We start from the raw sequence: 72,089 nt of genomic DNA, 5'->3' as shown, positions 1-72,089 counted from the left end.
AAATATAATACCTCAACTTTAATTAAAAACCCTAGAAATAATGTTCATAAAATTCCAAGTATATGCCTTAGATCCTCACTATAGTGTTGTTTAATTAATGTAGTGTGTTATACGTAAAAACACTTTACAAGAATATTTATAGACAAAACAAATCCTATCCTAAACAAAATGAGAAATTTGGGTCGGTTTGGCTCAGACGCAGGATTGTACGATTTTGGTGAGAACCCATAATTGTACTTTGGTGATCGTGGATTTTCATCTTCAGATCTTTAATGGTGCAGTGCTCAATGCAGATTTATGGTATCAATCATACAACTATATAATGCTATCGGTTGATTGTCTTCAACTTGGACTTCCACAACTTTCATATCTTGGTTATCATCTTATGATCTCATGGTACAATCATAATATCAAAGCACGACTGTGACTTGTTCTCGTTTGACTATCTCAAACTTAGGTTTTGCAGCCTTGTTCCCAAGCCTTCTTCCCATAACAACAAGGAACTATCATTATTTTATGGTACGTTCATTGGAGGATTTTGTCAGATCAAATCTTAAGGACACTTTCTGATTCAGGTCACGATTACCTTGGCACGATCATGGTTAGATCCTACGGTCATCATTCCTTTTGTTTGATCCTCAATAATTCTTTTTCTGAGCCTGTTTACCCTGCGATCATATGAAAAACCCATCATATCCACATAAACATATTATTTCTTATTTTAAGCGTCTTAAGCTCCATGAATTCATGAAAAATCAGTTACCTTATACTTAATTTAGAGATCGATTCGAGTCCGACACTTACTATTTAACTTATGATATTATATTCCCAATTCGAGTCCAGAATAAATAATATTAGAGACTGGTTCGAGTCTGATATTTATTGTTTACTTATTATGTCAAGGATTATTTTAAGTCAAGAGGTTATGGTATGAAAGGGGTTTATGGATTTGGTTTTGCTTTTATGTTACTTTACAATTACTATTATTGTCGGTGGCTCCCTATTGATCATATCTATTGGGCTTATGGGGTGTCAGTTGGGTTATTTTCTCTTGTTTGCGCCTTTTGGGCTTATGGGGGCTCAGTCAGGTTGTAGTTAGTTGGTATTCCTTCGGCGTCATTTACTGTGTCATTTATATCCTATCAATAGGAGTATTATTTCAGGTTTGCCCTTTTATCCCTAACTTTAGTTTATATTCTTGCATCTTTATTATGTTTTTATATTATTTTTGTACTCATAATACACTTCTGCATCTTTTTCTAATATAAACCCGAGTACTAGTCACCGGTATTAACATTACATCCAGCTTTTTTTAGGGACTCAGAGATCGAGTGAAGTTTCAGAGCCAGAGCTGATATTATATCCTTCCACTATTTTTGGAGAGTTTTTACTTTCGGGAGTACTTGTATATTGACATTATTCAATACTAATCTTTTGTATTTAGTGGCTCTTGTACCGAACTTATCATGTTATAGGATACTCTTTTGTACACTTTTCTCATTCTCCGCTTTTATTTAGTATCTTGCACCTATATTTATCTATATACTATCCAGTTGTATGCTTTATTTTTGTTATTTTTTATGCCTTTCACCAATATGCCCATTACTAGTGTTCCGGGCTATGGTTTGGGTTGCCTATCGATGGGTTATAGTAGGTGTCATCATGACTTGATAAATTAGGTCGTGACACTATCTGTCTAGGATGGAAAGTAGTGCTAAGGTCAACCCGAGTATACAACTCCTCCTAGAAAGTCTGCCAGAAGCTAGAAATGAACACTAAGCCTATGTCTGAAATAATAGACACGGGTTTCCTATGAAGATGAATTATCTCACAAAAATAGATACTGGTCAACCTCTCGGCACTGAAGGAAATTTGAATAGGGATGAAATAAGCTGATTTGGTCAATCTATCCATGATGACCCAAATACTGTCAGAACCATGGAAAGTATGAGGCAACTCAGTCATGAAGTTCGTAGTGATCTATTCCCACTTCCACTCAGGAATGGGTAGTCTCTGAAGCAAATCACAAACCACCTGGTCACTAATGCTCAGCCTTTACATGCTGAAAAAACAAGAAACGACCTATAAACTCAGCCACATCCTTTTTCATACCACCCCACTAGTAAAGCTACTTCAAATCATGATACATCTTGGTCACACCTGAATAGATAGAATGTCTGGAATAAAGTGCCTCCTCCAAAATCAATCTCACCCGATCTCTGACTCTCGCCATATAAACTCGACCACCAATCCTCAACAAACCATGAGAATAAAGAGAGACTTCCTTAGCCTCACCACTCAACACCTTATCTCAAATCACCCTCAAACTATCATTAGCAAATTGGTGAGCTCGAATTTGCTCCATCAAGGAAGATCTAGCATCAACAAAGGCTAAAACACGCCCTAGTATCGAAATGTCAAGCCTAACCATCTATTTAGATAAATTCTAAACCTCCATGGCTAAAGGTCATTACTGGGTCAAGAGATAATCTAAACGTCCCGTACAAGTGACTTCTAGCTCAAAGCATATGCAACCACATTAGCCTTGCCTAGATGATACAAAATAGTAAGTTCATAATCCTTAAGTAACTCAAGCCAAGATCATTGCCTCATATTAAGACCTCACTATCTGAAGAAGTACATAAGACTATGATGATCCGAGAAAATCTCACAAGGACCTCCATACAAGTAATAACATTACAACTTCAAAATAAACACTACGGCTGCCAACTCCATGTCATGGGTAGGGTAATTTCCCTCGTGAGGCTTTAATTGATGAGAGGAATAAGTAATCACCTTACCCTCCTGCATTAACACCCACCCAAACCAATACTAGAAGTATCACAAAACACAGTAAAACCCACTCCCTCCTTGGGAAAATTCAAGATAGGAGTCAAAGTCATCAGCTTTTTGAGCTATTTGAAGCTCTTCTCATACGTATCCAACTACTAGAAAAAGATTTTCTTACACGCATCCAACCTCTAGAAAACTATCTTTTTCTAAGTCAACTTGATCAAAGGATACATAATAGATGGAAAAACCCTCAACGAAACACCAAATAACTCACCAAACCAATAAAACTCTAAATATCGATAAGAGAAGTAGGTCTAGCCTAATCACAAATTGTTGCAATATCGGTTGGATCAACCATAATATCATCCGTAGTCACCACATGAACTAAGAAAGAGACACAATCCAACCAAAACTCACATTTAGAAAACCTAGCATACAACTTATCATCACGCAACCTCTAAAGTTAAATCCTCAAATACTTCACATGGTTGGCCTCACTCTTAGTATAAACCAAGATGTCATCTATAAACGCAATCACAATTGAGCTGAGATACGATCGAAACACACAGTTTATCAAATCATGAGCGTCGTTGGAGCATTGGTCTATAAAAAAGTCATGACCAAGAACTTATAATGACCATATCAAGTTTGAAAAGCCATCTTTGGAACATCTAAAGCTTTAATTTTCAACTGGTGATACCCGAATCTCAAATCAATCTTGAAAAATACTAAAGCTCCCAAAAGTTGGTCAAAAATATCATAAATACAGGGAAGAAGATACTTGTTATTAACCTCTACTTTATTCAAATACCTATAATCAATGCACATACGCCTTGAACCATCCTTCTTCATAAATAAGACAGGTGCACACGACGGAGATATACTAGGTCTAATGAACCCTTTACTCAAAAAATATTGATACTACTCATTCAACTCCTTCAACTCAATCAAGGCTATCCTATAGGGAGAATAGAAATGGGCTTGGGGCTCGGATCCATATCAACAGAAACATCAATATTACGATCTAGAGGCATGCTATGCAAATTATTAGGAAACACATCCATGACCTTATGAACTACCCAAATAAAATCCAAAGGAGGTGGTGAGGCAACCCAAGTATAATGAATATGAGCTAAATAAGACAAATATCCTCTCTATATCATGCGGTAAGCATGCAAAAAAGATATGACACCCTTTGGACCCAAATTAAATGTACCCTTCCAAGCTAACCTTGACACACTCGGCATAGCTAAGGTCATGGTCGTAGCATAACAATCGAAAAAAAGCATAATAAGGATCTGACCAATCCATACCTAAGATAATATCAAAATTAATCATATCTACGACAATCAAGTCTACCTAAGTCTCATGGCAAATAAAGGTAACCACACAATATCAGGACACTTGATTCACCACTAAAGAATCTCCTATGGGGTGAAAACATGAAGAGGCATAGTAAGAGGCTTACACACAACATAAAAAACAAAAGCAAAATATGTAGACACACATGAGAATATAGACCCGGGTCAAATAACATGGAAGCAGATCTATAGCAAACTAGGATGATACTAGTAATAACAACATCATAGGCCTCTACCTTGGGTCTAGAAGGTTTAGCATAGCACTGAACACATACACTCTCAGACTAACCACACAACCATTATCATTAGAACCTCTATCTCTACCTCGAGCACCTTTAACACCACTCAAACCACTCTATGAACTACATCAAACTATAGATATAAGAGTAGGGTAAAGCTGAATCGTGGAACTTTACTGGGTAGGACTCATTACATGCCCAGGCCAATCGCTCACTTAATAACCAATTTAATGACATACAAAATACTCTGTACTACTAGTATCACGCTGAGAGGCCCAGGAAAACTAGAACTACAACCTTGGCACAAAGAACCAATTTTAGAACCTCCACCCATATGGCATGTCACCTGGATATAAGAAGTTGTTGAACCTAAATATCTACCAACTAATCCTTGTAAATCAGCCTAAACCATCCTACCATGATAACCACAGGAACCTCTAATAAAAAAACTCTACCTCAGGAGGTGTGCCTATTAAAATCACAATGACGCCACACCTTCTTAATGCCTCCCTGAGTAGCCTAGATAATAGACTCAGTCATCTTGACATGCTTAATAATATTTTAGAAGAAATCCCCTGAAACTACCATTTGAGTTATAGCCAAATGATATGTACTATCGAACCCCTTTAAAAAATTTTGAATCCTTTCAGACATGATAGAAATACTAGCAGCCAAATATCTGGACAAAGTGTGAAAACAAGCCTCATACTCAGTAGTAGGCATTGAGCTGCTTCAATTGATCAAACTCATTATGCATCTGATCTCTAAAAATATATGGTATAAATCTCTATAATAAGTCCTCAAAAACCTAAGCCCAAGTCATAGCAGGTGAACCCAAAGGTCTACAACTTACATATGATCTCCACCAATTTTGTAATGCCCCGCACTTTCCTAAGCTAGAAAATGAATCATTGTTTGTATATGTGAAAACCCTAATTTTGTAAGCCATATTTGGGAACCTAAATTACCAAGATTACCCTAGTTATAAAAGAGCTTATGATTTGTTAAGTGTGGTTAGATGAGTCACTTAAGGTAGTACAAACTAAGAGTTTCAAAATCCATCAAGTTTTAGTATTTGAATTCACAAAGGTCATCTTTGAATGAGTATAACTTGATAAATATATGGTATTTATGAATATTTCTACCCACAAAATTATAGAGAATCAAATTATCTTTCCAACAATACCAATTTCACCAAAATCTGACACCCGAGCTAGGAGTTATGGCTTTGCGAAGTAGAGTGTGTCGCCTAACTAATCGCACATGGCCACAGGAAAGCATATGCGGCGCCTATGTAAATATAGGCGATATCATATGCGGCACCTATGTAACTATATGCGATATCATATGCGGTGCATATCTTATGGTTTCAAGTGACTTAAACACTCCGTTTTTGGGTTATTTTGAGGGAAATTAAGTCTTCTGGCACTCCTTACACACCCCTAAACTTAACCTTACAAATTTAATAGATTCTAAACACATCATAACCCTATTATCAGTCTAATTTCATCATCCAAGAGCACTAAAGGAGAAAAACAACTAGGGTTACACAATCAACATTGAGGGTCCAATCTTTCAACGAATCTGTTACCATAAGGTATGTGAGGTTATGAAAAAGAACATCCTTTCGTTCTTGTGCCCAAAATTTGCATTATTTTACAAAGATACATGATTTTTACATGTTTTATCATGAATTTGAACTGATAAATCTTATCCTATGTTGTTGTTCAAGATACTATGATTTTTTTGAATGTTTAGAAAATAAACTCCATGAGTTTGAGATTATTGTTATGATTAAAGGCTGAAATTTTTCAGATTTCCTTATAAATTATGCATTCTTGTGATATAAAGCATAAATGTTGAAATGTTTTGATTAAGTATCGCTATAAGGGTCATTAACCCACATTGAGATTGTTGTTTTGAGAATTTATATGCTACATGTACCCATGTTTAGACTATTTTTGATGAAGTATAGAAAGATTTGACCTTTTGGTCACAACAAAGTTAAAATCAACTTAATGAATGAGTTACGGATTTTATCATTTATTTAACTTAAGAAATATGAGATTACCCTTAAAGTGGATTTTTCTTGAGATTTTTGAGCATAGTATTGTGAGTAGTATTTAGCACCGAGTTGGGTATGTTACTACGGTTTCATACCCCAGAACTACGTGCCACCGTAGGTTGAGAAATTGAATTCCACTATATGTGGAAAATTGAGATAGTGATCACTGAGATGAGATTCTTCTACACCGATGGAAAGGGTAGAACAGCCCTAACCTTATGGGGGAAAGTCGTGGGACATCATGGGTGCTCACATGGTGTACATATCGGTTAGAAGAACCTCCCAAAGAGTCGTCCCTTATTCTTAGATTGATTTTACTGATTTAAAAGAGATTTGAAATGCAGATTTATGATGTATTCAATATTCCAGATTTCACTAAGATTGCTTGATGAGAGAATAAGAAAAGAATCTTAATTTTTGGATTAAGTGTAATGGCTCATGATATCCAGATTGGCATGTTTTACCATTCATGGTATATGATTTCAGATTTTAGATTTCTATCAAGCTTTATGAGCCATTTACAAATGTCCTGCAGGATTTGGAAAGAAAACTTATGACATGATTATTAAATATATATATATATATATATATATAGATATATATATATGCATAAAAATATGTTTATTTCATGCACCCCCATGTACTTGGTACATATTCCATGGTACTGACCCACATGTTCGCATGTGGGCTACATTTTTCCTATAATGTAGGTTTAGGTGCTCATTCCCAGGTTTGATCGTGATTATCCGAGCACGTTGATCTACATCCTCTGTAGTGGTGAGTCCTCATGGTACGAGGACTAGTTATTCAGATTTCTTCATTTAATTTGAGTCGTTCAATTTATTTCCTGAGTTCGGGTCAATTGGGGTTTGTCCCAATGGCTCATGGATATATAGTTTAGTAGAGGCTTGTCAGACTAGATGGATAGATTGATCAAATTTGTCAGAGATGTCGTATTTTGGTACTTTCCGTATTTCATTTGTATTGCAGTATGATATTATGGAGGATGTTTAGATATTTTAATTATGATGACTTTGATTATAAGTGTTGAATGGTAGAAAAATGGCTAAAAGGGTTAGCTTAGGGCTACTTGTAGCCTTAAGCACCGTGTGATGCCTCAGGGCCCATTTTTGGGGCATTACAAACTTGGTATCTGAGCCTAAGGATATTGGAGTCCTAGGGAGTCTAACTAGCCGCGTTAAGTAGAGTCCTGAAGTGACAATTGTGATTTTTGCCTTCTCCGCGACGCGCTGAGAGTCAAGATGGCATACCGTCAACTTAAAAAAATGCTCTAAATTCTCAACCGAGTGTCGGATTTAGGCGAATTTGGTATCGATGGAAAGCTTATTCAATTTCCCACACAATGGAAAGTCAAATCTTTAAAATACCGCATGAAATAAAAGGTATTCATCTTTGAAGCAAATCTTTGACATTCTAGGGACGGTTTAAGCTAGGAAAAGTGCGAAGTATTACAATATTTCCCTCTTGGGAATATTCATCCTCGAATGTGGCTAATTAAGCTAAAAATACTAATGATTCCTAGGATTTAGGCTATCATGCACAACTGAAATAAACTGTAAGACTGAATCTTAACATAGTGAGCCACTGAACTGATCTGTGAGTGCATGAATTCTCATAAAAATAGCTATATGGCTGAGATAGAAATGAGAGCATCAACTTATGAGTAATCATTACTTTAGGCTGGATCTGATTTCATGAGGAAAAACATGAGTGGTTTATGACATGAAAACCCCATTAAAACTCGAGGCATTACAACATCTCCCCCTTAGGATTGTTCGTCCCCGAATGATTCTGATTTGGTTAAAATATCAGGAAAAAGACTGTGATGATACACAGGATACTTACGGACTGAATCATACTGAATGCTCATACTCAGATGGAGTATTTCTCCAACACTCTTCTAAGAAATTCTAATGCTATTAGGGAGTAAAGAACTTTGGACATGATCTGAACAAAACATCTAAATAAGAAATCACAACATTGCTACCACTCTATAGCATGGAACATAAACCTATAAATCATAAGCTAGAATAGAATTACTAGGCCTTAAGCAATGCAACTTCTTACTTTCAAGCTTAACAACACTTCTCAAACACTCCCTCAACTATACTATTCCCCCTTTAAATACCATATTCACTTGATTCAACTTAAAATTTTCACATGGGCATCGATAAATCCATCTACTAAAGTCTAAATTGAAGTAAATCCTCTCATCAAGGTCAAGCCTAACTCAGAATCACGAGGTACTGCACATAACACTATAATACTAGTTTGAACTATGAATTCAATACCCCAAGCATTGTCCTAACTACTCCTCTCTAAGATAATTCTTCTTATCACTTCTATAACAAAATCCAACCTCTTACTAGGAAATCTTTAATGCACCTCACACCTATCCTCTTATACACCAACATGACGTTCAAGTCTATCTTCATAACCGCATATGCACTTCTAATCAAATACCCATAAGAGAATATTTCTCATATTCTCTAATACCTCTATCAATAATAACTTCCATGTACTAATCCTAGGAAGAGACGTATAGAAATATTCTCATCTACCGAAGTCATACACAAAAGCTTCACCTCAATATTTCTTCATTTATAGACTTACATAAAACTAGCATACAACTATCTTTCCCAATATAACACATTTAGTCTCTCCCATCCACACAACTGTTTATCATCGCTATCTTGACCTAAAGAAAGGTCACTGAAAGATTGGAATACCAGGGCCTGAAACATGAAGGGATACTAAGAATAACTTGACACTTTATCGAGGCCTAGGAAATAGAGTGTTCACAACATAGATTTATTAAAGAGATCTAATATGAGGACATACATGATATAGATGTGAATTTCACTGATCACTAAGAGTGTTGCCTGAGTACTAGAACTGAACATACTGTAAAGCATGAGTACACGAGTCATGATCTGCATGACCTGAATTTTTGGAGTTCTTAAATTATGAAATATGATTTCAATTGTTGAACTAACTGAAACTCCTTATACTAGGAACTGGGAGAGTACATGACCCTCTATTACATACATGGACATAAACTATGATCATGGAACTAACAAGTAAGGCATGAGTAGATATTGGGATAACTGAAATACCAATATTGAAATAAGAATGGGTTAAGCCTCACCCTCACTTTCTGATGTTCTATAACATACTGGCATCACTACTAGAATCTGAGAGCTTGACTTGGTTACTCATTCTATCATCTCCCCCTTAGCTTTAAGCCATCACTCTAAGCTTGTGGAACCCCTCACTAAACTCTAAATTGAACTACACTCGTTGCACTCTGGAGTCTGGAATACAACAATACACGTAAATAATAAACTTACTCTGAAATACTACACCTGAAATTGTAAAACCCACTTCTAATACTTCCTTTCAAGGTACAACTCTATCTTTCTATAGCCCTCACTAGTCATCATATAATATCTTGGACACTTACTAACTTAGAATATTCATGAGTATCACCATATTCGGAGTTCACACCATCTAAAGCTTCGACTCTCATTTCTATTCGATCAATTTTCAAAGATTCAAACTTAGATTCTAACACTTAACACCTACTAATCTCATATCTCTAAACTTATATTTCTAAACCATGAGGATCAAGATCATACTAAAAAGGCTCAACATCATCTATCCATAACTCAGCTCCTTAAATTAGCTATTAAGAACATCATACACTATATATAACTAGTCTCCTTCCTCTTAGCAATTCAATGATACTACCAATCACATAAAACACGTAATAACCATAGAAAATAAAGAAACCCCACATCACCTTGGGCATACTTCTTCATCATTCAGACAACATCATACTTAATTATGAAAAATGGATTCAAACTTTTTTACATACGGTTCAAGCCTACTAGATCAATTCCATATAACTAGCACCACTAACCAAGAAAATCATTACATCCACCTTGATAACCAACAACTATTCAAACTTAATGTCTAGTGCTAAACATACTTCAAAAACCTAACCTCATATACAATTCTCACTTGGAAGCTATGAAATAAAATATCCAGAAACACTAGTCCACTAGAACTTTATAATAATAGTGGTTGGTTAAAATGATCTATCTCATTATAATCCATTAGCACATACTAGTTCTATACATCACTATGATTTACCCATCTAAACACCTAAATTATGATCATAGCTCTATAGGTTTCAACTAAACTCTTTTTGTAACCTCAAGGAAAGCCCAAATTAATAATACTAAACCACCAAATACTTCATTATTATCCTATACTTTTCTAACATAACAAATATAATTAATAACTCCTTCCTTACATCAAACAAACAACAATTCCCCTTAACTAATTACTCCTTCTCTATCTCCATTAAACTAACACACAAGGACATATCATCTTAACAAAACTAGACAACATGTCTAAGTTTATCTCTATACTTTCTATCAATCGCCATTCCCACTTTTCTTGTCGCTACTCTTCTATACCCATACTTCCAACAATAATAAGGTTTTACTATTCATAAATCATAACACTGAAGTTCATAATACCTCTCGAATGCATACTTTATTTAATAATCTAGGTTCTAATTATCTCCTCTCATGAGCACTATCTGAATACATATCTAATTCTGTCTCAACTGACCAACTCATAAGAATGAGATCATAAACTTTCAACTCAAGGAACTTAACACATTAGGGAGCTCCTCTTAAGTCCCTTGTGTGACTTCTGAAGTTTCTGCTAGTAAATCTAAAAGCATTATCTGTGGAGGAATTAGAACTTGCTAATTATGTTATCTCAAGAATAATAAATAGATGAGAAATTTTGGGGTGACACACGAATAGACAGAAGATTTTAAGAAAACAACTTTACTACATGATCTAGAGTAATAAAAATAAAGAAAGGGAAACTTTTCTTAAATACCTCATAGCCTCTCAAAGAAAAGTGCAAACATCTTCGTACCATTTCGTAAAACTCTACTAGACAGGGCTTCATAGACACCTTAGGACACTTCAACTATGTGCTCTAATACCAAGTTTCTAATGCCTCGAAAATGGTCCCGAGACGTCACACGGTGCTTAGGACTATAAATGATCCCAAGCTAACCCTTCTACAGACATAACTCATAAGAAACTGAATAAAATACATAAATCTGAACAAAATATGTGAATGATGACTCTTTTCTAAATCTGATTAATACAAAATTGAATAAAAATAATTATAACTCTGCTTTTACAAAACAACACTGAATTCAAATATACTAACTCTACTGGCTGTCTTTGAAGCCTCTACTAGTATTGACTATAGGTAGAGTAGACATTACCCCCAACTATCCCAAATCAGTATGACTGAATAAAGAAAAAATACAATACTACTCAAACTATATGACTGACTCAAGCCCTTAAATCAAGAGGACTCATCACCTGCTACTAGAAACCGCAAACTACCTGAATATGGTATGCATGCTACAACTGAACTGATACCTACATTATGATACAATGTAGCACATAGACGTATATGTGGATCAGTACTTTGAGAATGTACTAAGTATATGGGGCTGAATGCATAAGTAAAAACATTATCTCATCATCATAATTTGTAAAACAATGCATGCTAAATTTAAATGACTCACATAAGCTGGAATATATGAAATACTGAAATCATGGATAATAAATCAATCATACTTTATAAATTTAGTGAGTCATAACATTTAGTTCTGAAAGCTATACTAGTATTCTGTCTGTAAATCATACTGTCTAAGTGTAGAAAAAGCTCACTTATGAAATCTAAAATCTAAAAGCTGAAGTTTGTAGCTAATATCTTTCTGTAAAGAATAATCTAAGTAAACTTTGTGAGCCTTTACACTTAGTTTTTTAAAAGTTTTATGTTATTCTTTTCTGAGAAACTATTCTGAAAATCTTTACCGTTAAGTTATAAGGAAAACACTTTATCTTAAGTCTTTAAACTAATAGGCTGCTTTAAGAGTAGGGGACTTCTTTTGGGAAGTTTTTCTAACCGACATAAACCATGTGAGCATTCATAGAGTCCTACGTCTTGCCCACATTGGGTTGAGTTATTCTACCCTTGCCATTGGAATAGAACTTCTTATCTTAAGTGATCACAATCTTAGTCATCCACGTAGAAGTGGGAATAATCTTAATCTTATGATGACACGTAGTTCTGGGGCATGAAACCTTGGTAACATGCCCATCTCGGTGCTAAATACTACTCTCATTCTTATGCTCGGGATCTTAAGAAATCCACTTCAAAAATTTAGCACAAGGGTTTAGAAGAAAATCAATTATGTTCTTTCTTTCTTGAAATCTCAAGTCATATAAATAAGTGGATTCTTTATCTTAGCTTCAGACCAAAAAAAGTCAAATCTTTATAGAAAATCTGATAATAATCACGTCTTAGGGTGCTCATAGCACAAACAATCTTGAAATAGCAATCTTAATTAGGGCTTAATGACCCATACATCAAACTCATGTTAAAACATCATAATATTCATGCTTGGTGGTGTAAACATTTATAAATCAACTTAAAATCTGGAAATATCTGCAATATACATGAAAATATAAACATAAACATGCAATTCAACTTCTAAATCATTAGAAATCTCATAAATTCATAAGTAGCAATATTGGGTATAAACCCTAACTGTAATTTCATGAGAAATCACATAAAATTTCAGTAAATTTGTAACTAAAATAAGTTTTGGGCACAAGGATGAAAGGATTATCCTTGTTGAAAAAACCTCCACATACCTTGATTGAAGATTAGATAAAGAAACTTGATCTATTGATTCCTATTTGAGTTCTTGGATATGATTTCTTGATTATCTTGCCTTGGAAATCCTCAAATTAGAGCTTTCTTGGAGAATCTATGGAGGATTTTTTACTTCTTGGAGAAGAAGCTTTGGAGCTTTAGGGTTTTGCTTTGAGAGAGAATGGATGAAATTGGGCATACATTTCTTAGAATAGTCTTAAATTTATGTTTGGATGGATTGGAGGCTTGAGAATTGACCAAAATACCCTCTTTAAACTTCTAAACTGAACTGGAAAATATAACATTTTTCGAACTGGGTGGCCATCACGACGTGCCACTATCGCGGTGGCTTACTGGAATTTAGATAATTGGGAACTGGGCAAACACTACGATGCGCCACCATCGTGGTGTACCTTTGGAATGTCATTTTGGCCACCTCCGTGATGCGCCATTATAGCGAAGGCTCACTGAAAATTACCAAATGTGAAATGGGACTCCTCTGCGATATGTCATGATCATGGAGCTTTACTGAAAAGTGACAATTGTGATTTTTTCCTTCTCCGCAACACGCTGAGAGTCCAAGTGGCACACTGTTAAATTTAAAAAAATACTCTAACTTCTCAACCGAGTATCGAATTTGGACGAATTTGGTATTGATGGAAAGCTTATTCAATTTCCTACACAATGAAAAGTCAAAATCTTAAAAATACCATATGAAATAAAAGGTATTCATCTTTGAAGTAAATCTTTGACATTCTAGGGACGGTTTTAAGCTAGAAAAAGTGCGGGGTGTTATAATATCTCCCCCTTAGCCAAAAATACGAATTGAAAAAGTGTGATGTGAATGTTCAAGGAGGGGTGTAGCCATGTTATTCCCAAATTATATCTACCCCAACCCTAAAACTACATTACAAGCACAAAAAGCCCTTTGTGATTCCTAAAAAAGTATTTTCATTGTAGTGGTGATTCAAAATAAGGGAAAGTCTATGGCATCGTACTTGTTAACATGGAGAATTCTTTGAGAGAGTGAGTGTTTGCACTTATAATTCCTTGTTGTATGTTTGGTAATTAGGTGTGTAAATTTTTCCTTTCTTATGAGGAGGCATGTGAACTAGTTGGGATGAGTGATTTTGTCATCTTCCACACAATGAGATAATCAGAAGTATTGCATGATTGTAGTCAACATGTGAGTCAATTCTAGAGTGTTAGTGGTTGTTACATGGTTGCTCTCTAAAGTTTGTTGAATCCTTCACTATTTCATCTTATGATGAGGGGAGTCGTTGAAAGCCTATTTGCCCATGTGTGAAAAGCTTTTGGTGGTAGCAATCAAGTTTAAGTCATTATGATCATTGTATGATAGAAAGAGGGCATATATATGAGTTATCTCATAATATGGGAGTGAGTTGAGTGTTATCACTCAGATATTTTATTATATTTTCATATAAGTTCACGTCCATATTACCTATTGAACTATATGGATATTCTTTGGTGACCTAAGGATAAGATCTAAATTATGAAGTGAATATTCTTTGCCGGCTCATGAGCAAGATTTGAATTGAGTAAAGATTTGATATTTTTCTAAAGGTCATGGAGGGGTACATGGACCTCATAAGTCCCTCGTGAATTTCGTCTATATAACAAAGAAAGTGGGTGTGTATCAGTTTTATGGTGGTCGAATGCACTATATCATATGCATGCATCATTTAATTCATGATAATATACATCAAGTCCCCCCTGAACTTGTAGCCAAAACTTAATTTAGATCCTAAACTAATCGAGCAATTATATGCCACCCTTAATAACTTACAAGTGAATTAAATACCCCCTAAAAATATATCACCACTCTCACAAAGGGAGGTGCACTACACATGCCCCCACGTCATTGTCATGTCACTGCCACGTAAATACTTATTTTAAAAATGGTGCCAAACACACACACACACACACACACATATATATGTATAAAATAAAAATAATAAAAACAAAAAAAAATCACTTTCTTCTTCACACCACCCACCCCCAACCCCCACCTCCATTGCCACCCATACCACCACCGCAACATTCACCATTAACACAAGATTTCACTTTCACATTAGCACCATTAATCACATTCATCTTCCACCATTAACACACCATATTTTTCGATGTCTACTAACACTTTCCTCCAATTTCAATTTCAATTTCATTTCAATTTTTCATATCCACAAAGATAAATGAGACTCCCTTCAATTTCAACTTCATTCCAAATTTTCATATTCACAAAAGTTATATATATTGTGATGGATGTGTCTATTATGAAGAGAGAAAAAATGGAGTCTTGATCGTGATGGGTGTGTCTATTGTGAAGAGAAAAAAATTTAAATTTATCCATGATGTTGGTATAGTGGTTCAGCATTATGTCCCTTAAGCAAGAGGTCGGGGGTTCGATCCCCGCCTCTGGCGAATGGAGCAAATTCTGTAGCCAGTTTTCTACCGCAAAATGCGTTGACCGAGAAACGAAGGATTAGTCTCACTGCTGCTGGCTGTGGAGATACCTTAGGCAACCAAAAAAAACAGAGTACACGTGGATCTATTTCTCGTGCTCATATATATACTAGATAGAGGTTGCCCATACACGCACGGACCCAATAGTTATGGATATTAGTTAAGGCGACAATTGAAAAATCAACACAAAGTAGTTGTTCAACAACATTTCATAGTAAACGGCTGCTAATTTACACTCGCACTGTTTATACATTATGTTCATGGTTGCGCACTGTCTATACATATGTTTACATATTACATAAGCCAATGTCTGAAAAGGCAAAATAGTAACACAGCTAGTTACTATGTTGGTGATAGTCATCTCGACTTTGTTAATTACCATTGTAATTGTGGGACACCATGATAGGTAAAATACATGTTCAGATTTTCTATTAAAGTAAGAGGAACATTTTAACTGTATGCAAAGTAAAATGTATAGTATATAGTTGCAATAGAGTAGGGTGGATTGTATCGTGCACGATTGCTTATGCTATTCATAGCCTCCTATAGATTCATCAGCATGCAACCCTGCATAAACATAAACATAAAAAATAAAAAAAATAAAAAATTAAAAAAATCGTGTAGAAAAAGAAAGTTAACATAATCCTTCAATAAACTGAAAAAGATATATATATTCTCCAAAACTTATGTTAATTTCATCATGCCAAATCATCTATAGTTTTTTATTATCAACTTTAAGATAAAGAGATTTCACTAATTTCATACTCTTTCTGTTGAAAAAGCCTAATACAAGTCCTCATAAGAAAAATATTTTTTAATAATAATCATAAAGTAGTCCCAACGAAAATGTTAAGACAGTCAAATGTGATTCTTGACATGCACCTATCTAATACAATTGAAAGCTCAACATAGGCAATGTCACTTTTTTCACCATATATTATAATTCATAAGAATAAAAGAAGTATGCTTGCAGGATCAAAATTATTAGCAATTCAAATTTAGATGACGAAATAGTCTTGATAATGCCATCATATACACATGCAGAAGAAGAAAAATAGTAAATTTTTTTCAAACTTGAATGAGTAGATGATGAAAAATAGTTTCAAAAGTACTATAAAAAGTTTATTTGATATCTCAATTCGCCGAATCAAATCCAATGTTCAAATAAAAATTCTATAACATTTACCATGTATAGTGTACTTCCTCTATATATATTTCTAGTCATATATATATGGATTTATTTGATTAATTTATTAATTAACCTTTTGTTACTAGTGGTATACTAGCTTTACCTTTTGCATATCTGCAGTCTATTACATGTTTCTTTTGACTTACTACGTAATATTCATCCTTTTTCCTAGTAAATATATTTTTTATTGTTGGTATTTTAAATATTTTTTCTACACTTAAGTCTAACTCTTTTCCTTTTATTTCATCAAATATATTATTATCAAATATTATTTTTTGATTTGTTCCTTCGTCATTTAAATATTCTTCTTTTGTTATTATTTTTATATCTTCTTCAGTCATTTGGTTTCTTTGTATATCTTCTTCAGTCATTTAATTCGTCTAATTCACTATCTATTTCATTATCTTCTATTTCATTATCTATTTCGCTCTCTGAAATTTCATATATACTGTCTTCACTTTCTAATTCGTAATTTATATAATCTATCTGCATATATTCTGTATTTTCTATTTTTATTTCTGATATTTATTTATTTATTGGGTTTTTAGGTAATTTACAATCTCTAGCTAAATGTCCTAATTTTCCGCAATTATAACAAGTACATTCCTTTATAGATTTCTTTTTCCTATATGGTCTTTTATGTTTATAATTTTTTACATAATATCTTTGTCTTGGTTTCTTATACTTATATTTTGATTTTTTGTATTTCTTATATTTCTTATGCCTTTTTCTTTTCTTATAATATCTTTCTTCGCATCCAAACTGAGGTGTTATTTTATCTTTGCAACATGCTAAATTTCTTATTAATGTTTTTTTCATTTTTATTTCTTCTCTATATTTTTCACATAGGTTTCTATACCATTGTTGTAAAAATTTTATGCTTGCTCCTAGAGTATCTACTATTTTTGCTTCATCCCAACTTTTTATTATTTTTGAACTAAATGGTTCAGGTAATTTACTAAAATATAATTTTCTTATTTCTTTACTTTCTTCTGTATTATATGCTCCTTTATAATAATATTCTTTAAATGCGCAAGTATATTCATTTATGTAGCACATATTACATATTACTAATTTTAACATTAAATTCCTATTTGTATCTTTCTCTTCATTTTGTTCTTCTTCTGTTGTTGTAATGCTACTAAATTCGTCTTTTATAGCTATTTCATATTTTTTTAATAATTCTATAGGTGTTAGTTTAGTTGTGGTTGTTGATGATGTTCCTTCTGTGGGTTTGTCATTTCTTAATACTCTTTTACTATTTTCAGTTAGATTTAAAAACCATAATTTCACTGTTCCTATTAATGTTCTTTCTATATGTTCTGGTGCATCTATTACATTTATATTATTATCTAATAATTATTTTGTCATATATCCTATCCATAATTGTATTATTTTTTCTGTATCTATTACACAATCTAAGTCTAAAATGTTATAATTTTTATTAACTATTTGTTTTGGTGTCCATTTGTCATATTCATTCTTTAGATTATATCTTTTAAACTTATTCTTATAATATGTAGGTTTTCTTATTTCTGATGTTCTAGGTATTATATTTTCATCTTCTTTTTTATCAAGAGTGTTTATTTACGTGTGTATATTTTCTAAGTTTTCTTCATTAATTACTTCTTGTTTTTCATTGATTCCTAATTTTTTATTATTTGTTAAGATTTCTGTATATGTTTCACTATCTTCCGAATCATAATTATCTGTTTCTTCAACATCTATTGTATTAATTTCTAATTCCTTGGTTTCTATTTCTTTATTGTCTATTTCTAATTTTTCTTTTAATTGATTTATCTCATTTAATAATTTTTGTTCTTTATCTTTTTCTTTCTGTCTTTTTTCATACAGATCTTTTAGCATTTGTAGTTCTTTTTCTAATTCAGCAATCCTACTATTTTTAGTTTCTTCTATTTTTCGTATTTCTTGTGTAGTTTGTTGTTTTATTTTTTCTATTTCCTTTTTGCTATCTATTTCTTCATTTTCTTTTTCTATTCTCACCATAGCTGTCAATTTATCTTCTAATTTTAATTTTTCTTTTTCTAACATTAAATATAAATGTTCACCTATTTTCTTATACCTTCTACCTAAATTAGAAAACACTATTTTTATTTTTAATCCTTTGTGATTTTCATATGTTTTTTCGTCTATCATAAATTCTTCTTTGTTCATTTTTTATTTAATTGTTAATAGATCATGTTGGTATGTATATTCTATACTATCTATTATTGATTCCAAATTTGATATTTCTTCTTTTTGTGCATTTATTGAGTTTTTACTAACTTCGGCAATTATATTATATTGTAGTCTTTCTATCCTTATTTTTAATTCTTTACGTTTTTCAAATATTATTTTCTTTAATTCTTTATATTTTTGTACATTATTCGTTTAAATAATATTTTGGGGAATATCTAAATCTAGTTTTATCAAATAAATCCATATATATACGACTTCCGTATTTTTTAAATAACAAGGTTTTGATACCAATTGTAGGGGATTGCGGATTAGGTGCGGTAACTTTACTAGGAAATAAATACTTATTGGTAAATAATGTATTTTGTGAATATTATCGATTGAAATATTTTTCATTTTTATCTTCTTAAGATGTTGTATTAATTAATATTCTAAATTAGATATTATCGTAATTAAATTATCTAGTGTTCTAGGATCCTCGTTAGTACTATGTAATCTTTTGTATTCTTGGTATAAACTATATAGTTGGGTTTCGATTTCTTTTAATGATTTATTCTTTTCGTAAGATGTATCCTTTAATTTATGTAATTACTAAATGCTTTGTAGTAATGTTCATTAACTTTTTTTCTTCATTCTTGTATTTTTTATTTTCATATATTTTATTAATATATTCAATTTTACTGATATTCATATTTTGAGGGGTGATTAAATGGTAGTTGATTAAATGCTTTGCTATAATATTCTTTAGCTTTTTCTCTTAGTTTTTGTAAGTCTTCTATGTTATTTTTAAGATATTCTAAATATTCTATATCTTTTGTTTTAAAATATTCAATTAAATTCGTTTTTATAAGGTTTTCTGTTAATCTTATTTCTTCCATTTCTTGTTCCCAGTATTTTAGATATTCGTAGTTTATCATTTTATTCTTCTAAAGTAAATGTATAATAATCTATTCTACTTGTACTATATTTAATATCTTGTTTGAGGTTATTAATACTACTAACTATTTTTTCTTGTTCTCTTCTTAATGAATTTTTTAAACTATCTAAACTTTTATCTTTGTTTTTTTCTAAATTTTTCAAGGTTTCGTGTATCCATTTTAATTTTTCTATTAGATTTTCCATTATTTCTCTAATTTGTTTTCTATAATCAATTTCTTTATGTAGGTCTTCTTGGTTTTCTCTAATTTTCATAATATATTCTGACATTTTTAGTCTGTATAATATCCATCTGAATCTAAATAGTATTAGTGTTCATAATATATGGGTAAGTTTTCTATACTGTTTAATAATTCTTCCTCTTCATAATCTTGTAATTTTTTCCATATTATTTTCTTTATGTCTATAATTTCTATATCTCTAAGTATATATAAAACAAGTATGTTAATATCATCTGTCATTTAAGCTTGATTAAATGCTTTTTCATAATATTTTTCAGTTGTTTGTTTTAGTCTAAGTAGTTCTTGCATATTTTCATTAAGAAATTCTATATATTTTATATGTTTAGTTTCCATGTATTTGTCTAAATTTACTTTCATCTGTTTTTCTATTAACTGTATGTTTCTCATATCTTTTTTCAAAAATTCTAGATATATATAATTTATCATGGTAAGTATTTGTAAGAGTAGTTAGGTAGGCATGGTATGTAATTTATTCTAGTCATATAATATTTATCAAATGCTTTTTCTAATATGATTTTTCTTATATCTAGTACTTTTATATCCTTAAGTGCATACAAAATAAGTATTTTAAATTTATCTACCATTTCGTCAGATAAATAATTATTCATTTTTCATAAAATTGCTATTTTCAAAATATTCCCTTCAATCATACACATAACAAAATATGATCATATTAGATTACTATATACTAGATCATTCTTAAATAACATGTTCGTCGGTCACTATTAGCATGGTAATCCAGATACTTTTCCCTTAAACAGCGCCTCAACTCTGGCTACTCCCCACCACGGCTTCTTGCCTTATTGGTTTCACCTTTAGGATGACATAGTTCTTAGGGATTTTTCTCGTTTCCACTTTGCTAATAAACTTCTTAACATGCTATTCTTCGAATAATTCTACTATAATGTAACTAACATGAACTTATCTTATTATATCATGATTGTTAGGAATTATGAATTTAGCTATTCATAATAGTGAATAAATATACCTGTTCTGGTAAGTTTGATAATCCTAAGTTTTGTTCCTCCTAGATTTTTCCATTGAAATATACCTAATTTTTTAAATAAATAAGCAAAATATTTGTTGTAGACAAGAGAGAGAGTTTTTGCTTCAATGCATGAAGGCTTACCCTTCATCTAAGCAAATGCTCGTTTATTTATAGGCTGAAGTTGTAAACAAAATTTACATGCACGTGTCTATTTTAAAGACTAAAAAACTTTAACAAAAATGTCAAAAAGGCTAGGTTATAGCTATCTAAAAAAGTCTTTATCTTAACTTACTAAAAGATAAAAAATTATTAATACCTAAGACTTTTTCTATACAAATTTTTACAATTTACGTAAAGAAAATTGTGAAAGTTATCAACATGTCACTTTCACAATTTAATAGCTTGTCTTCTCCATTATTTCGCTCCGTAGTTATCTCTTTTTTATTGTATCTGCTGTTTTTCTATCTTCTTATCAGTGTAGCATCACATCTGGAATAAAGTTGTGCTTGCCACTATATCTGCTGCATATGTGGTCTTTGTATTTTTTGACAACTTTTTCACAAAATTGATCCATAGCTTCTTCTGAAATAATTCTCTTACTGATAGATCTTGTTAATGGTTGTTCTTCTGGTCTAAGGAGTGTTAATCCCCATTTTCTAAGTTTTTCCATGTCATGGTCTCTAACTTCTTTGCAAGTTGAATAAATCAATGCTTGGTTCCTTGAATTATATATCCAAACTGGCTTTTTATTTAAATAATTATTAAGTAACTCTGATAATATATTGTTTATTCCAATAACTCTTTTATTGCAGTAAAATGCTGGTATCTGCATTTTTGGTATCTCGGTCTGTTCACATATTTCTTCCGAAATAATATAATCTCTGGTCATACCCATTTTGACCACATTAATAGTCTGTTTAATTTCATCAAATAATATTTCTGCTGGTGCGGAATAAAATCGAACATAGAATAATTGTCCGTTGGTAATTCTCTTGTAAGTCATAAATTCTTTGTGAATTTCTAGGATTCCTGCTAACTCTTCTCCATCGGTTGTATAAACCGTAGATAATAATCCATAATAGTAACGTGATTTAATAAAATTTGGGCTTGTACCTGGTAAGGCAATAAGTTTATTGTAATTTTGGCATTTCTGGGTAATATATCCTTTTCGTTGTGCGGCTAGCTCTTCACTTTGAATAGGTTTGGTATTTAATAAGGTTTGTAAGGTGTGTACGTTGTCAATGTATTTACGAGAAGAATAATTGTAAGTTTGTTTTTCTTGGTTAAGTGATTCAGAATAGGTATGTATCTGGGGAGGTGCAAATGCTTCTAGATTTTGTATATTTGGTGTATATGGTTTTGAAAATATTTGGCGGAGGTTATAATTCTTTTTCTTTGGTATTTCAGGTCTATTTTTAGTGACTATATTTTTCCTTTATATGTACCTGCAGCTGTAATTGAAGTTTCGTTAGTAATTTGAGTTTTAAGGTGTTTCTCATCGTCACCTTCTAGGTCTAGTTTTTTAATGTGCTCTTCCTGCACAGTATCTTGTTTTTTATAGTGCTCAACTTGCACTTTTACATTTGTAACTTCAGTAGTTAGTGTAATAACTCGTTCTTGTAATAACTCCATTTGTTTAAACATTTGGAGCAATAAATCAGTCTGGGTATCTTTGACATCAGCCTCTTCCATTAGTAAATCAGTTTGAGTAGCTATGTCTTGATAAGTAATCTGCAATGATATTTTTGTTAGTATTGATTACTTCAATTGTAAATGTAAAATTCAGTATATTTAATACTAGTCTCCGAATTTCCTTTATCGTAACTGAATTTTGTATTTTTCTTGTTAGCCACCATTGTACATGTGTATTATCTGTTCTAATAATAAACTTGTTATACACGATATATGGTTCGAATGCTATTAAACATTTATATAAAGAACATAATTCTTTTTTATTTATTTTTCATTTTATTTCTGTTTCGTTAAACGTTCCTAAATAATATCTACAATGATGTTCTAATTTTTCTTCTTCATACCTATATTTGAGTACTCCTCCATAACTATATTCACTTGCATCAGTTTCTACTATATATATAAATTTTTTATTTTCATCTGGAAATTGTAATTTTGGTAACTCTTTACAAAGTAATTTTATTTTCTTTACCTGTTTTTTGTCTTCTTCATTATATCCATATTCTACATCCTTTTTTAATTTTTTCTGTAATGGTTTTAAGTTTTCTTCTAGTTTTGGAATATATTCTCTTACTTGGTTTACTAATCCTAAAAATGATTGTAATTTCTTTTTTGTATCTAATTCTTCTTCTAAATTTATTATTTTTTGGACTATATGTTGTTGCATTTTGACTCCACTCTATCTGATTTTTCATAATTTCTGCTTTCTTCTCACTTAAACTTATTCCTGATTTTTCTATTATATCTGTAAACTGTTCTAATAATTTTAAATGTTCTTCTTTAGTTTTGTATATAATAGTATATCATCTATGTATACTATACAATTAGGTAGTTGTTTAAAATAACTATCTACAAAATGTTGATATCTACCTGGTGCATTTTTATATCCAAATGGTAATACATTCCATTCATAAAATCCTTGTGGTACCGTAAATGCGGTTAATTCCTTAGATTCTTCTTCTAACTTTAAATGGTAAAATCCTGATTTACAATCAAATTTACTAAAATAATTATATCTTTGTATTTGCCTTATTTTTAATATCTTGTTTGATATTGGGTAATTATAAGTCATTGTTTTTGCATTTAAATTTTCTATAATCAATAATCATCCTACTTTTTCCTCTTTTTTGTTCATTATGTTTATTTAGTATAAATGTTGGGCTATTATGTTTACTATTACTTTTTGTATATATTGTTTTTCTAATAATTCTTCTATATGCATTTTAAATTCTTTTAAATCATCAAAATTATATGTTAATGATTTCTGGGTTATTATGCTATTTTTATCTATTAATTCAATTTTTATAGTGGTTTTATGGTTTTCCATCCTTTTAATGGATCTTCACTATGTAATTGTTCTAATTTTTTCTTAATTATTTCTATCTTATTTATTGAAAATATAGTTATTTCCTTTTTATTTATTGAAAATACGACCAGTTCTATTGTATCTTCAGTATTTTTTATATTTTCTAATTTTTGTGTAATTTTTTCACTTTCTTTTATCCAATCAGTTTTCTTTCTTATTTTATTAATAACTCTTTTTTCTCTTACTTTCTGTTTACATGGTGTTGTAAACCACCAATCTGTTCTAGTTATTATATGTGGGTATAATTTATCTAAAAACGGCATTCCTAAAAGTATATCTTTTGATGTTAGCTCATAATTATAGATTTCTTCTATTGTTAATATTTTATCCCATACTTGTGTTTTTACATTCTTAGCTTTATAAGTAATTAAGCTTCCTTCGTTATTAAATCCTTGAACTATTATTGGTGTTTTTAATTTATCCCATTTACTTTCTGGTAAACAATTATATCTACATAAATTAGCTTCTGCTCTTGTATCTATTATAGGTGTATAATATCTACTATAATATCCTTCTACTACTATCTTCATTAATACATATATTTTCATATCATGTTAGAGCTCTTCTTAGGAATAATCTTTCTCTATTATATGTTATAGATAATTGTGTATGTTCTATATTGTATAGTTTTACTTGTTCTAGCCATTTAATTCCTAATATTATGTCTTCTTTTTGCATTTCTTCCTTTATTTCAAATTCTATTTTCATTTTTCTAACTCCTATTATTATTTCTTTTTCTGCTGTATTTTTAGCGTTTATTAAGCTTCTTGGTAGATCTGGGCATATATTATTATCAGATTTTATTTTCTCATTTTTACTAGATATTTTGTTTTATAATTTTCTTCTTGTCCTGTATTTAAGAGTATTAAACATTACTTTTCATTTATTGTTCCTGTTATGTAATATTGATTTAAATTAACTATTGAACTTGTTTCATAACTTGTTCTTTTTGATGAATTTGATGATTCTGGTTTTTCATAAGCTATTCTTTTTGTTGTACTTATTCTATCATTTATTATTTCTAAATCTTCTTCTATGTCTATATTTCTGTAACTATAATCATTATTATCAATTGTTTTTACGAATTGTTCAAAAGGACTTTCTATTTGTATTTTATTAATTTTATTTTTTACCGTTATTTTATGTTTTGTTGTTAATACATATAGATTTTTACATCTTGCTGTAAATATTTTACTTCCTGGGGTTAGTTCTATTCCTGATATTTTTCAATATAGTACTAATGATTTATCTATATTTTTATCTGTTATTGCTACTGAATAATTTGCACTTATTATAAATTTAAATTTTTGGTATATTAAATTTCCTTTAATTGTAGTTATTATGCTTTTTCTATAGGTCTTATAATCCTATCATCTGCTAAATATAATTCTATTGGTGTATCTATTCCTTCTCTAAAACATGTTTTTATTAATATCTCTGTACCTCCAAGGTGTACATATTTTATTGGGTCTCCTCTACTTTTTATATAATTTATTTCTTTATTAATTAACCTTTTTTGTTACTAGTGGTATACTAGTTTTAGCTTTTTTTGAAATAATTCCCTTACTGATAGATCTTGTTAATGGTTGTTCTTCTGGTCTGAGGAGTGTTAATCCTTTCAAAGTCAACATGAATACAATGCTATAACAAAAAAATTATGTAAAGGTTATTATAATTAGACAACATAAATGTTATAAAGCAAAAATATTAATGGTAATTTTTTAAAATTTCAGACGATAATAAAATATAATATTCTTATTAAGATCATATTGTTACTTTAACCGATCTTACTTGATAAATGTGAAAGTATATTAGGCAAATCTTCTTCATATTAACATCAGTCCTTCTATCCTGCACAAATCACGTTAGATAATGCATAGATTTTTTTATCACGTTATATAATGTGTAGATTTATTTTATATGTATATGCAACTAAAATCAGGCGATACAGACGTTATGAAAAGCATAAAACAAAATCTTGAAGACTTTTAAGAAATTATTACATCAAAAAGTTCACATCCAATATCATAAACATTGAAGCAAAAAATATGTAAATATATAGAGCACAACTGCAAAGTGATCAAATGTAGAAGCGGAATGAATTTATTGTAGTTTGATTCAGTGGATTAAGTTTTCTAGTTTGTTTAGACTTCTGCGAATTAATTGAATCAGGCTATATATTGATATATATAAAAACTGTCAAGATAGATAGTGGGTTAGTTTAAAATTCAAATTTTAAATTAATTTACATGGGATAATGATAAACCTAAAAACTGTCAAGAAAATTGTAAAATTTAATGTGTTTTAATTTTAATATTATTTTCATGCTTTATTGTAATTCTTTTTTTAAATGACTGCTTTACATTTTTCCAAAAAATACATAGTTGTGTAGATTTATTTTTATTTTTCATTATATTTTTAAAATTATAATTAGTTTAGAAATTTAAAAAATATTGTTAATCCTGCATGTTAGGAAATTCTTATTTCTTTTTATTTTTCATTTTTTTCAGTTTGTATAGTGATAGTTGAAAAAGTTATTTTAATTTTAATTTTTAAGGTGTAGTGTATTAAATCGTTATTGTGTGTGAAAGTTTTATTCTTTTTAAAGTTTTAATTTTAAGTTTAGTTTTTAATGAAAATTTTTGTTTTTTTATAGTGATGACACATGTCCTTTTTACTTCTTTTTTTTATATAGATAGATTCTACAATAGTGTGTATATATACACACACATTTCACATTGTTGTACTGACTTAAAGCCTATTATCTTCAGTCAGTAAGCGATAACAATATTTTAGAATATTTTCTCTTAAGATTTTGAAATAGCTGTCTGGATGATCTGTAATCCTGTTAGATCTTTTTTTTCTTTGATTTTGTGATGTTTTGCCCTCTTTTTGGATATTCCATTTTTGAATTTGTATTTATACTCATAAGGGCTTATACTAGTATTTTCGAATATTGTGAAAAAAAATTGCATTTAAATTTCGCAATTACTTGTGAGGTTTCATTGAAAATGTTGTTTTATGGCTAAATTTTATTTTAAATGATTAAGTTCATTCTTTGTATTTTCTTCATGTTTTTAGTTTAAATTGGCTTACCTATCAATGGGATAGATAGGTGTCATTGCTAACCCAATTTTCGAATGTGAAAACTTTCTGTTGCATTCAGAATTTAAATTTAATGAATTCAACTTTTAAAGTTTCTTATAGATTTTAATTCATTATACTTTAGAAGCTTTAAGTTTAAATCTAGCATTTGTCAAAAGTAAAAGTGCGACATTTTAACTACTAAAATTGAGTCAAAATCAAGAGCCAAAATCGATGGACTGTAAATCATTGATTTGGCCTAGAATGACCTCACGAAATCGATGGACAGGGTCGATTAAAATTGAGAGACAACCAACTTAGTCTATCGATTTTAATAAATTAAAAATAACATATTATTTTTAGAAAATCCAACGAATTGGATTAATTTTTCTAAAATATACATAAAAGATGTTGATATTGAGAATCAAACCTAGGTATTTACTACGATTTTGAAAAATTATACCACTTGATCACACTTGCTATTTGATAAAATATTTTCATCATTTTTAGATATACTCTTCAACTACAACTTTACACTTTCAAAATCGGTACTTCCTTAATTTTCATAAATATTAAAAAATTGAAGAACTGCGCCAATTATCTCTAAAATTAAAAAATCTTTCTATAGTTTTTGTATATTTTTCTGTGAAAAAACAGTGGATGGGGTTGGTTTTCCCTCAGTTCTTTGAATCAACTCATTCTATCAGATTTGACACTGTTTCTACATTTATAATATTGCGTTTCAATGAACTCAACATTTGTGAGTTACATACATCCCTACTTCAAGACTTACAGTCAAATCGTACCAATAAAAATTTCTTACTCAACAAAATACAATAACATATCCACTATAATTTCACAAGTAAAGTTTGGGTAGGATAGAATGTTTACATATCTAATCCCACTATTATTTTGCCTATCTTAGGGTAGAGAGGTTGTTTTGATAGATCATCAGCTCAAGAAAAGCAAATCTTTTACACAGTATATATAAATTTAATTTTTACTACCTTTTCCCCTCCCTTCTAAATAATTTTAATCTTTTAGTAGTCCCACATCTTTGGTGGGATAAAGACTTAATCTTCTTACGTGGTCTTTGTTAGTACTCATCTCATTGAGATAACTTTTAAAACTAAGTTAGAACAAAAATTTTATTTTTTTTATCATGATATTAAAGTTTGATTCATTCCAGTTCTTAATTTACCCTTCATATTATATATTACGGTTTAGTAATAGGTATGAGTGTGCCGTGTGGGGAATGTTGTCTTGGATCAGTGAAGGGATTGGAGATTTGGTTTCCACGTAGATGTAGAATAATCTTCACCTTATTATTTACTTTTAGAGTCCATTTGTTTGCATGTAATGGAAGTCTGAATCTGAATGGTTTAGACTTCAGACCATTAAGTATATTTATTTTTTATCAAGATTTTAGCTCTTAAAAAAAAGGGCAGCCCGGTGCACTAAAGCTACCGTTATGCGCGGTATTCGGGGAAGGGCCCCACCACAAGGGTGTATCGTATGAAGTCTTACCTTGCATTTCTGCCAGATGCTATTTTCAATGCTTGAACCCGTGACCTCCTGGTCACATGACAACAACTTTAACAGTTGGCTCTTAATAAGTCCAAATAGGTCTTAATCATTTAGATCTAGAATCAAGTCTTAATAGGTCTTAAAAGGTATTCTGGTGTTGGATAATATTCACCGTCATTCTATTCATAATCATCAATCACCACCACTAACCACCTCTGCCATCGCCACCATTATCAATCACCACCCACCACCTCCACCATCACAACCACCATCGACAACAAATATCGCTACCAACCACTATTGTCAATCGCTGCCACACCTACTACCTCGTTTATTCTAATTATATTCACCATCACCACCGTCGTCAACACCACTATCATCAACCACTACAGGCAAATTCCTACTATCGACCAACTCATCTATCACAACTAACACCACCGCTAACTACCACTAATACATCACAACCTCCAGACATTCTTTGGTCGCCACCACCATTTCGACCGCCAACATCATTGTCACTAGTAACGCCACCTTTGCCATCATTTCAACCACTACCATTGCTATAATTTATCTCTAATAATTACCACCTCCACCATCACAACTAACAACATCTCCAACTAGCACCAACACATGGTCAACCATCATGCATTCATTTTTCAGCCATCACAATTAACACCTCCAACTACTAATATCAAGCAACGTCACATCACAACCACCACCACCACCACCACTATCAACCGCCACCATCATAACAACCACTACAATACTAACCATTTCAACTATTACCACCAACATTACTAATCCTTAACATCAATTATTGTTACCGCAACCACCATTGTAAACCATCTCCACTATTACTAACAAACATAAATATTATTTTTCAATCAAATAATAATTTTGTTGTATTAAATTATATACTTTTATAATATATAATTAATTTTTTATTTAAATTATATTTTTTATTTTATTATATATACAAATAAATATTTTTTTACACATTCAAATGTTGAAAAATAAACGGTATTAACCATTCAGTTTTTAGATCTAAAGACAACATCTTAATCATTCAGATTCAGACGTCTGAATCTTAAAACAAATGCAACCTTAGTCTTTGGAGGTTGATAATAAGCTAGGTTCATTTTTTATCGCACTATAAAAAATGTGGCGTTGTTAAAAAAAATAGTAATAAATTAAAAAGAAAAAGAAAGCTTTCATGATTTAAGACTTAAAATTGAATTTAAGTCAAGTTCACCTCATAATCTTCAATGTGCATCCAATAATTATTTGTTCTCATTTTCCAAATCAATCCAATTTATAAATTTCTTTATGTGCCTGGACTATTATATGTGTGTGTGGACCAAAAAAATAACACATATTACGAGCAGAATCATTGACGACTCTAAATCATAAGTTCATCATTTAGATGTCGAGCAACGAAAAGAGAGATTTGAATTACCTTTGAGCACTCAAGCAAACCCTAAAACCATTGTATATCTTTGAGTATATATTTCTTTCATGGTTAGTAATTTGTTCACTTTGGATTAAGCCCCACACTATTTTTCTCATAATAACATTGAGAATATATCGCTAGTGGAGACGTCATTTTGAGATAACACGCTTATATATTAATGAATGGTACGAGAATTATAGAATACATGGGACCGTTGTATTTTGCACCCAATGTGTGTTCATTTTTTTAACTTACATTCTATCTTTTTTTTTTTTTTTTTTTTTTATAATTTACACCCTAATCTCTTTATTTTCTTACAAAATAGTAAAATCACTCTTTTAATAATTTTTTCATGAGGGTAAAATAAGAATAATAATATTTTTTAAAAAAATAAATTTATTTAATTTTTAGTGTAGGAGGTTAGATGAATAAATCTTTCCTGCCATTCACTTTTTCATCAGTAACTAGGTTAAACTCTCCAACATAAATAAAGCGGCAATTCATATTTTGCTGCAGATAAATTACAAGGCGAGTAAATATTCAATGGATGAAAATAAAAATAAATTGCAAGATCGACTGAAGAAGGAGAAATTGAAAGGTAAGAAATTTAGGATTATATGTTTCTTGCCCTGCTCTCTATATCTTTTATTTTTGTTTTCGTATAACAACTTTTATCTATTTCTCTCCTCTTTTTCTTTTCATATGAAGAAATAGATTAGTTTGCCTCAGTATATATAATAAGAGTAATAAACTAGAAAGAGAGATTCTTATATATGCCGAAAGATCAAACAATTCGAATTCTTTTGTACAGGATGAACTGATTACATTGATGTTAGTATCAAAATATTACTGTAGACACTAGAAATTTTGAATTTGTTTGTTATTTTGATTGTATTTTACAAGAATTTGTTTACTAAATTTTTTTTAATGTCATTGTAATAGGTAAAGATAAGAATTTTTTTTACACTGGGAATTCACCATGGAGGTAAATTTTTAGATGCACTAGAGAGAATTTATTTGGGAGGCAACATAGATTATATTGACAAGTGTGATCCGTGTAAATGGTCATTGCAAACCTTTAATTTGATTGGAACTACAAAATTAAGCTACAACAATGTTCTTGATTGGCATTCCAAATTACCTATGACAGACACTAGTGTTGGTTATATTCAATGTTTAACTGATACTGATTGTGATTTAATGATAAACACTCTTTCAGCTAACAGGGTTACTGAAGTATATATTACAAGGGCTGACAATGTGCAAGCAAATTTTGATGCATTTGAAGTTAATAATTTTTTTCAAATTTGCAACAACAAATATTAAGTTAAATGACATTATTTAAAAAGAGCAGAACATGATGGGGATCAAAATAATGATATTGAGCAAGAATTAGAGCATTTTGAAAATGATGAATATCATATGAATGAAAGTGAAGAAGAGTTCAATTGTTTGGAGATGGATTCAGACAGTGAATGGCTTGGTGTATGGGACAACATTGAAAAAGATGAGGCAACTGTGCAAGTGATAGAGAAGAAAATCTAAAAGATAGTAAAAAATGGAGAAAAATAGAGAAAAAGAATGATAAAGTGATGGAAGAATCTAAGAATACCAATTTTGCAGAGTTGCTATTGGAGGACTCATGTTCGGAAGCTGAGAATGGTAATATTTCTTCTGAAAATGATGAATTAGATGACATGAGGAATGTTAATAGTGATGATGATTGGGTTGAGAATATTGCATTTAGGGCAGATATAGACATGTCTAATCCAACATTTAGCTTGGGAATGACATTCGTTAATGCAATAGAGTTTAGAGTTGCTTTTATAGCTTACTATGTTAAAAATAATAGAGAAATCTCCTTGAAGAAGAATGAATCTGGTAAAATTTCTGCAAAATGTTCCGATGGAAGTCCATGGCGCATATATGCCTCAAGAAAGGCACTAGATGATCCTACCATCATGATAAAGACTTTGGTTGAGAAACATTCTGAGAATTGTTTGTTTGTTTATGTCAACAAAAATGTGAAATCTAGAATGATTGCCCAAAAATACCTACATTATTTAAGAAAACATCCAGATGTATCGATAGGTGATTTTATGAAGAAAATACATGAAGAGATGAATGTTGAAATTTCAGTAAGTCAAGCATACAAAGCAAAGAGAATCGCTAAAGAGATGATTGAAGGTCACTACAAATAAAAATATGCAAAATTAGAGGATTACTGTGCAGAACTCAAGAAGAAGAATCTCGGATCGACTATATTGTTAGAAACAACACCTAATGAAGAAGATGGTAAACCTATTTTTGAAAGAATTTACATATGCCTTGAGCCTTGCAAAAGAGGTTGGAAGGCAGGTTGTAGGCCACTTATCGGGATGGATGGGTGCTTTCTTAAAGGTCCATATGGTGGTCAACTTTTGACAGCAATTGGGATAGATGCTGATAATGGTATGTTCCTGATAGCCTATGCTGTAGTCGATGTTGAAGACAAGAATAATTGGAAGTGGTTTTTGAATTTGCTGGTAGATGACTTGTAAATTAGAAATCATGATAACATATGCCTCATTATAGCCAAAGAAAAGGTAAGATTCTTCTTCAGTTATATTATTATATTCTAATCGCCGGGTAGTGTCTTATTCTTGAATTTTTGGGTATTGTTTATGATTTAGGATAGATTATTGGTGGTATTATTTGGTGATAATCATATTTCTGCTATTGTCCGTTATTTTTCCACTACTTTCGTAAAGAAACCAAATCGGACAAAATGCGTGTAGTTGAGTGACTTTAACTTTTCCTTTTAATGACCCTGCTAGGATGACAATGTGCAGAATGTCGTTGGTCTGTGAAGGACTTGAAAGTTGCTGGTTACCAATCAACTTCTAAGTCACTAATTATCAAGCAACTTCATATTTTTGATGGCTGCACAACCTTCAAGATATGGCCATATTTTTTTCTGTTTAGATCTAACAATTCATTTTTGGAAAAAACTTATCTAGTCAAAAGAACAAAACTAGCAAAATGTAACCATATATTGGACTCCATCTTATTTTTCAAATGCAAAAACATTCTAGCAGAACACAAACAAAATTTAAGATTAGTTCACGTTTTGAGACACTTCTAACTTATAAGCTATGTGTTCAGATAACATAGCATATTCAGCAATATGGAAAGTGTTTCTTGGTAATCAGAGACTTAGAAGTTTCTTGGTAACCATCAACTTTCAATTCGCCTGGAGACCGATAATTTTCTGCATATTTCTGTCAAGTCTAAGCAGGGTCATTAAAAAAATGATATTTAGGCTTTGAATTTTACATTCTAACCTCTCCGGACTGCACTTTGTGAGAATATATGATGTATGTTGTTGTTGTTGATCAATTATTAAAAATTAATTATATTTCCCTATGTTTCACCTTTTTAGGGTTTGGAGGGAGCTATTTATGAGACTATTCCTCAAGTTGAGCATAGACATTGTGTAAGACATCTGTACAATAATTTCAAGAAAGTGCATAAAGATTTATCACTGAAGACAAGAATCTGAAAAGCTGCTAGGGCAACTTATGTAAGCAAGTATTTATATGAAATGAATATGCTTGAAAAGGAGGACGAAGAATCTAAAAATTGGTTCAGCGATAAACCACCAAAATTCTGGAGCAAGTCACATTTTAGAAAAACAACAAGGTGTGATATGCTTTTCAATAATCTTTGTGAGTTATTCAATGGGTTGAAACTAATTTTAAAAGCGAGGGAGAAACCTATACTTGGATTGCTTGAAGGAATTCGAATATACCTGATGAAAAGAATGAATCAAAAGAGGGAGGTTGTGCTCAAATACAAAGGTAATGTTAGTGTAACTTATCTAAAATCCAAAATAGTTAACATGAAATTTAATAAGTTTTTACTATAACAGGAACTCTATGCCCTCGAATACGGAAACTAGTAGAAGTAAAGAAAGAACAGACAGCTATATCAATTCCTACTAGGGCTGAACAATTGTTATTTCAAGTACAAACTATGTACGGTGAGCAGTTTAGTCTTGACTTGAATAGAAGAACCTGTTGTTGCAGGGGATGGGACCTTACAGGAATCCCATGCTTGCATGCTTTGAGCTGCATCTTCCATGTTAGAGGGAATCCGAAAAATTTCACAAATGATTGTTACAACAAGGCTTTACAAATAAGAATTTATAACCGGTGATTGCTTTAATGGATGGACCTGATATGTGGGAACCAACTGGCCTACTTCCCATTGAACCTCCTAACTATGAGCCAAAGAAAGGTAAATTGGACAAAAATAGAAGAAAAGAACCTGATGAAATTGAAGCCTCCAAGAGAAAAGCAGTTGAGATGAAAAAATAGAAAATAAAGAGAAAGAAAAAATAGTCTGCATCAAGTGAAATAGATGGTGTAACCATAGATGTTACCAAATTGAGTAAGAAAGGAAAGTTAGGAAGGTGTAGCAAGTGTTTGCAAACTGATCACAATAAAACAACTTGCAAGAAGAATAGTGATTCTCAGGATTCAACTACTTCATTTCATGCTACTCAAACATCTAAAGATTGGTCCAAAAATGATACAAATCAATTCTGTTCAAGTAAGAAAATTCATTTTGAGTCCACTTACTGGGATGGCCATACAAATGAACCTTCCAAGCTCAACGTAAGTATAGAACCTTAAATATTAGTGATTTACTATAGTGAGAGGCAATTACAGTTTGCATTATTTTTATTTGTAGCCAAGAAGGACAATGGAGGATAATTACTGAGTGAGCATAAATGGGAAGTTTAAATTTTGATACAGCCAAGTATTCCCTGCGATCTAGTAGAGGAGAAAATAATGGTGTCTCTTATGCTTTGGTGGTGAAAGTTGAGTTCTAGCGGACTGGTTATTCTCCTCCTCTTTACATCTACAATTGGAAATACAATCGGATGCAGCATGAAGAAACAAGTTGTCTTAGCTTGATTAAAGTACATTTATGTGATGTTTGAATTTCAAGTCAAGTTCAAAAACAATCTTGCCCTACATTTTGAGTGTTTTGTTTAAGATTTCTGGAATGGTGTGTTTTCTCTTCTTTAGCATTTGTCTTTAATCCCAACTTCCAATATGTTTTTTGGGGATAAAACCCAACCTGGTGTGTTCTTAGACTTCAACATGGTTTTAGAGAATATATCTGAAGTTTTAGTGCTTTACTTTCCATCGAAATACGTGATTTATATTTTAAGTGGTGCTTTTTGTCTAGTTAAGTATTGAGCCGGGGGTCTATTGGAAACATCCTCTCTATGTCTTCGGAGATATGGTATGGACTGCATACATTTTATCCTCCCCAGACCCCACTAGGTGAGAATACGCTATGTAACAAATTAGTGCAACTTACTGTCTTATTTAGTTTACTGCATTTACCAGGTCAAAATATTACTAGGTGAGGTTTGTTCACCTTATAAAATGGCCCGAAAGTTAGTAATTTTAGGAGTAAGTTAGGTGGAATAAAATGTTAAATTTAGAAGTTATATTTGTAGTAGGAGTCTATATATACAGAGTAAAGTTGCTCTGTTTTCTTTTGTAATTTCAGTTGCCATATTTTCTATTCAAGAAAAAGTTTTATTTTCCTTCACTGTTCTTGTTCTATAACTTCTCCTGTTCAATACTTTTGTTATATGGTATCAGAGCAAGGTTGAAGGGAGGAATTCTTTTTTCTTTTCTATCTTTTTGTCTATTAGTTTACTCTGTTGGAGAAGTTTGAAACGTGTGAAGAGAAAGCTTTTGTCGTTTGTAGCAATGGAGGTCTCAAACGGGGGAAATACTCATGGAATAGAAAAACTTATAGGCACTAACTACAAGTATTGGAGAATGTGTATGGAAGCATACCTCCAAGGTCAGGATCTGTGGGATTTAATTGTAGGAACTGATTCAATAATCCCAGCCAATACTCCTGAGAATGCCGAATCACGAAGGAAATGGAAGATCAAGTGCGGAAAAACATTCTTTGCTTTGAGGACTTCTATCAGCAAGGAGTTTATTGATCATGTTCATGATGTTGTCTCTCCAAAAGAAGTTTGGGACACGCTCGAAAGGCTGTTTACCAAGAAAAATATAACAAGGCTGAAACTATTGGAGAATAAGTTGGTAATGTTACAACAGGGAGGTATGTCTATCTCTGATTACTTTTTGCGAGTTAAAAGTATCTATGCTGAAATTTTAGAGTTGATCCAGAAGAGAAGATTAGTGAGTTGCGCCTACGACGCTATCTTATTCGTGGATTGAAAGGGAGTACGGTACTTTTGTCACTTCCATTCAAGGATGGTCGCAACAACCATGTGTTGAGGAATTGGAGAACATGCTTTATAGTTAAGAAGCTTTAGATAAACAAATGGCTAAGAATCTTGAAACAAATGATGTTCTATTTTCTAAAAAGAAGTTGAACAAGAAGAATACATCAACTTGGAACAAAAATAAAGAAGAAGAAACAACCACGAAAAAAGGTGGAAATTCACATAATAACAAGAAGTGCTACAGATGTGGGAAAATTGGGCACATCAAGAAAAACTGTCGAGTAAAACTTTCTAACGCCAATGTTGCGTGCACCAATGACAGAGATGAGCAAATAAAATGGGAACAATGTTTTAGCATCGAAGCTATTGAACAAAAGTCAACACAAGATTTTGTCAATTATGCTAACAACAATAAGAGGAAAGAGTGGATCGTTGATTCAGGGTTCTCTCATTATGTCACTGGAGAAAATTCTCTATTTTCGGAGATGCGAGAACATCATGGAGATCGAGTCATTATCACAGTAGATAACTCGACATATCCAGTAGCAAAAGAAGGAGTTCTGACGATTGAGGTTGCTTATGATAAATCCAAAAATATCAAGTTGCAGGACGTTTATCATGTTCCAGGTTTGAAGAAAAATCTAGTCTTTGTTCCTCAAATTACTGATTCTGGAAAATATGTGTTGTTTGGTCCTACTGATGTGAAGGTGCTTGAAAATGTAAAAGAAATATCTGTTGATATTATTTTTACTGGCGAGAGGAAAGGTTCTTTGTTTGTTATGTCAACAGGTGAAGCTTATGTAAAGAAAACAAGCCAAACTGATAGTGCCGCAATTTGGCATACTTGGTTGGGTTATGTGGGCTACCAAATGTTGCAGCAGCTTTCTTCTAGAAAGTTGGTAGATGGCATGCCAACTTTGAAGAATGTACGAGAAGACGTGATTTGTCAAGGCTGCCAATATGGAAAATCTCATCGTCTTCCTTTCAAAAGGTCATCAAATCGGAGAAACGTGTTGTTTGAATTGGTTCATACAGACTTGATGGGACCAACAAGAACACCAAGTTATAGCGGACATCTCTATGTTATGGTGTCGGTGGATGATCACTCTAGGTTCACTTGGGTGAAATTTTTGAAAGAGAAAAGCGAAACATTATCCAAGTTTGTGGAGTTCAAAAATGTTGTTGCAAATGAGTTCGGGAAGAAGATAAAATGTCTTCATAGTAATAATGGTGGAGAATATATGTCAAATGACTTCTTCTAGTACTGTCATGACAGTAGAATTCTTCGTCAAATGACTTGTCCAGATACTCCTTAGCAGAATGGAGTTGCGGAAAGAAAGCTTGCTTATCTTACTTCAGTTTGTCTTTCATGGCTGCATGACAAGAATCTTCCTCGAGAGCTTTGGGCAGAAGCTATTCACTGTGGATGCCATGTGAAAAATACGTTGCCTCCTTAGCCAGGTATTCAGAAATTGCCTTTTGAACTTTTATATAGTCAGAAGCCAAATATGAACTATTTTTGGGTTTTTGGTTCTACTTGTTATGTTCATATTCCCAGAATTAATAGAACCAAACTTGATCCGAAAGCAAGAAAATGTGTATTTGTTGGTTATGATTCTTATAGGAAGGGCTGGAGATGCGTGGATCCAAAGATAAACAGGTTTACCATTTCTAGAGACGTGGTATTTGATGAAATGTCATCTTTGTTTTCTTCTCAAAAACTTGTTGTTCTGGGTGATGATCAAGATAATATGGAGTTATTATTTCCTAAAGTAAACGTGTTATTACCTTGTAGTGAAGAGGGAGAAAGTGTATCTCCAAATCAGAATATTTCAGAAGTTGCATCTCCAAGTCAGAACATTTCAAGGGAAGAAAATGGTGAACAACAAGCAGCAAGAAGGTCAACAAAGAAGAAAAAGCAACCGGACTACCTCAAAGATTATGAGGTCAAACTTAAAAGTTATTCTGTGACCTCGTGTTTCTTTACAGGAGCACTAACTACGGAAGAACCATTAAGTTATGAAGAAGCAAAGGGTTGTCCACATTGGGAAAGAGTGATGCAAGAAGAGATTGATGCTTTAGACAAGAATGAAACTTGGGAATTGGTACCCAAACTAGAAAAATGCAACCCAGTCACTTGCAAATGGGTATTTCGCTTGAAGAAAAAATCTGATGGTACCATTGATAGGTTTAAAGCTCGTCTAGTTGCTCGTGGGTTTTCTCAAAACTATGGATTGGATTATGAGGAGACGTTTACTCCGGTAGCGAAGATGGTGACAATAAGGTCACTTATTTCGCTAACTGCTTTCAAAAGTTGGAAACTGTGGCAGCTTGATGTAAAGAATGCATTTCTTTACGGAGAGTTAGATTGACTAGTATTTATGGAGCAACCTTATGGCTTTGTCTCTAAGCAGTTTCCAAGTCATGTTTGTCATTTGAAGAAAGCTCTATATAGCCTCAAGCAAACACTACGAGCTTGGTATGGTAAAGTTGCTCAATACCTTATCTTTTGTGGTTTTAGAGTATCTGATTCAGATTCTAGTTTATTTATAAAATTAGAATCAAATGCATATCTCCTGATATTATTATACGTTGATGATATGATAATAACTGGAGATAATGAATTAGAAATTTCTAATCTAAGAAAAGACTTGTCTGTTCGTTTTGAGATGAAAAATTTAAGGCAAATTGGATGTTTTCTTGGTCTGGAAGTGGAAAAATCAAATCGAGGCTACTTTGTTTCTCAGAAAGGTTATGCGAAGAGTCTCTTAGAACGGTTCATCATGGGGGAGTCGAAAGAAAAGTCTACTCCAATGGAGCCAAAACTCAAGTTGAAGAAGGATGAAGGCGAGGCTTTGAAGGATGCGATAAAGTTCCAACAGCTAGTTGAAAGTTTGATTTATCTGACTATCACAAGGCCAGAAATATCTTACTCTGTTGGTGTCATTTCTCAATTTATGCAAAATCCAACAACTTCTCACTTAAATGCTGCAAAGAAGATTTTGTGCTATATGAAAGGATCTCTTAGTCATGGACTTTGGTACAAGAGGTATGATACTTCTTTATCGAGTGGATTTACTGAATGCAAATTGGGCAGGTTATACACATGATCGTCGCTTGACTTCAGGTTACTGTTTTAGTACCGGGTCAGCAGTGGTGTCTTGGTGCAGCAAGAAGCAAGATGTTGTTTCTTTGTCTACCACTGAAGCTGAATATATTGCAGCAATCATGTCTACACAAGAGTGCATTTGGTTAAAAAGGATAATCAATGATATGTACCAGAAAGTAGACTATGCTGTGCAAATCAAGTGTAACAATGAAAATGCCATCAAACTTGCGTCAAATCCAGTTTTTCATGCTCGAATGAAGCATATTGAGATCCGCCATCACTTTGTTCGTGAGAAAGTCTTACGTGAAGAGATTGAATTGACAACTGTTCGCACCAATGCTCAAGTTGCGGATATATTCACTAAAGCTTTGGAGAAGTCTAAGTTTCAATACTTTCGAGATGCTCTGGGAGTAGTTCATCGTGAGCTTGCACTAAGGGGGAGTGTAACAAATTAGTGCAACTTACTGTCTTATTTAGTTTACTGCATTTACCAGGTCAAAATAATTACTAGGTGAGGTTTGTTCACCTTATAAAGTGGCCCGGAAAGTTAGTAATTTTAGGAGTAAGTTAGGTGGAATAAAATGTTAAATTTAGAAGTTATATTTGTAGTAGGAGTCTATATATACAGAGTAAAATTACTCTGTTTTCTCTTGTAATTTCAGTCGCCATATTTTCTATTCAAGAAAAAGTTTTACTTTCCTTCACTGTTCTTGTTTTATAACTTCTTCTGGTCAATACTTTTGTTATACACTAATGCATTGTTGTTGTTGTTTCTGGGAGCAATGCCCTTGCATACTGGAATGGGAAGACTGAATTAGACTCTTAACTAATTCTTATTCCAAAGCTTGTAGTTAATTCTGCGGGCCTAAGTGCTCCAATCATTGCAAAACGAATTAGAGGTCTACCCGACAGTATTATTCCTGCTTCTAAATATGCTCGTGGTTGCTACTTCACACTTTCAAACACTAAATCCTCTTTCAAGCACTTGATTTATCCTATACCTACGGCCGATGGCCTTGGAGTGCATGTTACCTTGGATTTGAATGGTCTGGTCAAGTTTGGTCCTGATGTCGAATGGATTAAAGAAATTGATGATATTCCGAGCTTCCTCAACATGCAAGTTCTCATCGATCACACATAATAACAACTCACATCCATTCTTCTAAGATATTTTTATGTGGATAAATTTGACAATGTTGATTCTTAAACTAGCTAATTCTATGTCAGTTGTTAACATTCTCTCTATGTTTTAGATGCTTAAAAATTCTTTATTTTTTCATCAATGCCCAAATTTGTGTCTCATGGTTGAACTCTTTTTAGCTTCAGCTTTCTTTCTATTAGTTCAAATTTATAAGAAGTGTATTTATTGCAGTTTGTCTGAGATTGTATATTTTTCAGTGGGTAGACGTGGTGGTTTAATATTTAGGAAGTTTCAATTTGTACTTTCAAGTGACTTAAGGGGTAAGTTTCACATGCATTAGCATTTGTACACAGCAATTTCTAGAAGCAAATGCATATGATTATGAAGTTACCATTCTCATAGTTGATTGTGAATTTTTTGGTACTTAAATCATCTGTATCCGTCAATAAAATTTGTTCAATTGTGGTAGCTGCTTGTTTTTTGTTTGGAGATCTCTCTCTAAATATAAAATCACTATAATTGTTATTCCTATTTTGTCCTCATGAAAAAAATTATTAAAAGAGTGGTTTTACTATTTTGTAAGGAAATGAAGAGATTGGGATGTAAATTGTAAAAAAGAAAGGATAGAGTGTAAGTTAAAAAAATGAACACATTGGGGTGCAAAATGCAACGGATCCTAAAGTTTTTATATAACTAATTAACCCTTATTACAACAATCTTCACCGATGCATGTATATAAACATTTGCAAAATGAAGTACCGTTGTGGTGTAGCTTACGCATCCTTGTATCAATAGCAGGATCGTATACTGCTGAACTGCATGGAAACCTACGCTCCTCATCAGGTTTGCAATTAAAATCAAATTCAAAATGGCAAGTTGTTGATCTAATATCAACATTTAATTTCATTGTTTTCCATATACCATTGGAATTTGGAATCATTGTCATCATCTCTCCATTCACAAAAATTAAAATAAATTATCAAGAGCAACAACAATAACATGCCACTATAATCTCACAAGTGGGGTTTGAAAACGGCAGTGTACACACATCTACCCTTACATTTAAAGATAGAGAGGTTATTTTCAATAGACCCAGAGCCGGCCCAAGGCTAGAGCAGCTCAAGCGGCCGCTTTAGGCCCAAAATAACTGAGGAGTGGGGGGGGGGGGGGGGGGGGGGGTGTAGGGGGGGGGGGGGGGGGGGGGGGGGGGGGGGGGTGTGGTAATAGTGCAGTAGACTTTCAAAGTTAAGCGTATGGTATAGATTATTTTTCATTTCAACAAATATTGAGTATTTTAAGGTAAAAGCGTAGAAATACTATTCCTATGAAGAAAGGTGAGTATAAATAATTGTCTTGATTGCTGTGACCGTTTGTGCTATTCATGGAAAAGGGGTGAATGTGGGATCTTAGAGTTACTTGTTTACGACTCTAAGGCCACTTTTTTTCTTTTATGGGTTGCAACGTAACTTTTATACTCTTTCTCCCTTTCTTTAATTTCTCCCAGTTTAAATATTCCTCCAGCTATAGCTTATAGAAGAAGTATGATGCTCGGTATAATATAAAACTGAATAATGCGATTGAATTAAGATAACATTAGTTTTCTCTCTCTCGATATTTTCTCATGTTTCAAATATAACAACAGTAATAGTGAGGCCCCAAAATAATATATTTTGATATGGAGTTTTCATCCTTTTAATCTAAACTTAACTATTTTTTCTTCAAGAATTTGTTATTTTAAGAATTTTTATTTTTATTGGTGCATTTTGTTTATTATTAGTTGTTAGAATTTACATACCTCATGATTGGTTATATTTTTAATTGAAAGAAATTATGAAGAATTGACTATAAAAGAATTAACACATAAAATACTAACAAAATAAACTTAAAATAAATTATATTTGAATTTTCTGCTAAACAGATTTTAAGTCCTCAAATTAATTTTTGGCATTAGACCACGAACTTTCTTGAGTCGCTTCTGAATAGACCGTTGACTTAAAATAAAGTTTATTCAAGCCATTTGAAAAAAATGCATATATAAATGATATAATGTTGTATAGTCGTAAAATCTATGTATATATAAAAATGGAAAAGGACCTAAAATGTCCTCAACTATGTGAAATGGTGTAAAAATGTCCTTCGTCTACCTATAGCCTAAAATACCCTTTTCGTCTATCTATTGGGCCTAAAATGAGCCCGTTTGGATAGGATTAAAAAGATTGCTTTTTAGCTTAAGTGATTAAAAACTTAAAATAAGTGCTTTTAAATTAAGCAGATAAGTGTTTGGATAGAAGTGCTGAAACTGAAAAAAATTTGTTTATGTGTTCGATAAAAAAGTGTTGTCAATCACTTTTTTATTGTCAAAATGACTTAAATATCCTTAAAGTTGTTAACACATAATAACGTGAATTATTTATGATTTTTAATTCTAATACTTCAAAAATAATTTCTATTTAAATACACTTTCAACATAAAGTGATTGTGCCAGGTTAATTTATAAATATAAGTTACTTTTTATTTTTAAATATTAAAAAATAAAAATTTTAAGATATTTTTTAGATAAATATAGTATTATAATGTAATATTGCAAGCTTGTAAACAACATAAATTTTTTAGGAATGAAACAAACTATTAAAAAGAATCAATTTTTAAAATTTAAACAACATGTAGAGATTCTATATGAACGGATAGAGAAGAACTTATCATAAACTCAATTTGACGATGAAATTTTTGAGTGTTTCTTATATAATGATGGATTCTCTGAAAATAAAGGAGAAAGATGAAGAGAAAACTGGAGGGAAAAGATAAAAAAAAGCGACAGAAAGAAAAATCAATAAGGTCTACAAAGTTTAGGATATTATTGGAATTAGAAGAAAATATAAGGGATAAAAAGGTAAATATTTTGGTCAAACCTAAAAAAAAATTAATCTAAAAAGTAAAAAGTTGGGGGTATCAAGCTTCTCAATTTTTGCTATTTTTAATCCACTTTTAGCTTTTTTAAAGCTCTTTTTAATTTTACCATACACCTAATTAATAAGCAGTCAAGAAAGCATCAGACTAGAAGTAGTGAAATCGGATGAATGAACTAATGAAATAAATGTAATAAGTAGTGAAGAAAGCATCAGATTAGAAGACACCAAGAAGTGCCAGTAAAAAAATAGTTCCCATAAATAGTAACACTAATTCGATGCCTAAAATTCAGATTATTAGGTTTGGATGGGTTGAAACTTTAGGGAAAAATTAATTATTTTAATTAATTACTAGTTTACCAATAAAAAAAATAGGTCATTAATGAACTAGGATCAAATTGATCTGTTAAATAAAAAGACAAAATAGCTAGACGGAAAGGACATTTAAGTCCAATAGATAGACCGAGAGGGTATTTTAGGCCAAATAGGTAGACGGAGGGCATTTTTACACCATTTTACATAGTTGAAAGAAATGATATTTTAGGCCCAACAGATAGATGGAAATATTTTTACATCATTTCACATAATTAAAGGTCATTTTAGGTCCTTTTTTGATATAAAAATAATTGAGATCTACCTGATGTAATAGCAGCAAAGAGAACAAAAAATAAACTAAGAAACTTGGGGGTTTGGGCCACAGGTGACAAAAGAGACTTAAGATGAGGTGTAGGTGACATAAGTCTTAATAATTGAGTAGAGGTTACAATTACTTAATTATGGTTTAAGAAAGTTCGGGAAATTTCAAAATAACAGACAAGTTTTTAAATTTATACTTTGATCCAAATATTAGTTAATATATAGCGGGGAACGAAGGGGAAAAAATGCATCTTTTTCTCTCTTCTCATCCGTTGTTATTTTCTCTCTCTTCGCGATATTTGTTGTTCATTGTTGCTATGCTTTATTCATCATCTTCTGATTCATTATCATCATCTTATACTTCACTATCATCTTCATATTCTTCTTGTTGACCATTGTTGTTGTTGTTGTTGTTGTTACCCCAACTGCTGCTCTTTGACCAAATTCTTATGTCAAATTTTGTTTCGTAAATCACTTTCAACTTGGAATTTACTTGAGAGGAGACTTTGGTAAGTCAGATTATGCTTTTTAATTGAATCTGGGTAACTGCTAGTGTGTTGTTTTTTCAACAATAGCTTGCACGCAAACATGAATGCAATATAAGAGCAAGCTGTTTAAACAGATCCATTATCTGCAACACCAGATACATGTTCTGTTGTAACAGTAGACTCATGTTGGATTCATGTTTATGGGTTTTAGGTGCCTGTAATATGAATGGAATAGATGGATATTCTGTTGCACCAGATTAGTAATCTGTTTCAACAGATAAATAATCTGTTTCATCAGATTACTAATATGTTTCAAAGAACAAAATATAGCTCCTGTCACATACAAACCTAACAGATAACTCATATGTTCTTGCTATTGATACTGGAATCAAATTATTTTTTAATTGTAGGCATGTCATTCATTAAGAAATAGAAATAGACAGCATGAAAATTAAATAAGAAATAAAAAGTCAAGTGCATCAAACATAATTTTTTATAAAACAAACAAAAAAAAAATAGATAAAAGAACTTAATTATTATTATCATCATTATTATTTGTATGGTCAGCCGACCAATCTTCAACGGGCAGCAGCAGCGCCTTCCTCAGCCTGAGGATCTCCCGTAGCATCCTTACTCTGATGGCTGCTAACTCCCAATGCAGGTCATGAACCTCCTTCTGCAGTTCCCGCATGATGTCTCATAAAACAGTGACATCCCACACAGGAACAACCATATCTAGAAAACGCATAAGTTGACAAAACACAAATAAAAATAAAAGTAAAAAAAAAGAAAGAATTCGAATGTAATGTAATATACAACGAATATTTACACAAAAATCAAGAAAAAAACTTACCAGAGACAGGAAAAAGCTATCAAGTCCTTGAAGATAAAGTAATTGAAGGTGTAACAAGAACAAGGAATAAATAGTTTGTAGTAGATGAACGACTGAGTAAGAAGGGACCTATTTATAGAGGATTGAACTTGAGTGAGTTAGGCAAAAATTTGAAACTGTTCACCTCCATTTGTAAATGACAATCTTGATTACTGTAAAAAGTTATGACTAAATTAAATTAATCAATATTATGATAAGTCATGACTTTTCAGCTTTATTATTATTAATAATTAGTTCTTTCCAGGAATCGTTTTTTTTACATTGAGTTGGACAACAGATAATATATCTGTTGCATCAGATAAATCATCTGTTACAACTGATATATCATCATTTGCAACAAACAGATAACTTGTTGCATCAGATAATATATCTGTTGCAATATACAATATATATATATATATATATATTTTTTTTAAAAATAAATTATCTTCATGCATTCAAGTTTTTTGACTTTTTAATTATATAAATTAATAAAGCAGATTTAAAGGTACAACTGTTCACCTCAATTTATTAATGACATTCTTGATTACTGTAAGAAATTATGACTTAATTAAATTAAACAATATTGTGATAAGTTATGACTTTTCAGTTTTATTATTATTTCAATAATTAGTTCTTTTCAGGAGCCGTTTTTTATTTACACTGAGTTGGAAAACAGATTATATATCTGTTGCATCAAAAAATTCATCTGTTACAATAGATATATCATCCGTTGCAACAAATAGATAACCTGTTGCATAAGATAATATATCTATTGCAACATATAATATATATATTTTTTTAAAAATAAATTATCTTCATGATATCCAAATTTTTTGACTTTTTAATTATATAAATTAATAAAGCAGATTTAAAGGCACAACTATTCACCTTCATTTATTAATGACATTCTTAATTACTGTAAAACGTTATGACTTAATTAAATTAATCAATATTATGATAAGTCATGATTTTTTAGCTTTATTATTATTAATAATTAGTTCTTTTCAGGAATCATTTTTTTTACATTGAGTTGGACAACAGATAATATATCTGTTGCATCAGATAAATCATCTGTTACAACAGATATATCATCATTTGCAACAAATAGATAACCTGTTACATCAGATAATATATCTGTTGCAATATAATATATATATATATATATATATATATATATATATATATATATTTTAAAATAAATTATCTTCATGACATCCAAATTTTCTGACTTTTTAATTATATAAATTAATAAAGCAGATTTAAAGGCACAACTGTTCACCTTCATTTATTAATGACATTCTTGACTACTGTAAAAAGTTATGACTTAATTAAATTAAGCAATATTGTGATAAGTCATGACTTTTCAGCTTTATAATTATTAAAATAATTAGTTCTTTCTAGCAACCATTTTTTTACACTGCTAAGTTCGACAACAGATTATATATCTGTTGCATTAAAAAAATCATCTGTTACAACAGATATATCATCCGTTGCAACAAATAGATAACCTGTTGCATAAGATAATATATCTGTTGCAACATATAATATATATTTTTTTAAAAAAAATAAATTATATTCATGACATCCAAATTTTCTGACTTTTTAATTATATAAATTAATAAAGCATATTTAAAGGCACAACTGTTCACCTCCATTTATTAATGACATTCTTGATTACTGTAAAAGTTATGACTTAATTAAATTAAGCAATATTGTGATAAGTCAAGACTTTTCAGCTTTGTAATTATTAAAATAATTATTTCTTTCCAGCAACCATTTTTTTTACACTAAGTTGGACAACAGATTATAGATCTGTTGCATCAGATAAATCATCTGTTACAATAGATATATCATCCGTTGGAACAAATAGTTAACCTGTTGCACCAGATAATATATCTGTTGCAACATGTAATATATATATATATTTTAAAAAATAAATTATCTTCATGACATTCAAATTTTCTGACTTTTTAATTATATAAATTAATAAAGAAGATTTAAAAACAAGAATATTTCTGGTGAGTTTTTTACGGTTTGAATTGTGTTTATCATTTATTTCCTTATTCTTTTCTGTGAAAAGAAATGACTTAATTAAATCAAGCTGGTGAGTTTTTTATTATTGTGACAAGTCATGACTTTTTAGCTTATTAAATTCAAATAACCTTTTTCTCAATTTAAAAATCGAATACACCTGGTTTTCAATAATCGTTCCGTTTCTTTTCTATAATAACCATTTTTATTAATTGAGTAATGGCAACAGATTTATATCTGTTGTATCAGGTAACCCATCTGTTTCAACAGATATACCATCTGTTGCTATAAATCGACCATCTATTTAAGGAGCTTTTTTGGTTTCTTCTAACTGATTCATCAGTCACAACAGATGAGAAATTTGATGTATCAGAAATGCTTTTTATTTTTTGTTGAATGTGTTTAGACAAAAATCACAGTCACAACTATTCATTAACTTTTTTCTTAAAAATCATATCATCATATATCTTAATTAAATTAATCCAATGTTGTGACTTTTTTTTAAATTACATAATCTTTCTTTTACTATTATAATATCATTTAGTTTCTTATTATTTATCAACGAACCATTTTTAGGAGAATTTCTCATCATGAATTTCACCACCATCTGTTGCCACAAGTGCTCAATCCCTACCTCCAATCGTCGACATGTTGAGAATAAAGAATAAATAGAATGATAATTAAATATTGCATAAGAATTAAAAATTTAAAGTTGACCAAAAACCAAACCAAACATATACATGGATTTTTTTGAATCCTTTATAAGTAGATCGGATATAAAAAGGAAAATATATACGCTAAAAGAAAGAAAAAACATAACCTAATTATTATTATTATTATTATTAATATTACTATTATTATTATTACTATTATTATTGTCAACCTAACAATTTTCATCCAGCAGCAGCTGAGCCCTCCTCAGCTTTGCTCCGAAGTCGGCCAAATCCCTCTGCAGTTCATCAAACTCTTTTAAAGTTCCTGCAAGGACTCGATATGAACCTTCTAGTATGAATCTAGATTAGCCATATTAGTATTGTAAGTATAGTAGAATGACTGAGTGAGTGAGGAGTGAGAGAAGACCGGAGGGACCCATTTATAAAATGATTAAATTGGAAAGGACTGGACTTAGTCAAACAAAAAAGCCACGACTGTTCATATCCCTTAATTAAATAAAATTAGTGATTTTTTGAATATGTAAAAAAAAAATGGATCTAAATACAACATTTTATCTTTTTATTGTATTTTGGAAAGAGACAGATTGATAATCTGTTGCAAAATATATTTCACCTGTCAGATAACTTATAATACAACAGATGGATATATCAGTTTGCTTTTCCATCAGCTGTGGCATCTGTCGCACTTGCTAGTCATCTATTTATTCAATTTCATTGAGAGCAACCGATTTTTCTACACACTTCTTGGCCAAACTCAATTTTTGCTCTTGGATTGCTTCTTTTTTTTTCTTTGCAACCTTCAACCAAATTAAATTTTTGCTATTGGATTGACGGCAAAAATTGAATTTGGAAGTCATCTTGAAGGATGCAAAGAAAAAAGGAGAAGCAATCCAAGAGCAAAAATAGAGTTTAGCCAAGAAGTGTTTAGAAAAATCTATTGCTCTCGATGAAATTGAACAAACAGATGACTAGCAAGTGCAACAGACGTCACAGCTGATGGAAAAGTAAACTGATATATCCATCTGTTGTAACAAATTGTCCATATGTTGTATTGTAAGTTATTTGACAGGTGGAATATATTATGCAACAGATTACCAATTTGTCTCTTTCCGAAATACAACAAAAAGATAAAATGTTGTATTTAGATCCCTTTTTTTTTTAATTTACATATTTGAAAAGTCACCAGTTTTATTTAATTAAGGGATATGAACAGTCATGGCTTTTTGTTTGACTAAGTCAAGTCACCACCACTTCCAATTCAATCATTTTGTCATTGTGGTCATCAAGCTCAGCATAGAGCTCTTGATCTTTTGTGAGTGTGTCAACGAGGACCACTCCTTTTCTTGGCAGCTTTCTTATAATACTTTTCTTGGTCCTTCTTAGCTCTACGCAAGGTCAAGGAGAAGTATGGAGGGTTCTCTTTGAGTTTTTCCAAGGCAAGTGCTCTCTCGGCTGATAAATCCTATACTGTAGCATATATGGATAGTGCAACACTCAATGTAGAATAGTTTTCTGGTAGAAGCAAGTTTTGAGAAGACATAATCAGTAATCTATCGATATCAGCTTTTGCTGTGTCAAGCAGTTCTGTTGATATCTTGTCTTCTACAGAGAAGATTGATCAGCAGAAAAACCAAGTGATTGAGATCATTTAATCTGTTGACTAACTCGATCTAAGACATCTTCTAGATTATCAAACTTCACAAGGCAGTCTGGTAGTTCAATAACATCAGATGTCTTATTTTCGGTATTAGCTAATGATGGGGAGATTCTGCCTTCCTCACCATCCTGAAAAGAAAAAACACTCAAAATTAGATGGAGTATCTCTACATAACAAAACAAGATGAACTAAATTTAGCATTCAGTTTTTTCCTTCCTATTCCCCACCCTTATTTTATCTTCTCACCTTTATCAGATCCGAACTTTTTTTGTTTGGATACTTGATAATGTCTTGGAAATTGCTTTTTTTCTTCTCTTAGCCTTAATCTCTAATGGAGTGAATGAAACTGAAATCCTCTTTGATCGACTAACACTACTGTTAGATTTCAATTCCTTTAAATCAGTAGTTAATGCATTAACAATATTAATCACACCATCATGTTTTGCCTTACACTCTTCACATTTGCATGCACAAGATAAGAAAGGAAAGGCAAGATTGATCATTCTTCTACTATATAGAGGATAATATATCTTTCATGCAAAAGTCTACACCGTCACCAGAAATACTTACCACAGCGAAAGTCTGTAGAAGGCATGCCAAATAAACATGAGCAACATCAGACATTAAATCTTAACAAAGTATCAGAACCATATTCATAGTCCCTCAGCCTTATCAGTTCAGACCTACCAACCTTAACTGTAAAATTACAAATATCTTGTTTGAATGATCTATGACTAATCGGTAAAAACAACATTCACAAAATCAGTGTACTCTATGTGTGTTTTCACAATAACATTATCAGTAATACATACCTCCCACATATGAAGTAGTTCCATATGCATGCAGCTTATTCCTCCGAACCTATCTTTACTGCAACCTCTTGTGATGGTCAGGCAAAAGTTGATCAACTTTCAGTTCCTTTTATATCTACAAAGAAGAAGAAAAAAATTTATGTCACAGAAAGAAAATTATCCTTCTATTGCAACAAATGTAGACTCTGTTGCATCAGATGAGGAGTTTGTTACGTAAGATGTGGAGTCTGTTGCGTCAGATGTGGAGTCTGATGCAATAGATATGGAGTGTTGGAATACATAGCAGCCTTGCTGGTGGTTTGATTTGTTCCAATAGTTGCTCCGTCTGTTGCAACATCAATAATAACATAAACTACAAACAACAAATAAAAAATATCAACAACAAAGAAAACAACAATATTTGTTCCAACATCATCATCAACAACAAAGAAACATACATCCTATGTTCCAACACCATCAACAACCAGGGACGGACTCACATAGAGTCCTCCGGGTGCACGAGCACAGACTAAACTCGTATCGAACTTTATCTATGTATATGGAAATTAAGGAAAAATGTATACAATCTAATCAGTGAGCACCCATAGTAAGAGTTATTTGGTTAGCCTAGTTGTTGTTTATGGGTGCTTAAGGCTATTTATTTCTTTTGGTCTTGAGTTGAATTCCTACTTAGCACATATTTTTTTAATTTTGGTAACCAACTCTTCTCTCCTTATTCACTTTAAACTTTCTTTTATTTTTTTCTCCTTTACTCCTTGTGTTGATTGTTCGGACTCCACTATTTTTAAGCTAAGAAGCACCCACCATCTAAAAAACTGGATTCGCCACTATCAATAACACGACATCACAAGTTCCAACAATGTCAACCCCACCACCAACATCAATAACAGCATCAACAACAAAGAAACAAACAAAATACATACAAAAATGATACTGCCAACAAAACTTTTAAAATTCTCTCAACAGATGATTTTTTTTCGCATCTTGTAAGAAAAATTCTCGGTTCATTTATTCAACAATTAAAAGTTTCATTAAATTTTTTAAATAAATATGATATGGGAAAATAGTAATTAAATAAAAAAATATATAAATAACTTGCAAGAAAAAGACGAGAATGAAAGAACAATAGTGAATCATATCATACCTTAATGTCAAAAGGGGGGTCAAAACAACAATTTCAGTTGAGGAATCTAAGATATGTATATGGATCGATTTAGATCCGAATGAAAATTTATGAGAAAGAGGAGAGAAAAAAGGCTGTGATAACCCTAAAGAGGATAGAAAGAAAAAAGATGAGAGACGAATAAAATAAATTTAGGGCTGAGATAATTCTAATTTCTAGATGTACTACCCTTAATATTAAATGACTAAACAAAGTGTATTTATTCAAATTTATATTTTCAAAGCATAATTAATAAGGCTAATTTGTTAGTAAAATAAACCCCTAATTAATATTTTCTTAATGGGTGTGGCAAGTCAATATGAAACGGAAGAAGTATTGGGTTTTAATATTCATTAATTAATATTTACTAATAATTTGAGGGGCACGAGGAAGAAAATAGGTGACATTGAAAAGAGGACAAGACTACTCAATGAGATTTTTGAGTTATTCAAGAAACATTTTTACCGCCTTTAGTAGTACTACTACTTTATCTACTCGGACAGTAGCTAGCTTTAAAATTAAAAGAAAAAAAATATTTTCAAACAGATATGTCATCTGTTGCAACAGATTTAAATATCTATTTGAAAAATCCCAACAGCTCAGTCATCTGTGATAATAGATGGAAATGTCAATTTGATAACTAAATTAGAAATGTCATCTGTTATAACAGATATCAATATCTGTTTGAAAATTTCCAACAGCTCAGTCATCCGTCATAACAGATACAAATATCTATTTGATAATTAAATTAGATATATCATCTATTGCAACAGATATTGTTATCTGTTTGAAATTCTCCAATAGCTCAGTCATTTGTTGTAATAGATTTCATTGCAATTGATTTAGGTGGAAATAGGGCTGAAAGAATGAGCTCCTCATTAACTTAATGTTAAGATTAATAATAGTACCTACATCGATCTAGGTGGAATGAGGGATGAATGAATGAGCTTACAGGGTCAACTACAAATCCAGCTGATTCATTGCATTTGCATGGTGTTAGTACTGTGTTCATCCCGACCCGAGTCATCGATCGATCACTCTAAGTTGAAATGAGTTCTCATTAACTTAATGTTAATATTAATAATAGTACCTACATTAATCTAGGTGGAAATAAGGATGGATGAATGATCTCAAAGGGTCAACTACAACTTCAATTGATTTTTTTGGCAATTTCATGATAAGATGGTACTGCATTCCTCCCGACAAGAGTCATCGATCGATCACTCTGAGATGAACTGATTCTTACTACCTCGTATGTTCAACTAATACCTTAATTGAATAATCTGGGACTAGGGGTGAGTTCCCATAGGGTCAACTACAGCTTTATTTGAGTCTTTTGGTAATTGCATGATGACACAGGACTGCGTTCCCCCCGAAAAGAGTCATCGATCGATCACTCTGAGCTGAATCGATTCTTACTACCTCATATGTTCAACTAATACCTTAATTGATTAATCTAGGACTAGGACTGAGTTCTCATAATGTCAACTACAATAGATGACAATGCTTATTTAATAATGTACAATAGATAGGTAATCTATTGTGACATTGAATTAATCCATTTGATAATTTACAATAGATGGGGCAATCTGTCGCAATAGATACTTAAACTGTTTAATAGTTTACAACAGATTCGTGATTTGTCACAACAAATGACATAATCTGTTTGATAGTTTACAACAGATGCGTAAATATATTGCAACAAATTACATAATCTGTTTGATTTGATCCAACAAAAAAGACATCTATTGAAACAGGTTGAACATTTGTTTATATATAATTCAATTGAGTTCATATGTTAGACTAATACCTTAATTGAATACGAGTTCTCATAGGGTCAACTACAACTTCAATTTAGTCTTTTGGCAATTGCACGATGAGACGGTACTGCATTTCTCTGGACCAGAGTTGTCGATCAATCACTCTGAGCCGAATCGATTCTTACTACCTCATATATTATACTAATACCTTAATTGATTAATCTAGGACTAGGGTACTAATACTTTAATTGAATAATCTAGCACTAGGAGTGAGTTCTCATAGGATCAACTACAACTTCAATTAAGTCTTTTGGCAATTACATGATGAGACGGTACTGCGTTCCTCCCGACCAGAGTCATCGATCGATTACTCTGAGCTGAACCGATTCTTACTACCTCATATGTTAGACTAATAGCTTAATTGATTAATCTAGGACTAGGGTACTAATACCTTAATTGAATAATCTAGGACTAGGGGTGAGTTCTCATAGGGTAAACTATCGATTAATCTAGGACTAGGGGTAAGTTCTCATAGGGTCAGCCACAATAGACGGCAGGGCCTATTTGATAATTTATAACATATGGGTAATCTATTACAACATATGATAATTCATTTGATAATTTACAGCAGATGGGTAATATATCGCAACAGATGACTTAATCTGTTTGATAATTTACAACACATTCATAATCTGTTGTTACCTAATCTGATTGATAATTTACAACAGATGAGAAATCTGATTTGTTTTTTACAATTTCAATTGAGTTCATATGTTAGACTAATAGTACCTAAATTGATTAATCTAGGACTAGGGGTGAGTCTTCATAGGGTCAACTAGAGTACTCGGTCAATTACAACTTCAATTATTTTTATACAATTTCAATTGAATTACCCTTTTGGCAATTTCATGATGAGAGGGTTAAAAATTATACATGTATTTTATGATTTTAAAAATAATTAAGATCAATTCGGACCAAATTAACCTTCTCAAAACTACTTGTCATTCTTTTCCAAAATACAATTAACCCATACAAATTATTTCATCATTTCAAATCTCGAGGTCTCGCTCTTTGTCTCTCATACTTACTCAATAATACACTATAGACAACAACTACTTAATAAATTTTCTCAACACTCCACAACAGATTGTTTTTCTTCTCATTTCCAACCACATAGGTGTTATTTTTGACTTTATTCTTGCTTGTATCAGTCATTTTCTTTGTCTTCGTAGGCAACACAGTTCGAGAAAAGCTCTATATTTGTTATTTTTTCTAAAAAATAAGGGCTTTTAAGATAATGATGAAAAATAAAACTTTTAGTTGTATTATAGTCGATGATGGGTTTACAATTTTGAGTTTTGATAGTAAAATCATAGGAAGAACTCGAGAAATCTCTAGTTTCGGTCGCAGTATTCCATTAATGTCGTGGTATTGTTGGATGGTGTTTGTGGTGTTGGTGGTGGTGGTTATATTTGTGGTCATCGTGGTGACATTGGTGGTGGCATTGGTTGGTCGTATTTGTGGTGTTTTTTTGTTTGTTGGCATTGATTGGTAGTGTTTGTAGTGGTAGCTGTTGGTGTATTCGTGGTGTCTTTTTGTTTGTTGGCTGTCGGTGGTATCGATCTTCGTGGTGTTTTTTTGTTTGTTGGCATTGGTTGGTGGTGTTTGTAGTGGTGGCTGTTGGTGTATCGATATTCATGGTGTTTGTAATGTATTTTTAAAAATCTATGCATACATCAACTGTAATGTAATTTTTGTCTTTCTTTATCTGTAGGTAAAACATGTCTCCCAAAAGAAAATAAAGTGAAAGTGGATCAACGTCTGACCACTAAAAAAAATGCTACAGTACTGAGGGATTCAGAGAAGCTTCCTAAACAATCTCAGTCAGGGAAAAGTGAAACTGAGAAGAGATGTGAAAACAATGTTGAGAGAGATGGACAAGGGTCCGTGGATGGTGATGAAGAAAATAAAAATGAGAAAGAGGAGGAATTGAAGAGTGAGAAAGAGAAAGAGGATGATCATCAACATGATGATAATGGATTATCGATGGGGATTGAATTAATATCGACATCCCAGCATGATCGTGTCAAAACTTTTAGTATTGATAGGTTTCAAGTTGCGATGCCGATAAATGACCCAGAAGGAAAACAACTAACTGGTCAAATTGTACTTAAATGTCAGATATGGAAAATTTTTGAACATTTTATGAAAATTATGAAGCACGAAAACATAGGCTAAGTTATTAAGAAGAGCTGCTTTGGTCACTTTCTTGAGTTGCCTGAGGACCCCTATGCCCGTATCCGTTTCCCTATGACGATGGTATATGGTCTTTTCAAGGCAGAATCCAGTACACGGGGGATGATAAAGATCCGGAGGAGGGGGTAAAAAGATGATGGATGAAATCTGGATCAACTACTGTGGCATGCCCATTTGTTTTGGCTTGCAAGAGTTTGACATAATGATGGGCTTGAGATGCCATCATCCAGAAGGACCACCACCCCGCAAAAGATCCAAGGTAAGAAAATGCAAGAAAAAAATAGATGGGTTGTTTGACATTGCTCGACGTGGCTACAAAGTATCAGATTTGTTGACAGATCTCGAGGATAAAACCATACCAGAGCAGTACAGGAGCAATTGTGCTTAATTTGGTTTACCCATTCGACTATATTTGCAAGAGACGTCAACAAGGTCATAGAAGATGATTTATTGATGCGTGCTAAGGATTTTGATAAATTCAACAATTATCCCTAGGGATATGACAACTTCTATTGACTATCCAATATTTACTGACAAAGCTATCCTCAGGGACGACCACATTATACGACTTTCCTTGGGCTTTCATGGTAAAATTAATCACTAATTTTTCTTATCCATTAATTTATATTGAATATAGTTATTATGTCTTTTATTTTTGGATTGCTTCCTGTTTATATTTCTTAGGCTTGGGCATTTGAAGCCATTCCTCCCCTCCAAAAGCAGTTAATGGATTACCCGAATGAGATTTCTCATCTAAGGATGTTAAGGAGGATGATCTCTTTAACCCTCTAGATGATGCAGTAAGTCTTCTTCAAGTAAAATAATTCTACTCAAAGATAAAAAAGATATTAAACAGATGTTATATCTGGTGCAACAGATGTTATATCTGATGCACCAGATGGGACATCTATTGCGATAGGGTATATCTTGCATCAGATTACCCATCTGTTGCTTTGGTTCTCTGAACCCGACTCCTAAAAAATTAATCATCTACTGCAAATTATGCAACAAATGTGAAATCTTATAACATATTTTTCATCTATTGTGATGTACAGATCATTTGAAGAAGAAATGATAAAATATGTTAGAGGGGACATGCCAAATCCATACGACAAGAGTTGGACCGAGGCAAAAATAATTCTGGCAGTCAGTAGCGTAAATGACATGCATTATCGGGCTGCTGTGATACTAATCAAGGAGAGAAAGATTAATGTTTATGACTCCAACGTACCTCTCATCGATGATTTTGATCTTTTTCTTCTCGTGGAGCCACTGATGGTGTTGTAGCCCATCTTGTTGAGGAAGAGTAAACTGATGAATCATTTGCCAAAGAAAGTGTTGATGAAGAAATTATAGGATTTTGAAGGTCGAAACAAGGGAATGATCCTTTCAAAAGATGCTGCTGCTAAAGTAAGCGGCTCATACGCTTTTGCACACATCAAATGCTTGCTGACCAGCACAGAAATGGCCGACCCAACGACTTTTCTGTGTGACAACATTATGGCAAACCTGTAAGAGGTTTGGGATGGGGTACTAACTGGACGTTTGAAGCCTGTGTATATAGAAGAGCATGTGAAATAGAAATTTTTAATTTCAAGTCACCTTTCACTTTATTACATGTACATGTAGTGGCAATAATTTTTTCTGTTGAAAGTTGAGTTTTTTATGATGCAATAGATTAGATTGTCAATCTGTTGTAAAATATATTTAATCCGTTCTGGCAGATAGTTTATCTGTTGCAATAGGTTGGTCATCTATTGTATTACGCCGATGTTATTTCTATGAATAATCTAATAATCTAAGTCTAATCTATTGCAATAGTAGGAAGACCTGTTTGATAATTTCCAACAGATGACCTAAATTTTACAACACATGCCTAAATCGTTTTGATATTTTCTAACAGTTACACTTGAATATCCATGTGCTCGAAAACACCAAACCAGTAGCAAATACACACACCACCATAAAAATTTCAGCAATTAGGCTTGAATATGCATGTGCCCAACAACACTAAACCAGTAGCAATAACGGCAATAATGTAGTATCTTCTTGCTCGATTTTATTTCTTTTCAGAAGCCTTGACTTTGTTCAACAAACCCCAGATTACACGATTTTCTTTTGAAGGGTATCGTTCTTCATACCAATCAAAGTAATCGCATCCACCTAATTTCTTTAAAAAAGAGAACACAAATTACAAAATAATTACAAGTCAATAATTAATCAACTAATTAAATATAAAAATATTACCTTTGAAATCTTACAAGTAAAAAACCTGCGACCCGGATTTTGTTGAGTCCAAGAAGTCTTTAACAGAGCCTCATGACCGCACTTATAATATCGAAAATCTTTATCACAAAAAATAGTGAAAGACGCGCTCTACATTATCAAGCTCAGTTGGAAAAAATAAAAAAAATATTTTGAAGAATTTGGATAGATAAAAGAAGATGACAATGAAGAAGAAGATTTGGGAATTTAGAGTTAAATTTTAGGAGGAAGATGAATATATAAGACAATTAGGGGGGGGGGGGGAATGACCGGTGGGGGCAAGTGACGGCAAGTCAGCAAATGTGCCAGACTGACACATTTGATGCCTATTTTATTTTACGTGTTTGAAATGAACCCTGTCTACTTGATGCCTATTTTATTTTAGGTGTTTGAACTGAACACCGTCGATGGGTTGCGCCTTTTTTATTTCAATTCAATTCACTTTAACCTTTTTACACGTAGTGGCAATTTTTTATGTTCAATGAAAGTTGAATTTTTATAATGCAATAGATTCTCCATCCATTATAACAGTTATTCTATCTGTTCTGACATATAGTTTATCTGTTGCAATAGGTTGGTCATCTGTTGCATTATCTCGATATTTTTATCTAAGTCCATCTGTTGTAATAGTGGGAAGACCTGTTTGATAAATTCTAACAGATCATCTACCTGTTGCAACATATGTCTAAATCTGTTTGATTTTTCCAATAGATGTGTCATCTGTTAGAACAGATACATTATCTATTGCAATATTTGAATCTAGTATTTCTTTTCAATTAATAAGTTCAAATATAAGGAATAAATAAAATTCATAGACAAAATAAAACAAATCAAAGCCTTCATAAATTAGCTGAAATAAGTCAACGAATAAATAAAATGTACAAAAATTATTATGGGTACAGATCTCAACAAATACATCAACAACAATTTAAGTATACTGCCAATGATCGCTTTGACAGACTCAAGCTATAAAGATCTACTCAGTATGGACAAGTTGTTCTTTATCCGGTACTATGGAATTCAGCTTTACTCATCGTGGATCGTTATTTTCACTTACATATGGTTCTTACGCTTTTTGTTCTCCGTATTTCCATAAAAAGAGTAGCATATTATCAATGCTGTTCAGCAATAGCTTTTTCTACATCCACTTAGAAAGCCAGAATTGGTCAATGCTAATCACAGAGATACAACAAAACAGGAAAGGATAACTCATCTCTTCTAGCAAATCAAACAGGTCTTTCTCCTATTTTAAATTTTCCCAAATAGATTATATTTCTGTTGCAACAATAAATCAACTATTGGGACAAATTTCTACATGAGAAAGACCCTGTATGATAATTTCCAATGGATGAACCATCTGTTGTAACATATGAATTAGCTGTTGCAGCAAATAGGTCGTCTGTTGGTACAAATAAAAGCGGTATGAAGAGCTGTTTGATTTGCTAAAATAGATGAGACATATGTTTATCTGGTGCAACATGTTAGTCAACTGTTGCAACAAATGTATATATCTGTTTGATAATTTTTAGTAGATGTGTCGTCTGTTGAAATAGATATGTGTCTGTTTGTTTTGTCAGTTGGAAGAGATATAATATATTTACCTTTTTTAGCTCGTGCTGCTCTCATTTGGACATTGTACATTGCTCAGTGAAACACACGGATAGAGGAGTTACAATTTCGCTTTTTTGGATGCTTGGTAATACCTTGGAAATCACTCTCCTTCTTCTCTTACATCTAATCTCTAGTGGAGCGAATGGAAATAAATCCTCTTTGATGGAATGAGATCACTCTTAGATGTCAATTCCTTTACAGAAGCAGTTAATGCATTAATAGCATTAATCACTACATCATATTTTGCCCTGCAGTCTTGACATTTGCATGCAGAACATTCTCTGGGAGAGGCAAAGTCTGTATAACCAGTATGATCATACTTATAATGATTTGCTTTAAATACTGTAAGCAGAGCATTATTAGCACCAACGGCAGTACCACTACCTCCACCAACAGCTCCATCACTACTAAGACCATCAACAACAACAAGCTCACCCATCAAAATTATTTTTCTTGTAATGGTTGTTGCTCCAAACAATTCCATTTTTATTCTGTCGATAACCTTAGGGCCCGATAAAGTTTGTACAGATCGTAAAGTAAGAAAAAATGACATCTTCAACTCTCGATTGATCGTAACTAGCGACGGATGCATAATCTAACATAAATCATTACATATATTAGAATGATGATTAGATCATTCAAAAAAAATCATTACTTAAAAGAAAAATTAATTATAATTATACTTACTGCATCCTTCGAGGGGTTGAAGAGATCAAGAAATTTTGCATTTTTATCAGTTTTGGCCGACAACCATCTCAAGATTCTTGGATAGGAAACTCCTTCCTGGTATTTCACTTGTTGTCTTAAATAAGGAATGACTTCAAACGACCAAGCCTATAAAATAACGCCAATAAATCAAAACCATTATTGAGTGCAAAAATGAATGATATCATAATAGAACAAAGAAACATTTATCATGAAAGCCCATGGGAAGCCATAAAAGTTGACTATCTTTGGCGCTAACGGAGTCGACAAATATTTGACAGTCATTTTAAAGCTTTCATACCCCCAAGGATAGCTGTTAAACGTCTCCAGATCCTTGGAGAGCTTTATTAAACCTAGGCTTATGTTGTTGTTAATGTCTCTCGCCCAAAGAATATTATGTACAAATCAAACCAAGCACAATGACTACTTGTGCTTCTTTGAAAGTCCTTTACCTTTCAATGCTTCTATCAAATTTTTATTTTTAAAGCTTGGACCAATGATGGACACCAAGTCATCACGATCACACGACTTGGATTTTCCTTTTTTTGGGTATGCGAGGTGTTTTTTTTGGGTTAGAATAGGTATAACTTGAGAAGGAGGATAACATTTTAGTCTAGTAACTATGGCAAACTCCTTCCAACCAAAACAAACAGGCATGCCACAGTAATTTATCCACACCTCATCCATCTTATCTTTGTTTTCATACATAAACCTACGCTTTAGAAGTTCATATACCATTTTTATTTGGAAACGAGCATTGTTGTCCTCTGGAAAATCAAGATATTTCCCAAAGTAGCTGTCCCTAAAATAAGCATCCAATTTTTGTTCTTGAAGTATTTTTCTGAAGGCGTCGAAAGATTTTCCCATGGATGACTTAACCACGAAATCACCCATTAAATCTACGGTACATCGCACTGCATTCTGACAGAATAACGATCAATGCTGAAGGCTTTGACCAACTCTTCCATGGAAGGGCTATTAGCATCTGCATCATCTCTTTTGAAATATTTCTCGACTATGTGTTCATCATATTCTGCTCCCGATTGAGATAACACTTGTAAAGCAAGCTCATACAGTAGTATATGTAGCTTAGCTGCTTCACTTATTCCTCTACTTGGACTTGATTCGATTTCTGTTCTTTTGGGAACCATATTATCTAAAATTAACTGGAACATAAAATAATATATTATTATTGATTAATGCATCGTTAAAAAAGGATAAAAGTAAATAAAATAAGCAAAACAGTAAAATAATAGTTGCAACAGATCATTGATCTGTTGCACCAGGTAGTATATCTGTTGCAGCATATAACCAAACTATTGTAACGGATAAGTAATCTGTTGCAACAATACAAAATATATCACTCATCTTTTAAGATAGATGAATGGCCTGTGCAACAGATCACACAACTGTTGTGACATCATTTGTTGTAATATATAAGTGATCTGTTGGAACAGTTAAATAATCCGTAGCAACGGCTGAGTAATCTGTTGTGATAATACAAAATATATCACTCATCTGTTGAGAAAGATGAATGGTTTGTGCAACATATCACACATCTGTTGTAACATATGAGTGATCTGTTAGAGCAATTAACTAACCTGCAGCAATGACTGAGTAATCTATTGTGATGATGCAAAAAATATCACTCATCTATTGAGAAAGATAAATGGTCTATGCAATAGGTCACACATCTGTTGCAACATATGAGTGATCTATTGGAACAGTTATCAACGGTCAATATTATTTAGATTTCTTCCAACATAGGGTCGTCTATCGTGGCAGATTAAAGATCAGTTGGAAAAATCAAGTCTTGGATATTTCCTGCAGGAAAAGTTGATAGGATTTTATCCAACAGGAGGTTTATCTGTTGCATCAGATCATTAATCTGATGGTTCTTCCATTGCACCAGATGGTTAATTAGTTGTATCAAATTTTTATTCGATGCTTAATCTATTGCAACATATGGTAAAGCGGTTGCATCAGATAGTTAATCTGTTGCATCAGATTATTAATCTATTACATCAGAATTATAATCTGATGGTTCCTATGGTACATCTGATGGTTGATCTGTTGCATCATATAATAAATATGTTGCATCAAATAGTTAATATGTTGCACCAGATGGGTAATCTGTTGGAGGAAACAAAAAGTAGTAGCACGATTTTGTTCAACAAAAAAACAACAATTTCACCAGTTTTACCAAGAACAAGAACAAAACAAATCAACCCAAATTATCATTTTGTTTTTATAAACATAAATTATAAAAATCAAACTTCAAAAAAATGCAACAAATAATAAAATATCATAATTCACTTCGAAAAGAGAAGAGAAGAAATACCAGAAATTAGGGTTTTATTCAGACCTCATTTGAAATTAATACAACAAATATTGAAATTGTTAACTAATACTATAAGAGAAGTTGGCTCAAGTTCCTCGTTTTCTTCAAACTAAAAAGTCCTTAAATTTTTACCTGTGAAAGAAGAAAAGGAACGATGAAGAATTTAAAGTTGTTGTGGCTAGAGAGCAAGGCTGTCACGTCGATTGAAGGTTGAAGTCAAAAAGGAACTCGAAGCCCAACTATTGTAGTCAGATATTAAAGTTGCCGAGGATTGAAATGAGAAATTTACAGAACAGTTGGTTAGGAGAGAGTTAAGAGAAGCTGTCGAGAGAGGGATGAGAGACAGGTTGATTTAAATTGAAGAGGGGAACTCAAAGCTCAACTATTTATTGCCGGAGGTAGAATTTGCTGGGGGTTGAAGGGACAAAAGAGGGGAACACGAAGCTCAACTATTTATCGCCGGAGGTAGAAGTCATCAGGGGTTGAAGAAAGAAATTTTGTAGAACTATTAGTTGGGAGAGAGTTGAGAGAAGCTCTCTCTCGAGAGAGGAGAGAGTGGTTGATTTGGATTGAAGAGGGGTGTGGGTTGGTTTGATTTGTATTTTTGAAAAGATTAGAAAGTTTTAAAAATATTAATCAAGTCCACAATTAACTTAATCAAGTTTCCTAATGAGGTTTGACCCTATCTGTTGGTCAATGTCACCAATTCCTCATTCAAGACTTAAAAGACACCTTTCCTTCAATTTTCTCAAGAAACTTTGTTATTTGCAAATGATGATTTAATTTGAAAGCTAAAATAGTTTTTTTTCTTTTTGGGTTGATGAAATCTTGACTTGGGCTTACTTTTTTACTTATTTATTTGACAACAAGAGCACTATATTTAGAATGATATGGATTTCAGATTTGATGATTTTACCATTTATGGATATAAGAATCTACGAGCAATTATATTAGATACTAGTTTAGATGTACATGCTTCGCGCGTGTATCTCATTTTAATGAATTCAAATATTACACTAAATAGGATATTTGTTTAAATTGATAAAGATGCGTATAATAATTAAATTCAACATCTTTTGAATATGTAAAGATGAAAAATTTATTTAATTAAACCTAACATTTACCAAAAGAAATTCTGAAAGCCAATTGACATTCATCTAACACCTGTAAACTATAATAAAACAATATAATGATAGAGATATAAAAAAAATGCAATTAAATCTAACCTTTACACAAAAATTTCCATAAAGCCGACGAACATTCATCTACTACCTGTAAACTATAACAAAATAATATGATAATAGAGATATCAAAACAATACATCTAAACCTGACCTTTTACACCAAAAAATTTCTCAAATTAGAGATATCAAAACAATATAATTAAACTTAATCTTTACCTAAAGTTTTTTTTTCAAAGTCAGTTGATATTATCTACCACCTTTAAACTATAACAAAACAATATCATAGAAGAGATATCAAAACAATACAATTAAACCTAACCTTTATACACAAAAATTCCTCAAAGTTAATCAACATTCATCTACGACCTGTAAACTACCATAAAACAATGCACTAATAGAATATTAAAATAATATAGTTAAACCTAACTTTTAAATAAAAAAATTCTTCAAAGCCGATCGACATTCATCGACTACCTGTAAATTAAAATAAAATAATATGATAAAAGCAAGTGTTATTCTCTGTTAAGAAGATTGATCTATTTTTTGTAACTTGATTGTGAAATTGCTATTGAAATTAGGTGAAGGTAGAAGGAGCATCCATTAATATGGGTGGCTATCAATTTGTGTACTTTTACACCACATCGTGCGTATGTCGATTGAAATTCCTTGCACGGCCCTTTGTTCTTACATTTGTGAGGGTAAATATAAATTATTAGTATTTTTGTATAAATACAAAAAATACTAAAGGAATTTTATACCTAAATAAATTATACTACTATCACACTTAACACATTTGAAAGAATTTTAGTCTAAAGAAAATTGATTTACCTTAATTAAAAAATTGTACATGTAATTTATGATTTTTCCAAAAATATAAATTATTAGTATTTACTTCTATGATTGTATTTATTTGCCAAATATAAGGTACTATAATTAGGACTCTTCAATAATGGTGATTTTTTATTTTTTCAAAAATATATATTTTTAGTATTTATGTATAATTATAATTTAAAAAAATAGTAAAAAAAAAAAAGTAAAAAGACGATTTTGTCTAAAGGAGAGTGTTTTAATGAAGGGCAAAAAATTCAAATCACTTTTCTAAGGGTATTTATACTTTTAATATATTATAGATTAACTTTATAAATATGTTAATTTTTTGTTTAACTTCAATTATTTTCTCCAAAAAGTCGAGAGCTATAAGTATAAAATACGTTATAAATATATTTACATTATAGTGAATATCTATCAAGAATATAGATAAGATCTAACAAGATCTATTTGATAATTATCTGGATATATATATATATATATATATATATATATAAGCAAAACTAAAAGCAAGACAAGAAGTTAACTGGCAAGATATTAAAAAGTCACGTGACAGTTTTACGACAATACTTTAAAATATTGTAATAAAGAATTTTAAAATATTTCAAAAATTTAAAATATTGACCTTTTTTTTTAAAAAAAAATTATCACTAAATTAAATTGAAGAGATCTAAAAGAAATCTTACTATTCATAAACGTATCTCTACTAAATGTTATAAAATATAATTGAATTCATTTAATTTAAATATTAAATAATAATAACATCAACAACAGTGATAGTAGTATTAGTGGTGGCCGTTGTATGTTTGATTTGATTTATTTAATATTAAATAAAAAAAATATGTTGATAACAATAATTAAAAATACCCTTAATAGTTTAAGTAGCAATTGTAGTATGCACTAATTGCAGTAGTAGTACTGATAGTAATAGTAGAAAAATAATAATAATAAAAATAATAGTAATAATGATAAAAATATATGAAGATTTAAAAGATTCTCTTAATTCAAATTTATAGATCATTGGATAAATACACAATTGTATTTGAAAATCTAAGGAAAAGGAAGAAAAATAAATTGATCTTCGATTTAAATTTAAATAAAAATTTGAATCGGAATAGAATTCTAACTTCTTAACCTCTCATACTATATATATATAATGCTACATAGGGTAAATAATGTTAATCTTTTTTTATTATTATTAATCATTAGCTTATTCGTAAATTTATTTACTGCACTTTTTTATATTTTTCTTTTGATTTAATATTTTTATTTTTATATGCAGAAAGAATATGACACTTTCATTTTCTTCGTGCTCTATTTATGCTTAAGGTCTACCACTGATTCCAGCATCTCTTTTTTTATGATGATCTAATTTAACAAGTAAATTGTTGTTATTCTTTTTTTCACCATAGTTCCTAATATGTATCTCGTGTTTTTTAAGATTCATGACATCTTTATCTGCATACACATATTGAGATTACTTTTGTGACAATTTTTTTAAAGTATATTATTGAATATTTACTTTTAATTTTTTTTTTATATTTTTTGTCAATATTTTTAATGGAATATGTTTATATATTTTGTCTAATTTTATGGACGAACAAATCTAATCTATTTCAAATAGCTTTAAATGAAAGATAAAAAGAAGAATTTATTTGCAGGATAAAACATACTTGAACTCAAGCAATTAATGCTTGAAAATTTTAGTCGAACATTTATGATTTAAATGCTAACTTCTTATTATCATCCTCATATTATTATTTTATTAAAGCGTTAATTTTATTTTATTTTTTATTTTTATTTATGGTGATCAATTTATTTAATTCGATTTATAAAAACTTATCATGAATTTCAAATCAAAATTAAAAAAAAAAAGAGTTAGTTTAAAAAATAAAAGACATTATGCTCCCTTCTCCTATTTAATCTCCTAAATCGTTCTTGATTCAAACAAAATTTGCTATGTCATATTTTTTGTTTAAGGTGGGCTAAAACTTCATGTGTTTACAATTGATTGATATTTATTTTGGCTTTTGTGTATGTGAAGGTGGATTGTAGTAAGAGAATCACGTTAAAAAAATATAACTGTCATTAAGTGCGGCTTTTACACACACATTTTTTTTTAAGAAAAAATAATTAATTTGAAGACTACAGTTGTCAAGTGATAGAAGTGCGAACATTCCATTTGAAATTGGAATTTAAGTTCATTAAGAGAATCCCAAAATTTTCATTAACCTAAACTATAAACTAACTCACGTAGTTCTACTAAAAAAAAATGAAAAACTACACATGATTAAATGGTTGCTTTTTGAATCTTTTATTTATGTTGGAGTCTTATTCTAATTTATATTTCATTTTTTTGTTGTGCATAACAAACCTTATCTATTATAATTTTTATATTTGAGGTAAGAGAGAAAAACACTTATCTGATAATGCGTGTAACACACAAAATAATTCAATTCAAAGTCAAATTCAAGAAAAGTAAAGAAATTAAAACACAATAGCAAAAAATGTACACCAATGATAGGCAAGGAGGATTTGAATTAATGTTGAGAATAAAATGAAGTAATTAGATAATACATAAATTGTTATTTATAAATTTTAAACGAAAAATATAGGGTAAGAGTAAAATTTTAAAAGTTAAAACAATCAATACTAATAATTTGAAAATTTTAAATTGTATACAATATAATAAAGAAAAATATAAATCATAAAAACTTTTTAACAATTATATGATTATTTTTACTCATATAGATTTAATTAGAAGTGGGGTGAAAGGGTTTTGGGGGTTGGGGTGGGTGTTAGGATTTTTGCCCCGATTTTCTTACCAAATTTAAGTTTTACTTTTTTCTTGTAAGGAAAATAAAAGTAACCATAAATACTTTACTTTTCCTGAAAGGAAAATATAAAACTTTTCCATATTTGGCAAACCTCTTTCTTGGAGAAAAGGTTTTGGGCATCTATAAATAGAAGACCCCTCTTCTCATACAATAATACAATAGCATTCACAATGTAGTCTTTTAAGAGTTTCGTTTAGGGAGAGATGTTCTCTCTAATATTTTTATGTTTTCTTTTATATTAGGTTTTTATATTTAGGCCAATTGGCCAAACTATATAATCATCATATTTTTAGTATGTTTTTCTTTTCGTCTGATTTATCGTCTCAATAGTTTGCAACTAATAGCTTCCGCATGACGCCCTCTCAATTTCGAAAGCAACAAGTAGTATCAAAGCTTAAGGTTCAATGGTCCAATGGTGTGGTGAGACAAGATTAAACAGGTTCAAAACGGTTTCAAAATCAAGCTGCAACAATTTGGATGAAGATATATGCCTAAAAAAGTTACATGTGGAGAAAAATTTCCACAAATGTTCAATAATCCTGCTGCTAATCCATCTTTAAAACCAAAATTAATTTTCAACCCATGTTTATGGGCTTCAATTTTCAACTCATACTTGCTTTAACGCTTGGGCTCCTTTCAACTCGTGCATTTATTTTTAACGCATGAGCTCCACTCTTAACCTGTGCTCACTTTCAATACACAAGGCTCTACTTTTAATCTTATCAACCTGTACTTTTATTTTTAATGCATAGGGATCCAACTTTTAACCCATATCAAATTTTAATAATGGTAAGCAGCAGTGGTATATGAAGATCGTTGATATATGAAGAACGTGTGAAGAAGAAGGATCAAGAATATTTTATCAGAAAATAAAGCCAAAAAAGGGAGATTTGTTAGGATTTTTGCCCCGATTTTCTTACCAAATTTAAGTTTTACTTTTTCTTGTAAGGAAAATAAAAGTAACCATAAATACTTTTACTTTTCCTGAAAGGAAAATATAAAACTTTTTCATATTTGGCAAACCTCTTTCTTGGAGGAAAGGTTTTGGGCATTTATAAATAGAAGGCCCCTCTTCTCATACAATAATACAATAGCATCCACAATGTAGTCTTTTAAGAGTTTCGTTTAGTGGGAGATATTATCTATAATAGTTTTATGTTTTCTTTTATATTAGGTTTTTATATTTAGGCCAATTGGCCAAACTATATAATCGTCATGTTTTTAGTATGTTTTTCTTTTCGTCAGATTTATCGTCTCAATAGTTTGCAACTAATAGCTTCCGCATGATGCCCTCTCAATTTCGAACCCAACAGTGGGAAGTGGGGGCTATTAGAAATATAATATCTTTAAATTATAAATAATATAATAAAGAAAACTATGAAATATAATTATTTTTTTTAATAATTATATAATTTTTTTCGTATAGATTTGGTTAAAGGTGGGGGATTGGTGGAAGGGTGGGTTTTAATCTTTTTTTTTTTTTAAAAAATAATAATTGAAGGAGGAGGGGGGGGGGGGGGGGGGGGGGGAGGAGTGGAAGTGAATGGTCGAAAAAATTATTTCTTTTCACATTTCATTGAGATCAATATGATAATTGAATTTTTTTAAGGTAATATGATTTAGCATGCTCGAAAAGACATCCCAATATCAAACGATTAGAAATGATTCTTTAATTCTGCGCATCGTGCGGGTACTTACACTGGTCTATCTTTTAGAGAGAAACTAGGAGTAATTTTCCGTATAAATAGAAGGGTTTTCTTCATTGTAAAAGACCCCAAAAAAGAATCTCTCAAGTGAAATCAGAATTATTCTCTCTTCTTTCTCTACTCTTGTTCTTCTCCACTTTATATTTCATAACAAGTTATTAGTATGAGGCAAGATGAACAAGAAATATTTACATTCTTCCTGAGGTATAAATATGTTTGATTTTGTAATTATATTTTAGCATTTAGTTTGTGGTAAACGGGTAACGTAATATGATTTTGGATAAAGCTATGCTCTCCGTGATATTTGATTATTTTCCTAGAGGTTCAATTATCTCAATCCGTAAGAACATTATTGAATCTTAATTTTGAAAAATCTAATGGTAAAGACGATACTTTGGAAGCCATGTCACTTGGGTAATTTAACTAAAAGTGACAAAAGAGTTTGAAAATGAGGTGTAGGTGACTCAAGTTTTAATAATTGAGTGTAGGTGACAATTACTTTATTAGTGATTAAGAAGGTTGAGAAAGTTTGAGAATAGCCTACAAGTTTTTCAATTTACACTTTGATCCAAATGTTGACCTAATATAACTAGAAACGGAGGGAATAAAAATGCATTTTTTCTCTCTCTTCTAATTATTGTTGTTTTCTCTCTCTTTGCCATTTTTGTTGTTCACTATTGCCGTTGCTTTATTCATCATCTTGTGATTCATTATCATCATCTTTATCTTTATTATCATCATCATCTTCTTTTTATTTACCATTGTTGTTGTTGCTACCGCTACTGCGGCTACTTGACCAATTTTTTAGGTCAAATTTAGTTTCGTACATAACTTTGGCATTACTTCATAAGCGACGTTGGTAAGTAAAATTATGATTTTTAGTTGAATATATCATGTGGGTACACTACTAATGCGGTTTTTAAAACAATGGATAGAACCATAAACATGAACCTAACAAAAGATTCATCTGTTTCAACAGATGACTTATCTGTTACGACAGATGAGTCATCTATCACAATGGAAGACTCATATATTAGATTCATGTTTATGGTTCTATAGCGCTGTAACATGAATCAAATAGATGGATTATCTGTTGCAAAAGACGAGTTATCTGTTGCAACAGAGGAGTCATATGTTGACACAATTTACTCAGCTATTGTAATAGAACCTGAACTCGATTCTAACAGACGAGTCTTCTGTTGCAACAAGTAACTAATTTATCCCAACAGGTTATTTATCTGTTGTAACAGATGTATAATCTGTTGCAATATATGAGTCAATTTTTTCAACAGATGAATCATCTATTAGAATCAGCTTTAGGTTCTATAGTACTGTAACATGAATTACCAATAGGTGATTCATCTGTTGCAACATATAACTAATCTGCTGCAATATATTATTCACCGGTTGCAACAAATTACTCATCTATTAGGGTTTATATTACGGTACAATAAAATCACTATTAATTTTACTATGATGTCATTATTAGCTTTTTTTTAACAACTGCCTTTATTTAGGTACCACTAATGAAGGGATCAATAACAAATGTCTTTATTTAGGTACCACAAGTTGTAATAGCAATACTTGTGTTGTTGTTTGTTATGGACTTTGATATTTTTTACTCATTATTGTGAATGTAAATGTTATTATTTATTATATAAAATATATTTTTTATTAACTTGTGCCTTAATAAAAAGAGGTAAAACAGAAACTAAATACAACAAACCATAAAATTATTTTCAGCAGACTACCCATCTGTTGCAACAAATAGATATTTGCTGGAAGAACACAATACAGTTCATCAAACTGGAATGTGTTCCTCCAATAGATGACCAATATATTGCAATAGATAGATAATCTATTAGAGCAACACGATACAGCTCCTTCCACAAACCCAACAGATGACCAATCTGTTTTTAACAGATGGTCCATATGTTGAAAAACTCAAAACTCTTGCTATTGCTACTGGATTAAAAATTGTTCCTTACGTCCAACCGTCGATATGTTTGTTGAGAAGAAGAAATAGACAGAATAAAAATTAAATAAGAATTAAAAAGTCAAACTCGACGAAACATAAATTTTTCATTAAACAAAAATAAAATACATTAGGTAGGTAGATCCGATATAGAAAAATAAAAATGCATACGCTAAAAGAAAAAACATCACCTAATTATTATTATTATTATTGTTATTATTATTATTATTATTATTATTATTATTATTTTTCTCAGTCGGCCAATCATCAACCAGTACTAGCAGGTTACTCCTCAGCTGCGAATCTCTCAGAGCATCCTTGTTCTCACAGCGGTCAACTTCCACTAGAGTTTATTAACCTGCCTCTGAAGTTTCTGTATGGTATCGTGCAAAATAGCAATGTCCCAAACAGAATCATCCATATCTAGAACATACATAAATTGACAAAAAAGGTAAACACAAAAGTA

At 31.5% G+C, this 72,089-nt stretch overlaps 1 long non-coding RNA gene across 2 annotated transcripts; it reads left to right on the top strand.

Annotated features, from left to right (window-relative positions):
• The first annotated feature begins 30,842 nt into the window (after positions 1–30,842).
• Positions 30,843–35,833, top strand: LOC107879641. Of its 2 annotated transcripts, XR_001677036.2 has the most exons (5): positions 30,843–30,996; positions 31,618–32,983; positions 33,820–34,237; positions 34,309–35,056; positions 35,133–35,833. It is a non-coding gene; the product is annotated as an uncharacterized LOC107879641 (long non-coding RNA). The 2 variants fall into 2 exon arrangements; XR_007044062.1 differs by lacking the exon at positions 31,618–32,983 and having other exon boundaries at positions 30,845–30,996; positions 35,133–35,830.
• The last annotated feature ends 36,256 nt before the right edge of the window (positions 35,834–72,089 follow it).

This window comes from Capsicum annuum, chromosome 8 (assembly GCF_002878395.1).
Source record: "Capsicum annuum cultivar UCD-10X-F1 chromosome 8, UCD10Xv1.1, whole genome shotgun sequence".
NCBI lineage: Eukaryota > Viridiplantae > Streptophyta > Magnoliopsida > Solanales > Solanaceae > Capsicum > Capsicum annuum.
This window is presented reverse-complemented; position numbering and strand designations above follow the sequence as displayed.